General features: G+C 38.2%; 3 protein-coding genes across 5 annotated transcripts in view; 1 reads left to right on the top strand and 2 right to left on the bottom strand.

Annotated features, from left to right (window-relative positions):
• The window catches only part of itga4 (integrin alpha 4), a 41974-nt gene extending 36016 nt beyond the window's left edge, over positions 1-5958 (bottom strand). The window contains exons 1-3 of the mRNA XM_062061425.1: positions 5829-5958; positions 402-579; positions 205-317 (exon numbers count right to left, since the gene is read on the bottom strand). Coding sequence (XP_061917409.1) covers positions 205-317; positions 402-565 — 277 coding nt within the window. The 5' untranslated portion in view covers positions 566-579; positions 5829-5958. The remainder of the gene's footprint in view (positions 1-204; positions 318-401; positions 580-5828) is intronic.
• A 34458-nt stretch (positions 5959-40416) lies between these two features.
• dnajc10 (DnaJ (Hsp40) homolog, subfamily C, member 10) lies at positions 40417-69837 on the top strand. 3 transcript variants are annotated; one of them, XM_062061428.1, is made up of 26 exons: positions 40417-40548; positions 53071-53129; positions 53224-53441; positions 53501-53663; positions 53738-53788; positions 58069-58151; positions 58254-58385; positions 60142-60235; positions 60299-60376; positions 60498-60541; positions 60608-60673; positions 61708-61773; positions 61833-61922; positions 61992-62096; positions 62163-62277; positions 62337-62464; positions 62531-62647; positions 62711-62812; positions 65220-65280; positions 65365-65459; positions 65566-65699; positions 66788-66841; positions 66920-67067; positions 67158-67280; positions 69351-69458; positions 69545-69837. In XM_062061428.1, coding segments are annotated over exons 2-26 (2388 nt in total). In that variant the 5' UTR covers positions 40417-40548; positions 53071-53128; the 3' UTR covers positions 69557-69837. The 3 variants fall into 3 exon arrangements, with proteins under 3 accessions (XP_061917412.1, XP_061917410.1, XP_061917411.1); XM_062061426.1 differs by lacking the exon at positions 40417-40548 and adding an exon at positions 52643-52769; XM_062061427.1 differs by lacking the exon at positions 40417-40548 and adding an exon at positions 52691-52769 and having other exon boundaries at positions 53062-53129.
• On the bottom strand, positions 45913-52239 carry nup35 (nucleoporin 35). Its single transcript, XM_062061432.1, has 9 exons — positions 51939-52239; positions 51478-51645; positions 50252-50370; positions 50128-50179; positions 49960-50068; positions 49815-49884; positions 47306-47434; positions 47115-47240; positions 45913-47048 (listed from the first exon to the last, which is right to left on the bottom strand). Exons 1-9 carry the CDS (start codon positions 51949-51951, stop codon positions 46971-46973), a joined length of 864 nt encoding a protein of 287 aa, XP_061917416.1. The 5' UTR covers positions 51952-52239; the 3' UTR covers positions 45913-46970.
• Positions 69838-72089: the final 2252 nt, after the last annotated feature.

Genomic DNA, 72089 nt, shown 5'->3' with positions numbered 1-72089 from the left:
ACTAGATGGAGCCAGTGTACCACTTGGGGGTGCGCATACTACAGTTTGAGTAACCTGTTTTGAAAATGTTTTATAAGAATTATTATACCAAATAATAGATTGCGAGAATTGATTCTGAATGGAATCGTCACCCCCGGAATCGGATGGACTGGTTAGGTGCCACCCCCTAGTAACCAAGGTAACGAGCTGAAAAACAATGGATACCGGCGTGCATGATCTGACAGCGGCGGTCGTTCGTGCTGACGCTGCAGCGGTAAACGGCTCCCGAAGAGCGACTTGACGAAGAAGAGTTGTCCACCGGCGCGCCCACCACCAACCTGACACACACACACACACACAGGGAGCCTGTCTCATTTACATACTCATTAGCATAGACACGCCCAACAAGACCAAGGACATACCAGCTGTGAGTTCGGTGACGGTGCAGCAGGACCGAGTACCCGAACATGGAGTCATTTACGCCACGGAACTCCACAACGTTCTCCAGATCCAAGGTGTAGCCTGCAGCGTGACCCAGCAGGACCAGGACCAGGACCAGGACCGGCCTGGTCGACGAGGGACACATTTCAGGGGACTCAACTGCAGGACAAGCACCAACACAATCATGTCAGAAAAACACTAAGTAGGGCAAAGTGCACTTAAGTGTGTGCAGTAATGGACACTCAGCACACTCAAGCGTCACCGGGGTTTCAATTCACAAAAAAAGGGAGAATAGATTAATATTGCAAGCTGTATTTTTGGTAAGTGCCAAACGACAGTAATAGATTTGGTACAGCACTACACTGTCGCCTTGTGCGCACTTAGGAAGTGTACTCAGTGCACTTCATGCAGCCAGCACTGTGTCTTCTGAGTAGTGAAAGTGCACTGCAAAAGGAACTACAATTTGTTGGGCTGCCCAATGTGTGCAAGACACTGATACGCACGAGTGGGGGTGAAATCCTTGAGTGTCCAAGATGAGTGGAGTGGGTGGATGGTAGATTGCTTCCAATCGCTTGGGAAATGTGGGATATGGAGAGGTTTGTGTATTGCCCATTCATTGTCAATAAGGGGGAATTCCTGGAAATTCAAGGGAAAACCGGGAATTTTGGGAAAGGTAAAACATGTTTTGCCTTTGAGATCTGGGAAGAGTCGTGTGTGGATGGTTGAAAGGTCCGAATCGGGTGGGAAAACGGTGCAAGATTTTGAGCATTGTAGAACTATGAGCATGGGAATTTTCTGAAAATTTGGGTATTTCGGGAAAACCTGGAGTTTTTGAAAATATTAATACTAGCACAATTGTTCGAGATTATATAAATGGGTTGGTGTTGGAATGTTTCGAATTGGTTGAAAAAAGTTGACGTAGTAACAGTTTGAATTCAAAACGGGTATTTCGGAATTCCTGGAATTTTAGGAAAATCTGGAATCTTTACGGAAAAAAGATACAAACTTCTTTTGTCCTAAATAAAAGGAATGTTTTGATGGTAGAATGGTTGGATTTGGTTGAAAAATGTGGACCGTGGAAACTTTCCAGAAAGAAGTGAAAAAATAGGGCTTTGCAAAACCGGGAATTCTAGGAATTCTTGGAATTCTTGGAATTTTTTGGAACTTGGAAAATGATAGTTTGTTTTTCCAGGGTGAGTGGAGTGTGTGGATGGTGGAACGCTTCCAATCGTTTGGGAAATGTGGGATATGGAGAGGTTTGTGTATTGCCCATTCATTGTCAATAGGGGGGGAATTCCTGGAAATTCAGAGGGAAACCGGGAATTTTGGGAAAGGCAAAACATGTTTTGCCTTTGAGATCTGGGAAGAGTCGTGTGTGGATGGTTGAAAGGTCCGAATCGGGTGGGAAAACGGTGCAAGATTTTGAGCATTATAGAACTATGAGCATGGGAATTTTCTGAAAATGTGGGTATTTCGGGAAAACCTGGAATTTTTGAAAATATTAATACTAGCACAATTGTTCAAGATGATATAAATGGGTTGGTGTTGGAATGTTTCGAATTGGTTGAAAAAAGTTGACGTAGTAAACAGTTTGAATTCAAAATGGGTATTTCGGAATTCCTGGAATTTTAAGAAAATCGGGAATCTTTACGGAAAAAAAGATACAAACTTCTGTTGTCCTAACTAAAAAGAATGTTTTGATGGTAGAATGGTTGGATTTGGTTGAAAAATGTGGACCGTGGAAACTTTCCAGAAAGAAGTGAAAAAATAGGGCTTTGCAAAACCGGGAATTCTAGGAATTCTTGGAATTTTTTGGAACTTGGAAAATGATAGTTTGTTTGTCCAGGGTGAGTGGAGTGTGTGGTTGGTTGAACGCTTCCAATCGCTTGGGAAATGTGGGATATGGAGAGGTTTGTGTATTGGGGGGCGTGCCTTAAAGGCACTGCCTTTAGCGTCCTCTCTCACCTGAAAAGGAGACTATTATATATGTCTCCGTTATCCATAGGTTTATCTATAACCCATAAAGTAGGCAGGCACGGAGCTATTTCTCAGCGTGTGTTTATTCCAGCCGGCACGTTAATACACTGACACACAACATTCGGATTCCCATCATGCATTGCTTCAAAACTACGGCAAGTTGTAATATCCAACCCCCCCCCCCAATCTCCCGAATTCGGAGGTCTCAGGGCTGGCATGAATGGCGTGAACGCGCGTTAGCGCTCAAAAATGCTATGTGTAAGTGCACTAATTCTAACAAAGTATACATCAGGGGTGTCCAAACTCCGGTAAAATGGAAGGATGTTGAACGTTTTATACATTAAAGGTTAGAGATGTCCGATAATGGCTTTTTTGCCGATTTCCGATATTGTCCAACTCTTAGTTACCGATTCCGATATCAACCGATACCGATATATACAGTCGTGGAATTAACACGTTATTATGCCTAATTTTGTTGTGACGCCCCGCTGGATGCATTAAACAATGTAACTTTACCATGAATTGTTTAACGTGGACCCCAACTTAAACAAGTTGAAAAACTTATTCGGGTGTTACCATTTAGTGGTCAATTGTACGGAATATGTACTGTACTGTGCAATCTACTAATACAAGTTTCAATCAATCAATCAAAAACAAGGTTTTCCAAAATAGGAGAACAACTTCAACTCCAGTTATGGAAAAAAGTGCCAACATGGCACTGCCATATTTATTATTATAGTCACAAAGTGCATTTTTTTTTGGAAAAACATGCCTCAAAACAACAGCTACAAAAACAATGAAAGCACACAGCTTCAGTCCAGAGTATACCTACGTCCGTGTTTTACCAGATATGTACCGCTCCGTTCAGCGGCGTTTTAAAAAGTCATTCATTTTACTTTTTGAAACCGATACCGAAAATTTCCGATATTACATTTTAAAGCATTTATCGGCCGATATTATCGGACATCTCTATTAAAGATGCTAAAGCTAAACCTGGACGTCAAATTAAGCTAAGCTAGTTGAACAAAACAGCCACTTTAGCTTTTGCTTATCGGTGACCGAGGAAATTAGAAATGACAAATAGGGCTGTCAAAAATAACAAGTTAACTCATGCGATTAATCACAAAAAATATTGCATTAATCAGGTATATACGCAGATTAATCATGCAATTTATTTTGCTCCCTTTTTTTGTAACTATTCTAACAAAAAAATTGCATTTTTTATTTTATTGAATTGTTTAAATTAATTGAAATCATGCAAGCAAGTTGACACTACTAGTAATTCCTGTAGTTAATCCTGATTAATCCAAATTCAAAAGTGTGATTAACCTGATTTTAACAATGTATCATTACTAACAACTAGAGATGTCCGATAATATCGGCAGGCCGATATTATCGGCCGATAAATGCTTTAAAATGTAATATCGGAAATTATCGGTATCGTTTTTTTTATCGGTATCGGTATCGTTTTTTGTTTGTTTTTTTTAATCAACATAAAAAACACAAGATACACTTACGATTAGTGCACCAACCCAAAAAACCTCCCTCCCCCATTTACACTCATTCACACTCATTCACACAAAAGGGTTGTTTCTTTCTGTTATTAATATTCTGGTTCCTACATTATATATCAATATATATCAATACTTACTTTTTGAAACCGATACCAAAAATTTCCGATATTACATTTTAAAGCATTTATCGGCCGATATTATCGGACATCTCTATTAAAGATGCTAAAGCTAAACCTGGACGTCAAATTAAGCTAAGCTAGTTGAACAAAACAGCCACTTTAGCTATGGGTTATCGGTGACCAAGGAAATTAGAAATGACAAATAGGGCTGTCAAAAATAACAAGTTAACTTATGCGATTAATCACAAAAAATATTGCATTAATCAGGTATATACGCAGATTAATCATGCAATTTATTTTGCTCCCTTTTTTTGTAACTATTCTAACAAAAAAATTGCATTTTTTATTTTATTGAATTGTTTAAATTAATTGAAATCATGCAAGCAAGTTGACACTACTAGTAATTCCTGTAGTTAATCCTGATTAATCCAAATTCAAAAGTGTGATTAACCTGATTTTAACAATGTATCATTACTAACAACTAGAGATGTCCGATAATATCGGCCTGCCGATAAATGCTTTAAAATGTAATATCGGAAATTATCGGTATCGTTTTTTTATCGGTATCGGTATCGTTTTTTTTTTTTTTTTTTTTTTTAATTAAATCAACATAAAAAACACAAGATACACTTACGATTAGTGCACCAACCCAAAAAACCTCCCTCCCCCATTTACACTCATTCACACAAAAGGGTTGTTTCTTTCTGTTATTAATATTCTGGTTCCTACATTATATATCAATATATATCAATACAGTCTGCAAGGGATACAGTCCGTAAGCACACATGATTGTGCGTGCTGCTGGTCCACTAATAGTACTAACCTTTAACAGTTAATTTGACTCATTTTCATTAATTACTAGTTTCTATGTAACTGTTTTTATATTGTTTTACTTTCTTTTTTTATTCAAGAAAATGTTTTTAATTTATTTATCTCATTTTATTGTATTTTATTTTAAAAAGACCTTATCGTCATTATACCTGGTTGTCCAAATTAGGCATAATAATGTGTTAATTCCACTACTCTATATATCGGTATCGGTTGTTATCGGTATCGGGCGGTATAGTTCGGTTGGTAGAGTGTCCGTGCCAGCAACTTGAGGGTTGCAGGTTCGATCCCCGCTTCCGCCATCCTAGTCACTGCCGTTGTGTCCTTGGGCAAGACACTTTACCCACCTGCTCCCGGTGCCACCCACACTGGTTTAAATGTAACTTAGATATTGGGTTTCACAATGTAAAGCGCTTTGAGTCACTTGAGAAAAAGCGCTATATAAATGTAATTCACTTCACACTTCACTAATTAAGAGTTGGACAATATCGGAATATCGGATATCGGCAAAAAGCCATTATCGGACATCCCTACTAACAACACATGGATAAAAAATTATTAATGACATTTTTAATTAATAAAGTATTAATGACATTTTTTGCATCTGCCGAGGGCCAAAAAAAACCCAGCTGGAAGCCGAAATTGGCCCCGGGGCCGCACTTTGGACACCCCTGGTTTACACACGGAAGTGTTCCATTTAGGAAACAGCTTGCCGTGTTTCACCTTAAAAGCCCTCAGCAGGAAATGCAAGAGTGATTTTCAGAATGAAGGCATGCACAGACTTCCTGTTAGCCCTCATTGACTTTGAATATGTAAACTATTACAAGAATTAAAAAACTATTAAAAAAAAAAAAAAAGTTAAAATGGTCTTGAATGAAAGAAGTTCGGAAAAGTTCCTTCTTCTTCTTCTTTTCTTTTTTTTTTACACGCATGCTCATCCCCACGCCCGAGCAGCGTGCGTGCGCCTCACCGTTACAGCAGATGTTCTCCTCGCCTTGGTTATGCCAGATGTTGGACCAGAAGACTTTTGATGAATACTCCGTGAACGCGTGAGTCGATGCCGGACTTGTGTGTGTGTGAGTGTGTGTGTCTGTGTGTGTGTGAGAGAAAAAAGTGTGTGTGAGTGTGTGTGTGAGGAGAAAAGTTGAAGTCAATGAAAAAAGACCCTCCCTCCCTGCGCGCGTGCACGCGTAACGGTGTTTCCTCTACTCCCTCGCGGGACGGTGCGCGCGTGCATGTGAGAGGGGCGTTTCCTCCATTTATTATCACTACTGTGTCAATGACTGTAATCTGATTACACCCTGGATACTACTGGCAGCTATACTGGAATACTACTTCATCTGATCAAATACTGGCAACTATTCTGGAATACTACTTCGTCCGATCAAATACTGTCAACTATACTGGAATACTACTTCATCTGATCAAATACTGGCAACTATACTGAAATACTACTTCATCTGATCAAATGCTGTCAACTATACTGGAATACTACTTCATCTGATCAAATACTGTCAACTATTCTGGAATACTACTTCATCTGATCAAATGCTGTCAACTATACTGAAATACTACTTCATCTGATCAAATGCTGTCAATTACACACTGAAAGACTACTTCATCTGATCAAATACTGGCAACTATACTGAAATACTACTTCGTCCGATCAAATACTGGCAACTATACTGAAATACTACTTCATCTGATCAAATACTGGCAACTATACTGAAATACTACTTCATCTGATCAAATACTGGCAACTATACTGAAATACTACTTCGTCCGATCAAATACTGGCAACTATACTGAAATACTACTTCATCTGATCAAATACTGTCAACTATTCTGGAATACTACTTCATCTGATCAAATGCTGTCAACTATACTGAAATACTACTTCATCTGATCAAATACTGGCAACTATACTGAAATACTACTTCATCTGATCAAATACTGGCAACTATACTGAAAGACTACTTCATCTGATCAAATGCTGTCAATTACACACTGAAAGACTACTTCATCTGATCAAATACTGGCAACTACACACTGGAATACTACTTCATCTGATCAAATACTGGCAACTATACTGAAATACTACTTCATCTGATCAAATACCGGCAACTATACTGAAATACTACTTCGTCCGATCAAATACTGTCAACTATACTGAAATACTACTTCATCTGATCAAATACTGGCAACTATTCTGGAATACTACTTCGTCCGATCAAATACTGTCAACTATACTGGAATACTACTTCATCTGATCAAATACTGGCAACTATACTGAAATACTACTTCATCTGATCAAATGCTGTCAACTATACTGGAATACTACTTCATCTGATCAAATACTGTCAACTATTCTGGAATACTACTTCATCTGATCAAATGCTGTCAATTACACACTGAAAGACTACTTCATCTGATCAAATACTGGCAACTATACTGAAATACTACTTCGTCCGATCAAATACTGGCAACTATACTGAAATACTACTTCATCTGATCAAATACTGGCAACTATACTGAAATACTACTTCATCTGATCAAATACTGGCAACTATACTGAAATACTACTTCGTCCGATCAAATACTGGCAACTATACTGAAATACTACTTCATCTGATCAAATACTGTCAACTATTCTGGAATACTACTTCATCTGATCAAATGCTGTCAACTATACTGAAATACTACTTCATCTGATCAAATACTGGCAACTATACTGAAATACTACTTCATCTGATCAAATACTGGCAACTATACTGAAAGACTACTTCATCTGATCAAATGCTGTCAATTACACACTGAAAGACTACTTCATCTGATCAAATACTGGCAACTACACACTGGAATACTACTTCATCTGATCAAATACTGGCAACTATACTGAAATACTACTTCATCTGATCAAATACCGGCAACTATACTGAAATACTACTTCGTCCGATCAAATACTGTCAACTATACTGAAATACTACTTCATCTGATCAAATACTGGCAACTATACTGAAATACTACTTCATCTGATCAAATACTGGCAACTATACTGGAATACTACTTCATCTGATCAAATACTGTCAACTATACTGGAATACTACTTCATCTGATCAAATACTGGCAACTATACTGAAATACTACTTCATCTGATCAAATACTGGCAACTATACTGAAATACTACTTCATCTGATCAAATACTGTCAACTATACTGAAATACTACTTCGTCCGATCAAATGCTGTCAACTATACTGAAATACTACTTCATCTGATCAAATACTGTCAACTATACTGAAATACTACTTCATCTGATCAAATACTGTCAACTATTCTGGAATACTACTTCATCTGATCAAATACTGGCAACTATACTGAAATACTACTTCATCTGATCAAATACTGGCAACTATACTGGAATACTACTTCATCTGATCAAATACTGGCAACTATTCTGGAATACTACTTCATCTGATCAAATACTGGCAACTATACTGAAATACTACTTCATCTGATCAAATACTGGCAACTATACTGAAATACTACTTCATCTGATCAAATACTGGCAACTATACTGGAATACTACTTCATCTGATCAAATACTGTCAACTATTCTGGAATACTACTTCATCTGATCAAATACTGGCAACTATTCTGGAATACTACTTCATCTGATCAAATGCTGTCAACTATACTGAAATACTACTTCATCTGATCAAATACTGGCAACTATTCTGAAATACTACTTCATCTGATCAAATACTGGCAACTATACTGAAATACTACTTCATCTGATCAAATACTGGCAACTATACTGAAATACTACTTCATCTGATCAAATACTGGCAACTATACTGAAATACTACTTCATCTGATCAAATACTGGCAACTATACTGAAATACTACTTCATCTGATCAAATACTGTCAACTATTCTGGAATACTACTTCATCTGATCAAATGCTGTCAACTATACTGAAATACTACTTCATCTGATCAAATACTGTCAACTATACTGAAATACTACTTCATCTGATCAAATACTGGCAACTATACTGAAATACTACTTCATCTGATCAAATACTGGCAACTATACTGAAATACTACTTCATCTGATCAAATACTGGCAACTATACTGAAATACTACTTCATCCGATCAAATACTGGCAACTATACTGAAATACTACTTCATCTGATCAAATACTGTCAACTATACTGAAATACTACTTCATCTGATCAAATACTGGCAACTATTCTGGAATACTACTTCATCTGATCAAATACTGTCAACTATACTGAAAGACTACTTCATCTGATCAAATACTGTCAACTATTCTGGAATACTACTTCATCTGATCAAATACTGGCAACTATACTGAAAGACTACTTCATCTGATCAAATACTGTCCACTATTCTGGAATACTACTTCATCTGATCAAATACTGTCAACTATACTGAAATACTACTTCATCTGATCAAATACTGGCAACTATACTGAAAGACTACTTCATCTGATCAAATACTGTCAACTATTCTGGAATACTACTTCATCTGATCAAATGCTGTCAACTATACTGAAATACTACTTCATCTGATCAAATACTGTCAACTATTCTGGAATACTACTTCATCTGATCAAATGCTGTCAACTATACTGAAATACTACTTCATCTGATCAAATACTGTCAACTATACTGAAATACTACTTCATCTGATCAAATACTGTCAACTATTCTGGAATACTACTTCATCTGATCAAATGCTGTCAACTATACTGAAATACTACTTCATCTGATCAAATACTGTCAACTATACTGAAATACTACTTCATCTGATCAAATACTGGTAACTATACTGAAAGACTACTTCATCTGATCAAATGCTGTCAATTACACACTGAAAGACTACTTCATCTGATCAAATACTGGCAACTACACACTGGAATGCTACTTCATCTGATCAAATACTGTCAATTACACACTGAAATACTACTTCATCTGATCAAATGCAGTCAATTACACACTAGAATACTACTTCATCTGATCAAATACTGTCAATTACACACTGAAATACTACTTCATCTGATCAAATGCAGTCAATTACACACTAGAATACTACTTCATCTGATCAAATACTGTCAATTACACACTGAAATACTACTTCATCTGATCAAATACTGTCAATTACACACTGAAATACTACTTCATCTGATCAAATACGGTCAATTACACACTGAAATACTACTTCATCTGATCAAATACTGTCAAGCTAATGAGATATACTAAAACTACCATCCAATCCTACTGAAATACTTCCTAAAAGTGACCTCAATACTCTTAAATCTACTGAAATACTGTTTTAAGTGACCTAAATACTCTTAAGTCGACTGAAATACTTCCAAAAAGTTAGCCAAATACTACTATATCAACTGAAATACTTCCTAAAAGGTAGCCAACTACTACAATATCAACTGAAATACTGTCTTAAGTGACCTTAGTACTCCTAAATCGACTGAAATGCTTCCTAAAAGTTAGCCAAATACTACTATATCAACTGAAATACTGTTTTAAGTGACCTAAATACTCTTAAATTGACTGAAATACTTCATAAAAGTTAGCCAAATACTACTATGTCAACTGAAATAATGTCCAAAGTTATCTAAATACTTGTAAATCAACTGAAATACTTCTTAAAAGTTGGCCAAATACTGCTACGGTCACTGAAATACTGTCTTCAGTTACCTAAATACTCATAAATCAACTGAAATACTTCCTAAAAGTTAGCCAAATATTACTACATTCACTGAAATACTGTCTAAGTTACCTAAATACTCTTAAATTAACTGAAATACTTCCTAAAAGTTAGCCAAATACTACCACATCAACTAAAATACTTCTTAAAAGTTAGCCAAATACTACTACATTCACTGAAATACTGTCTTAAGTTACCTAAATACTCTTAAATTAACTGAAATACTTCCTAAAAGTTAGCCAAATACTACCACATCAACTGAAATACTTCTTAAAAGTTAGCCAAATACTACTACATTCACTGAAATACTGTCTTAAGTCACCTAAATACTCGTAAATCAACTGAAATACTTCCTAAAAGTTAGCCAAATATTACTACATTCACTGAAATACTGTCTTAAGTTACCTAAATACTCTTAAATTAACTGAAATACTTCCTAAAAGTTAGCCAAATACTACTACATCAACTGAAATACTTCTTAAAAGTTAGCCAAATACTACTACATTCACTGAAATACTGTCTTTAGTTACCTAAATACTCTTAAATTAACTGAAATACTTCCTAAAAGTTAGCCAAATACTACCACATCAACTGAAATACTTCTTAAAAGTTAGCCAAATACTACTACATTCACTGAAATACTGTCTTAAGTCACCTAAATACTCGTAAATCAACTGAAATACTTCCTAAAAGTTAGTCAAATATTACTACATTCACTGAACTACTGTCTTAAGTTACCTAAATACTCTTAAATTAACTGAAATACTTCCTAAAAGTTAGCCAAATACTACCACATCAACTGAAATACTTCTTAAAAGTTAGCCAAATACTACTACATTCACTGAAATACTGTCTTAAGTCACCTAAATCAACTAAAATACTTCCTAAAAGTTAGCCAAATACTACTATATCAACTGAAATACTTTCCAAAGTTACCTAAATACTCTTAAATCAACTGAAACACTTCCTAAAAGCTAGTTAAATACTCCTCAAACTACTGAAATGCTTCCTAAAAGTTAGCCAAATACTACTACATTCACTGAAATACTGTCTTAAGTTACCTAAACACTCTTAAATCAACTGACATACTTCCTAAAAGTTTGCTAAATACTACTACATCAACTAAAGTACTTCTGAAAAGTTAGCCAATATCAACTGAAATACTTTCCAAAGTTACCGAAATACTCTTAAATCAACTCAAATACTTCCTAAAAGTTAACCAAATACTCCTAAAGCTACTGAAGTACTTCCTAAAAGTTAGCCAAATACTACTACATTCACTGAAATATTGTCTTAAGTTATCTAAATACTCTTAAATCAACTAAAATACTTCTTAAAAGCTAGCCAAATACTCCTAAAGCTACTGAAATACTTCCTAAAAGTTTGCCAAATACTACTAAATCAACTAAAGTGTACTTCCGAAAAGTTAGCCGAGTACTACTATATCAAATAAAAATACTGTTTTAGTTACCTAAATACTTGTAAATTAACTGAAATACTTTCTAAAAGTTTGCCAAATACTCCTAAAGCTACTGAAATACTGTTTTAAGTTACCTAAATACTCCTAAAGCTATGGAAATACTTCCTAAAAGTTTGGTAGAAACTACTAATAAAGTTGAATAATGTCTAAAATTACCTAAACACTTCTAAAACTACTGCAATACTTCCTACAAGTTAGGTCAATACTAGAAATACTGTCTAAAGTTACCTGAATAGTATTAAAGCTACGGAATTACTCCATACAGCAGGGGTGTCAAACTCAAATACAGAGTGGGCGAAAATTTAAAACTGAACAAAGCCGCGGGCCAAGGTTGAACAAATGAACCTTTTAATAGGGACCCAAACAAGTTTTGCATTAAATATTGAACAAGCGAGGCTTACATAACTTTATAGTGACATGCAAAATCGAGTTTCAAATAATAATAATAATAATAAAAAAATATCAATGGCATATCAAATACAATTTAAATAAACATTGAATGCCTCTTTTCTATTTGCAGCCTTCTGAGGTAAATATCAACATTAACTTTTTCCACAGGCTAATACATTTGAAAATAAAATAACAATGAATAAAACAACCATTCAGGACTTTAAACTGCTCAGTTTGCAACACACTGATCTAATCTGATGTGCCCAAGCCAGATACCTGCCATCTTTTCTTGGATGCTAGTTCATTAATGTCGGGGCTCAGGCTTTTAAGCTGAGGCAACCTTCATTATCGAACGAAGGTGTTCATCAGTCATTATATCTCGTAGTCCACCCGGACCACAGTCTTGGGGGCGTGCCTTAAAGGCACTGCCTTTAACGCCCTCTACGAGTTGTCGTCACGTCCGCTTTTCATCCATTCTAACATCGTGCCGGCCCAGTCACATAAAATGTGCGGCTTCTGTACGCACACACAAGTGAATGCAACGCATGCTTGATCAACAGCGATACAGGTTACACTGAGGGTGGCCGTATAAACAACTGTAACACTGTTACAAATATACGCCACACTGTGAACCCACACCAAACAAGAATGACAAACACATTTCGAGAGAACATCCGCACCGTAACACAACATAAACACAACAGAACAAATACCCAGAACCCTTTGCAGCACTAACTCTTCCGGGACGCTACAAAATACACCCCCCGCTACCAAAAAAATAGGTCAATACTAGACTGACCATACGTCCTCTTTTCCCCGGACATGTCCTCTTTTGCGGGCCTGTCCGGGTGGAGTTTCTTAAATGCCTCAAATGTCCGGCATTTTGAGTTAGGGTTGCGTGTATTTTCAATGTACGTTCAGGGTTGAGAAGGGGTTAAAAACAAAACAAATTGTGCACGCAGCAGCATTGGTGAGGGAGGGGCGGAGACAGAGAGAGCGAGAGAGTTAAGATAAACGCGCATGCGTCGCCAGGCTCTGCTTTTTATCCATAGATTTAACAGATAAAATGTTTTATTATCTATAGCAGGGGTGTCAAAAGTGTGCCCCGGAGGCCATTTGCGGCCCACAGCTAATGTTTTAAAGGCCCACGGCACATTCTAAAAATACTATTAAAATAAACAAAAACATAACAAAAGTGAAATAAAAAAAGCTTAAAGGTGAAATGTAATTTAGAAAAAGTTGCAATTTTGACTAATAAAACAAAGCTGTTTTTTTTTCTTTCAAACTGTCAATGCTCAAAACATAATATTGAATCAAAATCAATGTTATTATGAATTATTGACCTATCCAAGGTTCCGATTGCTTCACATCAAATATTCCACTAAGAAAAATATTTTTGGTGGAAGATTTTGCATATTTTGTGTTTGCCATAAAAAACATAGTTTTGTTTGACAAAAAAGGGCGGGGAAAAAAAACAAAAAAAAAACAACATAAAAAAAAAACTAAAACATTTTGAAATGAGGAATAGATGTGAAGTTGATGTAGACTCCAGAGATTTAAGCATTAAATATAAAATGTATGTATGCCCTGGCACACCATTATCATCATTTCATGACCCAAGCAAAACACTTTTTACACTTTTATACTGAAATAAATACACCAACAACTTATTAAATATAAACATAGAAAAAACTACCAGCAGGGGTAAAGTTTAGATCCATGAAGGAAAGAAGAAAGTGAATTAATGTTTATACCTGAATACATTTAATAATTTGTTTTCTTTTTTTATTATTATTTGTAATGAATTAAGCAACGTTTTCATGTTCAAGTTTATTCACAATACCATAGAACAATTACAATAGTAGTGAATATCATTTAATTTAATATCATTTGGCCCCACTATGGACTTTCTTTTGCTGATGTGTTGGATCCGCTGTGGACTGGACTTTCACAATATTATGTCAGACCCACTCGACATCCATTGCTTTCGGTCTCCCCTAGAGGGGGGGGGGGGTCCTCTCCAAGGTTTCTCATAGTAATTCACATTGACGTCCCACTGGGGTGAGTTTTCCTTGCCCGTATGTGGGCTCTGTACTGAGGATGTCGTTGTGGCTTGTACAGCCCTTTGAGACACTTGTGATTTAGGGCTATATAAATAAACATTGATTGATTGATTGATTGATTGATTGATTGATTGAAAGATGTTGGTAAGTGAAAGGGTCCCCCAAATAAGCTAGAAGAAGCTTTTGACAGGGGGTCCAGAGGACAGTATATACATGGAATGATGAAACATGGTAGCTAGCAAGCACAACAACAACAAAAAAACAACAACGCTATATGATAAACACAAGATAATAGTACTAAAGCACGCATACACATACACACATACATTCATTCAACCATGCAAAACCCAACAGTAGTCAACCCCACATGAGGCATTAGAGATAGGTGGTTAATAGGTAAGTTTTCAGTTTCTTTTTGAAGTTGGAGAATGGATACCGCATCTTGAGGCTCTCATTAAGCCGGTTCCAAATCTTTGGTCCCCTGCATACAACACTTCGAGCGGTACAAGCCAGTAGACGATGTTTATCTGATATCAGATCTAAGTTATGAGTGTTGTGGGCATGCTGGGGATAGTAGATAGGAACCCAGCTACAGAGCCTAAGATTCAGCCTGTGAATGACCTGATAGGTTAAACAAGCATTTTGATAAATATTGAACTCTGTCAGTCTTAAGAGATGATAATTATGGAATAGATGTCGAGTGGGGGCATTCAACTTGGACCATGACAGGGCCCGTATGATTTTCTTTTGCATGGATTCTAATTTGTGAAGGTAGGTAGGGAAGGTGTAACACCAGATGACATTACAGTAGTTTAGATGTGGTTCAAAGAGAGTTTTATATAGGGTAAGTAGAGCATACAGAGGAAGATAATGACGAAGGTGAAAGAACAGGCCAACATATTTGGATAATTTGTTTAACAGATGGCTAATGTGACATTTGAAATTGAGGTATTCGTCAATGGTGACCCCCAGGAATTTTGTGGAATACACTCTCTGTATTTCCTGCCCATTGATGTTGATATGGCAGTGCTCAGTATTTGTCCAGTTTTTATTTGAATGAAATAGAATAACATTTGTTTTATTAACTTTAAAGGCCTACTGAAACCCACTACTACCGACCACGCAGTCAGATAGTTTATATATCAATGATGAAATCTTAACATTGCAACACATGCCAATACGGCCGGGTTAACTTATAGAGTGCAATTTTAAATTTCCCGCGAAACTTCCGGTTGAAAACGTCTATGTATGATGACGTTTGCGCGTGACGTCGATGGTTGAAACGGAAGTATTGGGACACATTGTATCACAATACAAACAGCTCTGTTTTCATCGCAAAATTCCACAGTATTCAAGACATCTGTGTTGGTGAATCTTTTGCAATTTGTTTAATGAACAATGGAGACTGCAAAGAAGAAAGCTGTAGGTGGGATCGGTGTATTAGCGGCTGGCTGCAGCAACACAACCAGGAGGACTTTGACTTGGATAGCAGACGCGCTATCCGACGCTAGCCGCCGCTAGCCGCCGACCGCATCGATGATCGGGTGAAGTCCTTCGTCGCGCCGTCGATCGCTGGAACGCAGGTGAGCACGGGTGTTGATGAACAGATGAGGGCTGGCGTAGGTGGAGCGCTAATTTGTTTATCATAGCTCTGACGAGGTCCCATAGCTAAGTTAGCTTCAATGGCGTCGTTAGCAACAGCATTGCTAGGCTTTGACAGGCGGCACAGCATTAACCGTGTAGTTACAGGTCCAGGGTTTGGTTTGGTGTCTCCTGATAGTAGTATTGTTGATCTGCTGTCTATCCTTCCAGTCAGGGGCTTTTTTCTTTTGTTTCTATCTGCGTTTAAGCACGATGCTATCACGTTAGCTCCGTAGCTAAAGTGCTTCACCGATGTATTGTCGTGGAGATAAAAGTCACTGTGAATGTCCACTTCGCGTTCTCGACTCTCATTTTCAAGAGGATATAGTATCCGAGGTGGTTTAAAATACAAATCCGTGATCCACAATAGAAAAAGGAGAAAGTGTGTAATCCAATGAGCTCTTTTACCTAAGTTACGGTCAGAGCGAAAAAAGATACATCCTGCACTGCACTCTAGTCCTTCACTCTCACGTTCCTCATCCACAAATCTTTCATCCTCGCTCAAATTAATGGGGTAATCGTCGCTTTCTCTGTCCGAAACAAACAATGGGGAAATGTGAGGAGCCCTTCAACCTGCGACGTCACGCTACTTCCGGTACAGGCAATGCTTTTTTTTATCAGCGACCAAAAGTTGCGAACTTTATCGTCGATGTTCTCTACTAAATCCTTTCAGCAAAAATACGGCAATATCGCGAAATGATCAAGTATGACACATAGAATGGATCTGCTATCCCCGTTTAAATAAAAAAAAATCATTTCAGTAGGCCTGTAAGTGAGAGCTTATTGCATTTGAACCAGGAATCCACTTTCACAAGCTCTGAATTGACAGTTACTTGTAGATCGTGTAGGCTCCTGTGTGAGGTAAACAAATTTGTATCATCAGAAAAAATTATTTTATGAAAAGTTTCGGAGGAGTTTACAAAATCATTTTATGTATAGGATAAAAAGGAGAGGCCCCAAGATGGATCCCTGGGGAACCCCATAATTTATGGTCATACAGGGTGAATTGTGATCATTGACGCATACACATTGTTTAGATCCATTTATGACAACCTTTTTCCAAAACACAATATAGAATGTGAGATATAACAGGATAATGCATACGTTTATCATTTTTTTCAATACGCTTACAAAAAAGTGGGGCCCCAAAAATTTACTGTAGGACCCCATTTTTTATGACTTGATGGGTCCCTGGGACCCCATTTTGAAAATTCCTAGCGCCAACACTGCTGTCAACAGAGGAGAAAAAATGCAATAAATATATTATTTATAAAGCAAGTTTGAGTATCATTGGCAAATTTTCACCTTGCTGCCCGCCTTGGCATGCATATATGTGTCCTCTTTTTGGGATTTCAGAATATGGTCAGCCTAGTCCAGGGGTCGGCAACCCAAAATGTTGAAAGAGCCATATTGGACCAAAAAAACAAAAAAAATCTGTCTGGAGCCGCAAAAAATTAAAAGCCATATTACATGTGTCATGAGATGTAAATTTAATTAAGAGGACTTAAAGGAAACTAAATTAGCTCAAATATAGCTACAAATTAGGCATAATGATGCAATATGTACATATAGCTAGCCTAAATAGCATGTTAGCATCGATTAGCTTGCAGTCATGCAGTGACCAAATATGTCTGATTAGCACTTCACACAAGTCAATAACATCAACAAAACTCACCTTTGTGCACTCACGTACAACGTTAAAAGTGTGGTGAACAAAATGAGACAGAAAAAGAAGTGGCATAAAACACGTCCTAGAAAGTCGGAGAAAGTTATGCATGTAAACAGACTATACGGTGAGTTCAAGGACCGCCAAAATAAGTAGGACAAAACGGCGCTCGCCAAATACTTGAATCAGTGAAGCATATTTAATATAAACAGTGTGATTTATAACAATTACGGAGGTTTGTGTCATGTTTGTCCTCCTACAGAAACCATACTAAAACAAAAAAATTGATTTTTTTTTCCCCTCATCTTTTTCCATTCTTCATACATTTTTGAAAAATCTCCAGAGAGCCACTAGGGCGGCGCTAAAGAGCCGCATGCGGCTCTAGAGCCGCGGGTTGCCGACCCCCGGCCTAGTCAATACTAGTATTGCACATTTCTCCCACTACTTCATTTGAAGTAATATTGCGAGTATTATAGTGGACTACTGCAGTACAGTAAGTACTTAGTGCAGTATGTGCTTGTGGGAAGATGAAAGAGCAAAGTGTTACAACAGGAAGTAGAGGAAGTGAAGTATTTGCAAACGAGGATGTTTGAAGTGGAACAAAACGTCTCCAACATCTGTTCCTCCCTCTCTCTCGTCCCTAAAATAGTCGGATGCGTTTGTCCAACAGGAACTTTGACACAAAGTGTTTGTTAGCATTTCCTGCGCAGGGCGCCGGAATGTGGTCTCACTTCCGCTCACCACGAGGACGTCCCGCGTCTCGGCCCGCCCGCCAACATGGCCGCCGTTAGCGTGTAAACAAAAGACCAGACAAAGCAAAGATGGTGTCTCTCTTCCCGCTTACTTTTCATCACTTCCTGCTTACTTTTCATCACTTCCTGATTACTTTTCATCACTTCCTGCTGAACGTCATCACTTCCTGCTCACTTCCTGGTTCAGGGCTGGCCAGGAGGAGACAGACTCAACATGTTAGCCGAATGCTAAATACCTAAAACAACGTTTGTGTGTTGTGTCCATGCCGTGGCATTGTTGTGTTGCTCTGTGCTATTGTGTGTCACGCTTGTGTCGTTGTGTATTGCTCTCTCGTTGTTGCATTGTCGTGTCTTTATTGTGTTGTTTCCCTCCTCGTTTGTGCTGATGTGAAGCTCTACGAAAAGGTAGTGTGATTTTTTTCAAATGTTCATGTTGAAATTGACAAAGTGTGTACTTGCAGAATTAGCTTAAAGAAGGTTAGCATGCCAACGTTAGAAAAGTTAGCATATTTCCAAGATGACGCCAGGGTATAAAATGCATGACTTTATGCTTTAAATGTAAAAATTAGCTAAAAGGATGCTAATGTTAGCTAGTTAGCATACATCCACAACAAGCGTTTGGATTTGTGTGTTGTGTTGCTCTGTGCTTTTGTATCTCACGCCTGTGTTGTTGTGGTGTTATTTTTGTACTGTTGCATCATTATTGTGTTTTTTGCAATGTTTGTGCTCGCAGTGTGTTTTTTGTAACATTTGTGCTATCGTGTCATTGTTGTGTTTGTGCAATGTTTGTGCTTTTGTTGTGTGGTTTGCAGTTTGTGCTGTTCTGTGTCATTCTTGTGTTGTCTTTTTTAATGTTTGAGCTGTTGTGCCATTGTTGTCTGTCTTTGTAACATTGGTGTTGTTGTTATGCCAATGTTATGTTGCTGTAATATTTTTGCTGTTGTATTGTCAGTATTGTCATTTTTTTAAACAATTGTGTTACTGTTGTGTTAGCGTGTGTTTAGTAACGTTTGTGCTGTTGTTGTTCCATCATTGTGTTTTTATAATGTTTGTGCTGTTGTTGTGCCATTACTGTGTTTTTATAATATTTGTGCTGTTGTTGTGCCATTATTGTGTTTTTATAATGTTTGTGCTGTTGTTGTGCCATTGTTGTTTTTTAATGTTTGTACTGTTGTTGTGCCATTGTTTGTTTCTTGTAATGTTTGTGCTGTTGTTGCATTATTGTGTTTTTGTAATGTTTGTGTTGTTGTCGTGCCATTATTGTGTTGTTTTAATGTTTGTGCTGTTGTTGTGCCATTATTGTGTTTTTATAATGTCTGTGCTGTTGTTGTGCCATTATTGTGTCCTTGTAATGTTTGTGCTGTTGTTGTGCATTTACTATGTTTTTATAATGTTTGTGCTGTTGTTGTGCCATCATTGTGTCTTTGTAATCTTTGTGCTGTTGTTGTGCATTTATTGTGTTTTTTATGTTTGTGCTGTTGTGCCATTACTGTGTGTTTATGTTGGTGCTGTTGTTGTGCCATGATTGTGTTTTTGTAATGTTTGTGCGGTTGTTGTGCCATTATTGTGTTTTTATAATGTTTGTACTGTTGTTGTGCCATTATTGTGTTTTTATGTTTGTGCTGTTGTGCTATTGTTGTGTTTTTATAATGTTTGTGCTGTTGTTGTGCCATTATTGTGTTTTTTATGTTTGTGCTGTTGTTGTGCTATTATTGTGTTTTTATGATGTTTGTGCTGTTGTTGTGCCAGTATTGTGTTTTTTTATGTTTGTGCTGTTGTTGTGCTATTATTGTGTTTTTATAATGTTTGTGCTTTTGTTGTGCCATTATTGTGTTTTTATAATGTGTGTGCTGTTGTTTCGCCATTATTGTGTTTTTATCATGTTTGTGCTGTTGTTGTGCCATTATTCTGTTTTTATAATGTTTGTGCTGTTGTTGTGCCATTATTGTGTGTTTATGTTTGTGCTGTTGTTGTGCCATTATTGTTTTTTGTCATGTCTGTGCTGTTGTTGTACCGTTATTGTGTCTCTGTAATGTTTGTGCTTTTGTTAAGCCATTATTGTTTTTATAATGTTTGTGCTGTTGTTGTGCCATTATTGTGTGTTTATGTTTGTGCTGTTGTTGTGCCATTGTTGTGTTTTTTATAATGTTTGTGCTGTTGTTGTGCCATTATTGTGTTTTGTAATGTTTGTACTGTTGCTGTGCCATTAATGTGTTTTTAGAAGGTTTGTGCTGTTGCTGTGTCATTTTTGTGTTTTTATGTTTGTGCTGTTGTTGTGCCATTATTGTGTTTTTGTTGCATTTTTGCTTTTGTGTCACTATTGGCTTTTTTTTCGGAACACGTGTGCTGTTGTTGTGCCATTATTGTGTCTTTGTAATGTCTGTGCTGTTGTTGTGCCATTGTTGTGTCTTTGTAATGTTTGTGCTGTTGTTGTGTCATTATGTAACAACATTTCGTTCTTATCTGTATTGTAAAGGTCAAGTTTGAATGACAATAAAAAGGAAGTCTAAGTCTAAGTCATTATGGTGTTTTTATGTTTGTGCTGTTGTTGTGCCATGATTGTCTTTTCCTAACGTTTGTGTTGTTGTGGCATGGTAGTTGTGGTTTGTCGCGGCGACATTTGCGTCACGGTTGTCATCGTTGTGCTGCTACAAGTGTAAAGTTGTGTTGTCGTTTCATTGTCGTTGTTGTGTCAGGTCAGCGTGTTGTGCGTCAGTCATGTGGTCGTCATGTGTTTTCCCGTCTTGCCTTTCACTTCCCTGTTGGCGCTCAGAGGGGCGTGGCCAACACCCTCAGGGGGCAGGTGTGTAAGGGGGCGGAGTCATGGACTGTCCCGAGATGTCGTTGTTGACGCCGATGTTGACGTGTGCGATCATGTGACCACAGCAGTGATTGTGTAGCCCCTCCCACTCTGATATATCCGTGTGTGTGTGTGTGTGTGTGTGTGTGTGTGTGTGTGTGTGTGTGTGTGTGTGTGTGTGTGTGTTTGTTATCAGTGGAATGCTAATAGATGGAGCATCCCTGCTGTTTTCACTTCTAATGATGACACATCGGTATGATGACATCCAGATAGAACCCTTTGATAGCTGGTGTGTGCGTGTGTTCGTGTGTGTTTGTGTAACAACAAACACACTCCACAACCAAACTGTGCAACGCACCCTCTCCTCGTTAACTTCTCAAGCTAACGTTAGCGTTGCAGTGTCATGTTGTCATGGTCGCCATAGCGACGAGGATGCGTGATGATCCCAAGAGCATCACATTCTTAACACAAGGAAGTGTGTATCGTGTGTGTGTGTGTGTGTGTGTGTGTGTGTGTGTGTGTGTGTGTGTGTGTGTGTGTGTGTGTGTGTGTGTGTGTGTGTGTGTGTGTGACAACCATATGTGGACATGAGCCTGTGGTCACTAACACACACACACGCACACACAAATGTAGGTCAGTAATAAAAACTGTAAGTGAAAATATTTTAGCCGTGATGCACACACACACACACACACACACACACACACACACACACACACACACACACACACACACACACACACACACACAAGACACACACACCATGGGGGAGGAAGGAGGAGATTGTGGAGTTTGAGGGGGGGTCGTCTGAACAGCTTGTGACGTCTCCAGGCCATGATAACGTCTGCTAATTGCTAACATCAGTGTGTGTGTGTGTGTGTGTATGTGTGTGTGTGTGTGTGTGTGTGTGTGTGCTTGGATGACACAATTCTGGAAAGATCCAAAAACATATTTCACTTTGTAAGTAAGACCTCCTGCTGTGCTCGCTGATGATTTTCTGGTGACTAATTTTACTTCCTGTGTGTGTGTGTGTGTGTGTGTGTGTGTGTGTGTGTGTGTGTGTGTGTGTGTGTGTGTGTGTGTGTGTGTGTGTTGTGACATCATCATGTGCGACGCCTGACTCTCTTTAAAGTGGGCGGGAACATCTTTCACTGCCGTCCTAATGCCAGGCTCATTACTGATTAGCCTGTACGCGTTGTTGATAGTGATGCTAGTTGTTAGCCGCAGGATGCTAGCTTGGTGTGAATTAGTGTGAATTACCAGTATACTTATATAGCGCTTTTCTCTAGTGACTCAAAGCGCTTTTACATAGTTAAACCCAATATATCTAAGTTACATTTAAACCAGTGTGGCTGCCACTGGGAGAAGGTGGGTTTAAGTGTCTTGCCCAAGGACACAACAGCAGTAACTAGGATGGCGGAAGCGGGGATCGAACCTGGAACCCTCAAGTTGCTGGCACGGCCGCTCTACCAACCGAGCTATACCGCGGTTAGCTTAGGGATGCTAGCGACCACCCAATGGTTGGGGATTTTGTCGCATTTGGGAAGTATCTACTTGGATCTTACAGGTCACACTTCAAAGCATTCCAGTCCAACGTAAACAAAAAACACGGCCAACCACCCCGATAAGCTGCTATTTACTACTGGTTTACTTCAACATGCTAGCGTCTATATTCTATATTCACCATTTTAGTCTATAAATGCTAATTTATAGTCTTACATTGCAAGTTGTTACTCTATAACAGTGGTTCTTAACCTTGTTGGAGGTACCGAACCCCACCAGTTTCATATGCGCATTCACCGAACCCTTCTTTAGTGAAAAATACAATTTTTTTTTTTTCAAATTCAAGACAAAGTTATATGTTTTTGGTAACACTTTAGTATGGGGAACAAATTCTAAGTAACAAAGACTTAACTTAGAGTTATTTGGACACTAGGGGAACATATTCTAAGTAATAAAGACTTAATTTAGAGTTATTTGGTTAGGGTTAGGGTTAGGGTCAGGGTTAGAGGGTTAGGGTTATAATAAGGCCATGCCGAATAAGGCATTTATAAGTACTTAATAATGACTAGTTAAGAGCCAATATGTTACTAATTTGCATGTTAATAAGCAACTAATTAATGGTGAATATGTTCCCCATACTAAAGTGTTACCATGTTTTTTTTACTGGTGCATAAAATGAACCGTGCATGAACATCACCTTGTTCAAAGAACCAAACCAACACAGTGCATAGACTCACAACAAATTACACACCTGCAAACCAGTCAGCTGTTACCGTATCCGTGATACGCCGATAGGGAGAAGTTTGTATTTACACGATGAGTCGGGTGTGAGTCGACTCACCCCAGGGTTCGATCGAACCCAGGTTAAGAACCACTGTTCTATAAGCACTCGTTTTCAGTCCATCAATGCAAGTTGTTTACTCTTAAGATGACCATTTTTCATCTATGGATGCAGATTTTTAGACTAAAGATCCCCGTTTTTAATCTTTTGTTGCAAGTTTCTCGTCTTAAAATGCCAATTATTTGTGTCTTGAATCTAATCTTGAGTCCATAGATGCTACTTTATGGTCTATTTGATCATTTTTCATCTAAACACACTAGTTCTTCATTTATAGATGCTAGCTTTTAGTCTTTAGATCAGACTTGGGCATTCTGCGGCCCGCGGGCCACATCCGGCCCTTTGTGCGTCCCTGTCCGGCCCGCATGAGGCCAATCATAAATTACAAAATACATTTTAAAAAGTATCTATGTCCAGTGTGCAATGCAACGGTGCTGCTTTTGTTTTGAAAAGCGTTATTTGTATTACTTCCGTGTGGACGTATGCGCGTGTGTGACTGTGAGTGAATGTGAACAGCGGCAATCACAAATTACAAAATACATTTAAAAAAACATCTATGTCGTGCGTGCAATACAACTACGCTGCTTTTATTTTGAAAAGTGTTATTTATGGACGTATGTCCGGGTGTAACCTGTGAGTGAAGGTGCACAGCGACAAGTGATGCCCGGTTATCCCCGAGACGCTAAAAAAAGAAAAGTTGATGACGAATGCCGTGTTTTCAACAAGACATGGACTGCCAAGTATTTCTTTACATAAATTAAAGGTAAAGCCGTGTGCTTAATTTGTGGTACACAGGTTGCTGTGTTTAAAGAACATAATTTGAATCGCCACTACACGACGAAGCTCGAGGAAAAATACCGTAATCTGTCTGATGAAGCGCGCGCAAGGGAGGCTGATGCGTTGATGGTAAAACTGCAAACCCAACAAGGACTTTTTGCCGTATTTCACACCCCCATAGATGCAGCCGTCAGGACAAGTTTCGTAATTTCTCACAAAATCGCCAGAAAAAATAAGGCGTTTTCTGACGGAGAGTTTATTAAGGAGTGTTTATGGGACTCTGTTGCGCTGATATGCCCGGAGAAGAGGGGCGCATTTGAGAACGTGTCACTCTCCCGACGCACTGTAATGAGGCGGGTTAAGACCATCGCTGGAAACTTGGAGCTTCAGCTTTGACTGTTTTTCGCTGGCTTTGGATGAGAGCTGCGATGTACGTGACACCGCCCAGCTGCTCATCTTCTTCAGTGGGATAACTGCAGACTTTCAAATCACGGAGGAGCTGGCAGCCATGCAGTCAATTAAAGGGACAATCACAGGTAATGACTTGTTCACATAGGTAAATGCGTGTTTGGACATGTTAGGACTGAAATGGGACAAGCTGGCAGTTGTGACAACAGATGGTTGTCCAAATCTGACGGAGAAAAATGTTGGACTTTTAAAGAGGATGCAGGATAAAGTGACAGAAATTAACCCTGTGCAGAAATGGCCATTTTTGCATTGTATTATACATCAGGAAGTGTTGTATTATAATATTGAGCAAAATTTAATTGAAATATTGTCGATGTGGCCCTCCAGCAGTGCTCTGGTTGCTCATGCGGCCCCCGGTAAAAATTAATTGCCCACCCCTGTCTTAGTCTATTATGTACAGTATATATATGTTTATATATATATATATATATATATATATATATATATATATATATATGTATATATATATATATATATATATATATATATATATATATATATATATATGTGTATATGTATGTACATATATATATATATATATATATATATATATATATATATATATATATATATATATATATATATATATATATATATATATGTGTGTATATGTATGTATATACAGGTATATATATATATATATATATATATATATATATATATATAAATATATATATATATATATATATATATGTGTATGTATATATTTGAAGTTTATTTTGTATGCCAGTTTTGTATTTTTAGTCTATAAATGCTAGTGTTTTGTGGAAACTAATATCAATCTTGTGATTCGCTTAAAAAATGTTTTTGCCCAATTATTTGATAAAAAAATTCTTAAATATGAGAATGTGTGCGTGTGTGTGTGTGTGTGTGTGTGTGTGTGTGTGTGTGTGTGTGTGTGTGTGTGTGTGTGTGTGTGTGTGTGTGTGTGTGTGTGTGGGAGGCCATTAGCAAGACAAGGACAGTCCTGTTAGCGTCTGTGCCACAAATAGACGGAATTTTTAAAAAAAGATGTTGAACAGAACATCTCGATACTTTTGACTCGCACAACGTGTGTGCTTCTTCTTTAGTGTTGTTGTGTTGTTGTGTGTGACACAAGTCACAATGTCGGAAGTTTAGAGTCAACGTAAATAAACTCCCATCTACTGTAATCCATCATCATCATTACAGTGCTAATTAACTGTAAGTTAACACTCCGTGTGTGTAAGTGTGTGTGTGTGTGTGTGTCCATATGTTGAATTAGTCATGAGTTCAAAGCCTGAAGCAGTAACAGAGTGTGTGTGTGTGTGTGTGTGTGTGTGTGTGTGTGTGTGTGTGTGTGTGTGTGTGTGTGTGTGTGTGTGTGTGTTGTCCCACAGGCAACACAAGCTGTTCCTGTGTGTAAGTAACACAAGAGTAGTTTGTGTTGCTACACAAACAGCACATCCACTTCCTAAATAGTCTGTTCCAGGGTCAAACTGTGGCCTCCATAACAGCTTGGAAGTTGACTAACTCCACGTGACTTCACTTTCCTCTTCTTGTCAAACAACGGCGTTCATCTTTTCGACAAACACGGACACGCTGCCCCCTGCTGGTGCGGAGTGTGCGCCATCAGAGAGCACGTATGTGAAAAATGCGAGTGAGTACGACTCCGCCGCTCTGCTTTCTGTCAAGCCGGCGAGTGTTTGGACGTGTCTTATCTGCGCTGACGTTCACCTGAAGGAACTCTGAAGCAGCTTCGTCTTCCATCCTCGCATGTCTGGAGGAGGCGGAGTCTTCACACGCCTAGCTAAACACGCGTGATTAACGTCAGAGACATGGCACTCCCGGCCAGCAATGTTTACATCAGCCGTGTGCAAACCGACCAGCAGCTCCATTTTGAATGAATAACAATTACATGAAGTGGTTATAAATGTTACACAAAGTTAGCATGTTTTGTTCCCAAAGCTTAGAATATTGACATGAAGTAGATGCAACACTGTATCGCTGTTACCATGACAACCTGCAAACTTAAAACTTGAGGGCTCCAGGTTCAATTCCGAGTTCGACGTGTGAATGTAGAAAAGCGCTAGGGAAGTATAATCCATTTACCATTTCTGCAAAATAAAGGAAATGTTTGACCAAAATGAGAAAAGTATTCAGCAAAATAAAATACATTATCTGCAAAATAAGACACTTTTTTTTTTTTTTTACAAAATAAGGGGATACATTTTTAGCAAAATAAGGAATTACATATTTTGCACAAAAAACATATTTTTCCAATATTAAAATAAATGTAAAATATTTTCATAAAATAAATTCCCGCTAAAAGAGGACATTTTCTGCAAAATAAGACAAACTTTTTTTGTTTTCATTTTTTACAAAATTTGGGGAATTTTATGGAAAATGTGTTTTACAAAATAAGGGGGGATTTTCAGCAAAATTAAGAAAACAAGCATTTTCTGCAAAAAATTAAATTTTCCACAAAATAAAGGATTTTTTTTTTTTTAAGTGAAATTTTCACAAAATTAGGGAAATTGTCAGCAAACAAAGGGAAATGTCTTGCAAAAAGAGGTAATAAGATTGGTTTAATATAAAATTAGATACAATTTTTGCAAAATAAGAAAAAAAACAATTTATGCAAAACATAAATATATTTTTAAACAAAATAAATTATTTTTTTTGCAAAATAAGGGAATTACAATTTACTTTTTTATTTTATTTTTTTCAGACAAGGGAACATTTCTGGAAAATAAGGGAAGATTTTTTTACCAAATAAGGGAACTTTTATTTTTTTCAAAATAGGGAAATTTTCCAACAAAATAACGGAAATTTAATGAAAAAACGTTTTTTTATTGTTTTTATTATTTTATTTTTTTACAAAATAAGACAAAACAATAGGAAAAAAATTAAATTTCCTGCAAAATATATAAATATAAATATTTTTTATATAATGTTTTTTCAAAATATTCAACATTTTCACAAAATAAGGAAATTGATCTGAAAACTTAAGAAGATGTTCCCCAAATGGAGGACATTTAGGGATATTTTATGAAAAATCAGATTTAATTGGTTTTTTTTAGTTTTTTTTTTAAGAAACTAGAAAGACTTTTTGCAAAATAAGGGAAATTCATTTTATTCAAAAATATATATATTTTTTGCACAAAATAAAGTTTAGGTTTTTTTTGCAAAATAATGGAAATGTTTACAACATTAGGGAACTTTTCCACAAAATAAAGTAAATGTCCTGGAAAATATGAAATATTTTCTTTCAAATAAGGAACATTTTTTACAAAATAGGGAAATTCTCCCACAAAGTGAAGGAAATTTTATAAAAAATGTTTTTTACAAAATAAGATATATTTTAAACAAAATGAGGGGAAAAATTGTGCAAAAAATAAATGTTTTCCAAATGCAAAATAAGGGTCAATTTCACAAATCAAGGAACATTTCCACAAAAAAGGGGGATATTCTTCAAAATAGGGATGATTATCTGCCAAATAAGGGACATTTTTTGGACAAAATAATGGAAATTCTCCCCCAAAATAATGGAAATTCTGTTCTTTTAACCAAATTTCCTTCACACAAATACAATTATCTCGCTGCAAAGATTCGACTTTCTACTGCCTTTTTATGTTAAAGTACTTTAAATACTTTGTGTGTTAAAATACTTAAAACACTTTGTATGTTAAAATGATTTCTACTGCCTTTTTATGTTAAAATACTTTCAATCAATCAATCAATGTTTATTTATATAGCCCTAAATCACTAGTGTCTCAAAGGGCTGTACAAGCCACAACGACATCCTCGGTGTCGAGTGGGTCTGATATAATATTGTGAAAGTCCAACACATCAGCGAAAGTCCAGTCCATGGTGGGGCCAGCGGGAACCATCCTGAGTGGAGACGGGTCAGCAGCGTAGAGATGTCCCCATCTGATGGACATCCTGAGTGGAGACGGGTCAGCAGCGTAGAGATGTCCCCATCTGATGGACAGGCTAGCGGTCCACTGCCTTTTATGTTTAAATACTTTCTACTTTATGTTAAAATACTTAATACTGCCTTTTTATGTTAAAATACTTTAAATACTTTGTATGTTAAACTCCTTTGTACTGCCTTTTTATGTTAAAATACTTTAAATACTTTGTATGTTACAATAATTTCTACTGCCTTTTTATGTTAAAATACTTTAAATACTTTGTATGTTAAAATACCTTCTACTGCCTTTTTATGTTAAAATACTTTAAATACTTTTTATGTTAAAATACTTTCTACTACCTTTTTATGTTAAAATACTTTCTACTGCCTTTTTATGTTGAAATACTTAAAATACTTTGTATGTTAACATTATTTCTACTGCCTTTTTATGTTAAAATACTTAAAATATATTTTATGATCAAATACTTTCTACTGCCTTTTTATGTTAAAATACTTTAAATACTTTTTATGATAAAATACTTTCTACTGCCTTTTATGTTAAAATGCTTTCTACTGCCTTTGTATGTTAAAATACTTTTTATGTTAAAATACTTTCTATTGCATTTTTATGTTAAAATACTTTCTACTTCCTTTTATGTTAAAATACTTTATACTGCCTTTTATGTTAAAATAATTTCTACTGCTTTTTTATGTAAAATACTTTAAATACTTTGTGTATGTTAAAATACTTTCTATTGCCTTTTTATGTTAAAATACTTTAATTTTTATGTTAAAATACTTTCTACTGCCTTTTTATGTTAAAATATATTAAATACTTTTTATGTTAAAATACTTTCTCCTTCCTTTTATGTTAAAATACTTTCTACGTTTTTTTTATGTTGAAATACTTTCTACTGCCTTTTTATGTTAAAATACTTTAAATACTTTGTATGTTAAAATACTTTCTACTGCCCTTTTATGTTAAAATACTTCAATCAGTGAATCAATCGCAATGTACTTATATAGCCCTTAATCACAAGTGTCTCAAAGGGCTGCACAAGCCACAACGACATACTTTAAATACATTTTATGTTAAAATACTTCAAATACTTTTAATGTTAAAATACTTTCTACTGCCTTTTTATGATAAAATACTTTCTACTGCCTATTTATGTTTAAATAATTTCTACTTTATGTTAAAATACTTTCTACTGCCTTTTTATGTTAAAATACTTTACTTTGTATGTTAAAATACTTTCTACTGCCTTTTTATGTTAAAATACTTTAAATACTTTTTATGTTAAAATACTTCTACTGCCTTTTTATGTTAAAATACACAAAATGAATGTCAACAACTGTCTTAAGAATTTGTTTGAAGGTTTTCATGACGTCAATAAAGTTTCGTACATGCACAAATCTTTCTTTCTTCTAGTGGCCAAACCTGCATTATGTTCCATGCTTTTATTTTGAAGCTTACTTTGCACTGAGCAGGAAGTGACAGTCATTTCATGTTTAATGTCAGCATTATAACTGATTGGCTGGAGAAGGACATGTGGTGCCAAACATGGTTGCTAAGCCAAACGAACGCTGATGGGGTGATTTACACCCGAGGACACGCCCACTCTGACCCACGTTAGCGTCTTCCTGTGTGGGTCCTTGATGACGGTGATGATGTCACTTCCTGTCTGGGACATCAGCATTGTGCTCCACAGGAAGTGGGTTTCCCGCCTCAACCCTGGGCGAGGTCGCTCATCACCGTGGCGCCACACACGTGTTGTGTTACCCTTCAAATGTGCACCAATACCATTTTTGCTTTGACAAAATTAGGAAGACATTTAGCAAAATAAGAAAACATACATTTTATGCCAAACAAATATATATATTTTTACACAAAATAAAGGATTTTTTTGGCCAAAAAAGGGATAAAAAAAAAAATTTTTTTTTTTTTATGGACGTATATATATATATATATATATATATATATATATATATATATATATATATATATATATATATATATATATATATATATATATATATATATATATATAATAGAAATAAAAACACTACGTTTATTAAAAACTTTTATTGGCGAAGACGGCGATGAGTGGAGAGCCATGTGGACGTGATTGTCTACAAGATCTTCCAAATTCAGTAGTCTTTCTCACCTTCTTTATCAAATCTTAAATGCTGAATCTTAAATGCTTTGTTTGGATTGCGTGGAATTATGCCAACACAACAGACTGGTTTGTTCCACGCGAAATGCTCGTCAAATATTTGAATTCTATGAAAACTCAAGTACTTCTTTAAAAAAACGTGTTCCTGTGGACACGGCAATGAATGATGTCAACACTCTGTGCTGCAAAACTCCCCTGGCAGGAAACTGATGCTTGAAATGACCGTTATAACGTGTGTGCGTGCGTGTGTGTGTGTGTGTGTGTGTGTGTGTGTGTGTGTGTGTGTGTGTGTGTGTGTGTGTGTGTGTGTGTGTGTGTGTGTGTGTGTGTGTGTGTGTGTGTGTGTGTGTGTGTGTGTGTGTGTGTGTGTGTGTGTGTGTGTGTGTGAAGGGAAGGGGCTTTCATCCTGAATTTAATCTTATCTCCACACACACACACACACACACACACGCACACACGCACACACACGCACACACACTCTGGTAGAGAGGAAAAAATGTGGTTGTCAGTAAAACAAACAAAAGTCACCAAGAAACTGAAATTTTTATTTTTGAGAACAATTTAATACAACAGAAACATTGATGAATGCAAAATAATGGAAATGTTCAGCAAAAAGATGGAAAAATGTGTATTTCTACAAAATACTGGGAATTGTTTTGCTAAAGAAGGGAAATGTTCACAAAATAAAGCAACTTGTTTACAATATAAGGGGAATTTTCTGCCAAAAAAGAGGACTTTTTCTGCAAAGTAGGGGATTTTTAATTTTTTCTTATAATAATAAGATCATTTGTTTTACTAAATAATTACTAATACTTTAAAACATATCGATGAATGCTAAAACATCACGTTTTTAATAAGGGAAATGTCTACATTTTCTGCAAAACTTTTTTTTTAATTCCAAAAAATAGAATAAAAATTTGCAACACAAAGTATTATTTATTTTTTATTACAAAATATGGAAAATGTTCTGCTAAATATAAGCAATTTTCTGAAAAATAAGAGTATTTTTTTCATTTTACAAAATTCATGAAATTTTATGATAAATATATACTTAGTAATTTTTTTACAAAATAATGGACATTTTCAGCAAAATGATGGGAAAATGTATGTTTCTACAAAATACAGGGACATTTTTGCTAAATCAGGGAAATTTTCACAAAATAAGGGAACTTGTCTACAAAATAAGGGGAATTTTCTGCAAAAAATGTTTATCTGCAAAACAGTGGATTTTTTTTATACCAAATACAGGAAAGTTTAGAAAAATTTAATATTTTGTTTTACTAAATACCTTAAAACATATTGATGAATGCTATAACATAACTTATTTTTTTAAATAAAGGAAATGTCTGCAAAATAAGAAATCCAATTTCTTCTAAAAATTAAAAAAAAATTCTACTAAATAAAATACAATTTTAAAACACTGCATTTTAAAAAAAAAAATTAGAAAATAAAATACATTTTCTACAAAATAAGAGCACGTTTTTAAAAAATAGGGATATTTTTTTTTACAAAATTCAGGAAAGTTTATGATATATATATATATATATATATATATATATATATATATATATATATATATATATATATATATATATATATATATATATATATATATATATATATATATATATAATTTTTTTTAATTAGAATTTTTTTTTTTTACAAAGTAATGGACATTTTCAGCAAAATGATGGAAAACTTTATATACAGGGAATTTGTTTTACTAAATATGCAAAATTTTCACAAAATTAGGGAAGTTGTCTACAAAATGGGAAAATCCTGCAAAAAAGAGAATTTTTTTTCTGCAAAATGAGAAAACTTTTTGTAGAATAGGGGACTTTTTTTTATTTCTTATACCAAATTAAGAACATTTTAAGAAAAATAAGATATTTTTTTTGACTAAATACTTACTAATACTTTTAAAATATTGATGAATGCTAAAAATATATTATTTTTTTAATAATGGCAATTATCTGCAAAACATTTTCGGGAAAAATTTTACTAAAAATAATGATTTTTATTTTTTTTGTCTTACAAAGTATGTGAGATTTTCAGCAAAATGGGAGGGCCAATCTGAAAAAAAAAAAAAATTCACACAAAAAGGGAACTTTTGCAAAATAAGGGAAATTTTCAGAAAAGAAAGGAGCTTGTCTGCAAAATAAGATACATTTTCTGCAAAATCAGGGACGTTTTTCTTTTTCTTTGCAAAATTCAAGACATTTTACAAAAATAAGATAATTTGGATCAAACATTAAAATAAATACTAACACTTAGAAAAAGATTGATGAATGCTAAAAAAACAAAACAAAAAAAAACGGGCAATTTTCTGCAAAAAATAAGATTTTGTCATTCAGTTGGGGAATTTTAATTAAAAAAAAAGAATGATTTGTTTTTTGTTTTTTTGTTTTTCACAAAATAAAAGATTTAAAGGATTTGAAATATTAGGATTTTAAAAAATTTGCTAAATAGTAAATATTTTCCCACAAAAAAAAGGGATTTTTTTCCCACAAAAATAAAATAGATTTTTTTTCGCAAAAAAGGGGATTTTTCTGCAAAATAAGGGGCCTTTTCCTGCAAAATATATTTGGAAATTTTACGAAATACTTCCTAATACTACAAATATTGAGGCATGCTAAAGAATAACGTAGTTCAATGACTTGCGGGAGACTCACCAGCTCAGTGACGTCACTAATAGTATTAACTCCGCCCCCTGTTGGTGCGAATTATACAACGCACAGTCCTTGCTGTCCTCAGTCGCCTTGAACTCACCACAGTTGTACTGTGCTGTTTCTGTGGCCACCGACAAGTCAAGGACATGGGAAATGAGACAGGATGTGAGGGGGTCGCCACTTCCTGTCGCCACACACTGAACATTATCAGTGTGTCCAACACGGATGGTGAGCGTGGACACTGAGCGCCCTCAATAGTCGCCATCTTGGATACACAGCGGAAGGGGAGGGGCTAACTTAAGTGGTTACAATTGACTGTAAAGGAGAAAAGAAGAATATTGTGATGGTTAAGTAGCAAGTGTACAAAGTGTACTAATGGAAGTAGTAAAAAGGACTTCCTGTTTGGAAAATACTGACATCCAATCAGAGCTGACTTCCTGTCTGCAATGACACGCCCATTTTCACGCTCCGGTCACATGAGCTTCTTTTCCATGCTGACCTCCAAAGCAGCTGGCGTGACCGCGGGCGTTGCCACGGCGACACAGACGCTAAAGCATCTGTCGTGTCCACGGGCGAGCGCATCTCCCCGCGTCCAAAACCTGTCCCTACTTCCTGACTATTATGGGATGGAGGCTGTTGAATCACGGCACGCGTCGCTCTTGGAAAACCGAGGCAGGGTGAAAGGTCGGCATGCCGGGAGCAGAAATAGTCAGATGGAAGTCTAAACTGGCACTTCCTGTTCCGTTCCCATGACGACGGCGGGATTATCTTCTAAATATTTGTGACTCATCAGTAATCGTCCTTATTTCTCAGCGTGATGTGTTTACTGCTGGGAGGTCAGAGGTCACTTCCTCTGATGCAATGCCTGAGGCCACCAGAGGTCGTCTGCCTGTGTGGCACAGATGGAGCCACAGTGCCCTCTGCTGGCTGCGCAGCGGTGTTGCAGCATCCCGCCAGCTGGCGCCACAGTGCCCTCTGCTGGCTATTAGGACTGTTAAAGCAGTGTTTTTCAACCACTGTGCCGCGGCACACGTGTGTGCCGTGAAATACAGTCTGGTGTGCCGTGGGGGATTATGTAATTACACCTAATTGGGTTAAAAATATTTTTTGCAAACCAGTAATTATAGTTTGCAAATAATGTCCCGTTGATGAGTGTCGGTGCTGTCTAGAACGACACAGGAAGTCCTTCATACCGACAGCCATCAGACCGTATAATGAAGTTAAAGGCCTACTGAAACCCACTACTACCGACCACGCAGTCTGATAGTTTATATATCAATGATGAAATCTTAACATTATAACACATGCCAATACGGCCGGGTTAACTTATAAAGTGACATTTTAAATTTGCCGCTAAACTTCCGGTTCGAAACGCCTCTGAGGATGACGTATGCGCGTGACGTAGACCGGGGAACACGGATATGCCTTCCACATTGAAGCCAACACGAAAAAGCTCTGTTTTCATTTCATAATTCCACAGTATTCTGGACATCTGTGTTCGTGAATCTGTTGCAATCATGTTCATTGCATTATGGAGAAGGAAGCTGAGCAAGCAAAGAAGAAAGTTGTCGGTGCGAAATGGACGTATTTTTCGAACGTAGTCAGCAACAACAGTACACAGCCGGCGCTTCTTTGTTTACATTCCCGAAAGATGCAGTCAAGATGGAAGAACTCGGATAACAGAGACTCTAACCAGGAGGACTTTTGACTTCGATACACAGACGCCTGTAGAGAACTGGGACAACACAGACTCTTACCAGGATTACTTTGATTTGGATGACAAAGACGCAGACGTGCTACTGTGAGTATGCAGCTTTGGCTTCTAAACATTTGATCGCTTGACCGTATGTGCGCAACTTTTTTTTGCGTATGTACGTAACTTTTTTTAAATATATAAGCTTTATGAACCTTGGGTTAGGTGAACGGTCTTTTGGGCTGAGTGATTGTGTGTGTTGATCAGGTGTTTGAATTGTATTGGCGTGTTCTATGGAGCTAGGAGCTAGCATAGGAGCTAGGAGCTAGCATAACAAACACGCAGGTGTTTTTATGCAGGATTAATTTGTGGCATATTAAATATAAGCCTGGTTGTGTTGTGGCTAATAGAGTATATATATGTCTTGTGTTTATTTACTGTTGTAGTCATTCCCAGCTGAATATCAGGTACCGTGAGTATGCAGCCTTGGCTGCTAAACATTTGATAGCTTGACCGTATGTGCGCGTCACGTACGTAACTTTTTAAAAATATATAAGCTTTATGAACTTTGGGTTAGGTGAACGGTCTTTTGGGCTGAGTGATTGTGTGTGTTGATCAGGTGTTTGAATTGTATTGGCGTGTTCTATGGAGCTAGGAGCTAGCAGAGGAGCTAGGAGCTAGCATAACAAACACGCAGGTGTTTTTATGCAGGATTAATTTGTGGCATATTAAATATAAGCCTGGTTGTGTTGTGGCTAATAGAGTATATATATGTCTTGTGTTTATTTACTGTTGTAGTCATTCCCAGCTGAATATCAGGTCACCCCCGGCTCTCACAGCATCTTCCCTATCTGAATAGCTTCAACTCCCCACTAGTCCTTCACTTGCACTTTACTCATCCACAAATCTTTCATCCTCGCTCAAATTAATGGGGAAATTGTCGCTTTCTCGGTCCGAATCTCTCTCACTTCATGCGGCCATCATTGTAAACAATAGGGAACTTTGCGTATATGTTCAACTGACTACGTCACGCTACTTCCGGTAGGGGCAAGCCTTTTTTTTTTATCAGATACCAAAAGTTGCAATCTTTATCGTCGTTGTTCTATACTAAATCCTTTCAGCAAAAATATGGCAATATCGCGAAATGATCAAGTATGACACATAGAATGGATCTGCTATCCCCGTTTAAATAAAAAAAATTCATTTCAGTAGGCCTTTAAGTGAATTATATTTATGATTGTGACTGAAAGCGCTTTTTACATATCTAAGTTACGTTTAAACCAGTGTGGGTGGCACTGGGAGCGGTGGGTAAAGTGTCTTGCCCAAGGACACAAAGGCAGTGACTAGGATGGTGGAAGCGGGGATCGAACCTGGAACCCTCAAGTTGCTGGCACCAACCAAGCTATACCGCCCCAACCGAGCTATATTTCCCGACTGTATTTATATTATTCACATGTGAATAATGCTGTATAATAGACTGTATTTATAATTACATTATATTATATTATACCACTCGACGTCCATTGCACCGGTCCCCTCCAAGGTTTCTCATTGTCATCCCATTGGGTTGAGTTTTTTCTTGCCCTGATGTGGGATCTGAGCCGAGGATGTCGTCGTGGCTTGTGCAGCCCTTTGAGACACTTGTGATTTAGGGCTATATAAGTCAACATTGATTGATTTATTTATTGATTGATTGATTGATATTATTCACATGTAAAAAATACCTAAGTGTTTATTGTTTATTGTGAGCAAACTGTGGTGCTGAATTTCCCCCAGAGATCAATAAAGTACTTTCTACTTTCTATTCTATTCTATTCTATTCTATTCTATTCTATTCTAGAGCTCGGGGAGAGTAACCATGTTATACTATTCATATCAGTAGGTGGCAGCAGGTAGCTAATTGCTTTGTAGATGTCGGGAACATGGTTTGTCGTCGTGATCACAATATGCATACGACAGCGGGTAAAACAATATCTAATGCTTAAACCAAAAGTAAGCAAAAGGGGAGTGCCAATATGGATATCTTTATTTTATATGCATCTATATTGAAAGGCATTGCACAATTCTCTAGTTTATTAAAGGCCTACTGAAATGAATTTTTTTTATTTAAACGGGGATAGCAGATCCATTCTATGTGTCATACTTGATCATTTCGCGATATTGCCATATTTTTGCTGAAAGGATTTAGTATAGAACAACGACGATAAAGTTCGCAACTTTTGGTCGCTGATAAAAAAAAAAGCCTTGCCTATACCGGAAGTAGCGTGACGTCACAGGAGGAAGGATTCCTCACAATTCCCCGTTGTTCACAATGCAGCGAGAGAGATTCGGACCGAGAAAGCGACGACTACCCCATTAATTTGAGCGAGGATGAAAGATTCGTGGATGAGGAACGTTAGAGTGAAGGACTAGAGAGGCAGTGCAGGGTGTATCTTTTTTCGCTCTGACCGTAACTTAGGTACAAGGTCTCATTGGATTCCACACTCTCCTTTTTCTATTGTGGATCACGGATTTGTATTTTAAACCACCTCGGATACTATATCCTCTTGAAAATGAGTCAAGAACGCAAAATGGACATTCACAGTGACTTTTATCTCCACGACAATACATCGTTGACGCACTTTAGCTACGGAGCTAGCGTGATAGCATCGGGCTCAAATGCAGATAGAAACACAATTTTAAAAAACCCTGACTGGAAGGATAGATAGAAGATTAACAATACTATTAAACCATGAACATGTAAATACACAGTTAATAATTTCCAGCTTGGCGAAGCTTAACAATTGAAGCTAACTTAGCTATGGAGCTAACGTGATAGCATCAGGCTCAAATGCAGATAGAAACAAAATTTTTAAAAACCCTGACTGGAAGGATAGACAGAAGATCAACAATACTATTAAACCATGAACATGTAAATATACGGTTAATAATTTCCAGCTTGGCGAAGCTTAACAATTGAAGCTAACTTAGCTACGGAGCGGCGGCGGCGGGCGTTGTAGCTTTCGACGACACCCCGGCCACCATCAGAGTCGGCAAGAAACATATATTTCCCCAAAGTTACGTACGTGACATGCACATAGCGACACGCACGTACGGGCAAGCGATCAAATGTTTGGAAGCCAAAGCTGTACTCACGGTAGCGCGTCTGCTATGCAGCTCAAACACAACCTCCTGATTGTGTTGCTGTAGTCCGCCGCTAATACACTGATCGCACTTACAACTTTCTTATTTGCTGTCTCCATTGTCCATTAAACAAATTGCAAAAGATTCACCAACACAGATGTCCAGAATACTGTTTGTATGGTGACACATTGGGTACGAATACTTCCTTTGCCGTCGTGACGTCACGCGCATACGTCATCATACATAGACGTTTCCAACCGGAAGTTTAGCGGGAAATTTAAAATTGCACTTTATAAGTTAACCCGGCCGTATTGGCATGTGTTGCAATGTTAAGTTTTCATCATTGATATATAAACTATCAGACTGTGTGGTCGGTAGTAGTGGCTTTCAGTAGGCCTTTAAGTTTTTATTAAGGTTGATAAAATTTAATTGTTTTGATTGTGTTTTAATGCTGGCTTTGGCAATGTAAACGTATGTTTCCCATGTCAATAAAGCCCCTTTGAATTGAATTGATTAGAGACGTAGAGCGAGAGGAGAGACAAAGTATCAAGTGTCCTGCTTTACTCGGGTAAAGGTACCACAACTTCTTGTACTCAAAGACAATACAAGGTACTTAAAGGCACCTAAATACATTGCTGTTTTAAGTGATGTTTTGGTTGTTGTTTTTTCATACCCAGAATGCATCATGTCTAATATTGAAGATTTCTCTGATGAAAAATGTTCCAACAAATATACGAGAGCAGTTTTAGTGAAATAATATTTTCCGGGCACAATTCATAGACAATATTTTCTAAAGGAGTTCACAAAAGTTGAGCTAAGGAAAATAAGGACAATATATATTACATACCAAATTCTTCCCCAAATTAAATGAATACAATTTAAAATGATTAATGTAATATACCCTTCAAAGGATTTTTAGAAACTAAAATTTAACATGGAGGTTGACGGCTTAAATCTGTGGAGCTGTAGCGCATGTCGATCATCTTTTTGTTGTAAATTGTGAGGTGTGTCTGTTAAAATCAAGGTTGTTTTTACAAATGATGACAGATGCGAACAAAAGCATGTATTGTCTTTGTGTGATGATGTAAATGAGGTGTGGTTGTATTGTATATTAAGTATGTGTCCATGAAAGGGCATTTTATGACTTTTCTTAATTTGATTACATGCTATAGTATGATTTTATTGTCATAATTTTATTGCATGATTTTTATATCCCTTTAATTTAGGTAGCCAGGGACTGCAGATGGAAATGAGCTATTTAGCTATAATCTGGTACAGAACATATCTGTCTTTGAGCTTAATGTTTCTGTGCATTGTCCCTTAAATAAAGACTAAACTACTATTTGTGGAATGTGGTATACCTGTGTTTGTGGAATGTGGTACTGTACATGTGTTTTGGGAGATCAGAGATGGCCCCATTCACGATAGAAGAGATCACATTTGGCATATTTATAAATGATGGTAACATAGAAATGTTTGTCAATATTATTATGCTGCAAGCAAACAAAATTATACATAAATGTCAATTTCTGAAAGTAAAACCTACATTTTCTAATTGGCTGAATTGTTTCAAATTATCAATTAAATCTTGGAAAATAGTTAAAAGTACAAAAGCCCTTAAATTGATATCTTTATTGAAAAAAAGGAAAGTGAATTTAGTATTTTATCATATAGTTTTGTATTATTATTATTTTTAATACTCTACTTGTATTTGCTTTTATTTTCTTTCCTTGACATGTTTTGTTAAAGTCATAATTTTGTCAAATCGTTGAATATGTTGACTTTTATGTACATTGTGCATATATCTTTGTTGTTCAATAAAAATAAATAAAAATAGTAATTGCAAACATCGGACTTTTAACAACGACTCAACGACAAAGTACGAATGTTCCGCCCCGAGCGAGTGCTCGAGTCGTTGTTTCCTGTCGGACCTTTCAAGCGACGGACACATTGTTCCGGACAAGAAGGAACTACGGTAGAAATCCACGCGTGTAAGCTTCGTCACGAAACTTGGTCAAACCTTTGTAAGTAAATATCGTGCAGAAAGATATGTAGTTTGTTTTGTCTTGAAAGCGCTGACTTTGTGATGTATTGTGTATTCGTGGTCGTGTTGTTTGATCTAAGCGCGTTTAACACATGTGGCGCTAGATTTGACCAGTAGAGGGCGACAAAGCTACACCTTAGGGCAGGGGTCGGCAACCCAAAATGTTGAAAGAGCCATATTGGACCACAAATACAAAAAAGTAATCGGTCTGGAGCCACAAAAAATCTAAAGTCTTATATAAGTGTTATAATGAAGACAACACATGATGTTAGTGTCTATAATAGCTATATTAGCCTACTATCAAAATGACTTTAAAAGTCTTATATAAGTTTTATAATGAAGACAACACATGATGTAAGTGTCTATATTAGATATTTTAACCTACATACAGCTAGCCTAAATTGCATGTTAGCATCGATTAGCTTGCAGTCATGCCGTGACCAAATATGCCTGATTAGCATTCCAACAAGTCAATAACATCAACAAAGCTCACCTTTGTGCATTCACGCACAGCATAAAACGTTTGGTGGACAAAATGAGACAAAGAAGGAGTGGCATAAAACATGTCTTTCTGTGGCAGCTTCGGAGAAAGTTGTACATTTAAACAAACTTTTGAGTAACAGTCCACACAACGGTGGGTTCAAGGGCCGCTAAAAAATGAGTAGGACAAAACGGCGCTCGCCGAATACTCTAATCAGTGAAGCATAAACACAAACATATTAAACAGTGGGCTTTCTAACTATTAGGAAGGTTCGTGTCGTGTTTGTCCTCCTACAGAAACCACGTTACATCAAAAATCATATTTTTCACCCCATTTTTGTTCCATTTCCATACATTTAAAAAAACAAAACTACATGGAGCCACCAGGGCGGCGCTAAAGAGCCGCATGTGGCTCTAGAGCCGCGGGTTTGCCTTAGGGCAAAGAGGAACGGTTGAAAGTGTCCAGAGATAGGTGTGCCAATCTTATGGCATCATATTCAAAAAGACTTGAGGTGTAATTGCTGCCAGAGGTGCATCAACAAAGTATTGAGCAAAGGCTGTGAATACTTCTGTACATGGGATATTTATTATTATTATTAACCTCACTTCAGGACTTTCAGTATTGGTTGATTTTGGCGGCACCAGTGGACAAAAGAGGTAGTGTTTGGTCAGAAGAGGACCACATTTCCCATGAGGACTAGCGCATACAGCATCAAACTGACATCCTATTTTCACAAATATTAGGTGTCTAATGGCTACGCTGATGTTAAATATCAGACAGCAGTGTTTCCCATAAACTGCCAAGATACCTGTGGCGGTGGGGGCGTGGCTATGGGCGTGGTCACCATGACACCATCGAGTAATTTGCATAATTTACTACAATGATATGATTTTCTCTAAAAAGGCTCAAAAAATGTATACTTACTAATTAATAATAACAGTTTTGTTTTAAACGTCCACCCATCCATTTTACAATATAATTACAACACTTTATGTACATATTTATATACAGATTTGAACAATAAGTTATTCACTGAAATATATTTATTAATTGTGGTTCTTACAAAAAATATATCTTATAAAATATACAGGCTAAAATGTCTCTTAAAGCTCTGCCCCTTTAATTAGTGTATACTAAATAATTTAACTTTAGCCTACTACTACAACCATATTATTTACCAGCAACATAAAGTGAAACAGAGGCAGAGGTGTCCTGCCACAGTCAGTAACAAATAAACAGATAACAGTAGTGGTCAAATACAAATAAGGCAACAAGAGAAGTATCCTACACTTCTCTTTTGTAAAGTAAATCTGAACAGCCTATATGGGCATCTACATCTACTATATGATTTGCCTGAGAAGCTGGACAGGACAAAAAAAATAAAAAATAATAATAATTTATTTGTGGCGGACGTAATTCTTTCGTGGCGGGCCGCCACAAATAAATGAATGTTTGGGAAACACTGGACAGCATCAAGAAATTATCTTGGATTGTTCTACGAACGTGACGCTATACTGCCACGAATACGTATGCAGGTCCCAAGCAAAGAGAGAGTAGTGAGGAACTATCACACTGGTGGCTAATTATTGCTACCACGCAAATTTCCGTTATCATTATGATTTGAACATGGAAAGTCACTTACTAGTCCAGCAAGAACAGAGCCAAGGCCGCATCGGTCCAAAATCCCTCCTTGACTTTAAGCTCGCGCCAGCGGCGGAAAGCCGGGGCAATGTTGATCCCTGACTGTCTTTCGGTTTTTCTTTTTTTGTCTCCTCAGACAAAACTTGTCGTTTCTTTGGTTGCTTTGGAGCTTCGGCCATGATAGCAGTAATTGCACATAGGCGTTCGCGTCGACTTTTGTCTTTTCAACGCATTGGGAAACGGGGAGTGACTTATGTCGTAAAGCAATTCAGCACATCCGTAGTTTTTTGTGCGGCAGGGTTCCTGCCACCCTCCTTAAAGTCGTTAAGTGCCAGCGAAAGCGATACAGACCCCCTCAGTTGTAAGTCCATGTATCATCCTAAAAGTTATGAAAACATTTTATGAAGGTTGAAAAGTTACTTACTGCTAAATATGCAATAAATAAATAAAAATTCAGTCATTATGGGGTATTGTGTGTAGAATTTTGAGGACAAAAATAATTAGAGAAAAAAGTGAAGCGCTGGGAATACTTTAGACAATTACTGTAATTTGTAAAATATGTACACTTTAGAACTAAAATTTCAACTCATTGCTGTCAATATTCTTTGTGTAATTTAAGGGGGGGCGGTAAAGGTGGGCGTGGTGCGATGCCGTGTGAAGTGAAGTGAATTATATTTATATAGCACTTTTTCTCTAGTGACTCAAAGCGCTTTACATAGTGAAACCCAATATCTAAGTTACATTCAAACCAGTGTGGGTGGCACTGGGAGCAGGTAGGTAAAGTGTCTTGCCCAAGGACACAACGGCAGTGACTAGGATGGCGGAAGCGGGGATCGAACCTGGAACCCTCAAGTTGCTGGCACGGCCACTCTACCAACGGAGCTATACCGCCCCAAGTGTGATGGGGGGGGAACATGCTTTATCAGTATCATACTTTGAAAAGCTGTGCGCTACAAAACGTGCTCATTGTAGACATTAATGTTAAAGGCCTACTGAAACCCACTACTACCGACCACGCAGTCTGATAGTTTATATATCAATGATGAAATCTTAACATTGCAACACATGCCAATACGGCCGGGTTAACTTATAAAGTGCAATTTTAAATTTCCCGCTAAACTTCCGGTTGAAAACTTTTTTAGATGACGACGTATGCGCGTGACGTAGCCAGTGAAACAGGAGTATCGGTAGCCCATTGAAGCCAAAACAAAATAGCTCTGTTTTCATTTCATAATTCCACAGTATTCTGGACATCTGTGTTGGTGAATCTGTTGCAATTTGTTCATTGCATTATGGAAAAGAAGCTGAGCAAGCAAAGAAGAAAGTTGTCGGTGCGAAGCGGAGTATTTTGCGAGGGAAGTCAGCAACACAGCACAGCCGGTGTTTCATTGTTTACATTCCCGAAAGATGCGGTGAAGATCGAAGAACTCGGACAACAGAGACTCTTACCAGGAGGACTTTGACTTCGATACACAGACACCTGTAGAGAACTGGGACAACACAGACTCTTACCAGGATTACTTTGATTTGGATACACAGACGCAGACGTGCTACCGTGAGTACGCAGCTGCGCTTCCAAACATTTGATCGCTTGCCCGTACGTGCGTGTCACGTACGTAACTTTGGTTAAATATATAAGCTTTATGATCCTTGGGTTAGGTGAACGGTCCTTTGGGCTGAGTGATTGTGTGTGTTGTGCAGGTGTTTGAATTGTATTGGCGGGTTATATGGACGGGAGCTAGGAGCTAGCATAACAAACACCTAGGTGTTTTTATGCGGGATTCATTTGTGGCATATTAAATATAAGTCTGGTTGTGTTGTGGCTAATACAGTATATATATATATATGTCTTGTGTTTATTTACTGTTGTAGTCATTCCCAGCTGAATATCAGGTCCCACCCGCCTCTCACAGCATCTTCCCTATCTGAATCGCTTCCACTCCCCACTAGTCCTTCACTTGCACTTTCCTCATCCACAAATCTTTCATCCTCGCTCAAATTAATGGGGAAATCGTCACTTTCTCGGTCCGAATCGCTCTCACTTCTGGCCGCCATCACTGTAAACAATAGGGAACTTTGCAGAAATGTTCAACTGACTACGTCACGCTACTTCCGGTAGGGGCAAGCCTTTTTTTTTGTCAGATACCAAAAGTTGCGATCTTTATCGTCGTTGTTCTCTACTAAATCCATCCATCCATCCATTTTCTACCGCTTATTCCCTTCGGGGTCGCGGGGGGAGCTGGAGCCTATCTCAGCTACAATCGGGCGGAAGGCAGGGTACACCCTGGACAAGTCGCCACCTCATCGCAGGGCCAACACAGATAGACAGACAACAGTCACACTCACATTCACACACTAGGGCCAATTTTAATGTTGCCAATCAACTTATCCCCAGGTGCATGTCTTTGGAGGTGGGAGGAAGCCGGAGTACCCGGAGGGAACCCACGCAGTCACAGGGAGAACATGCAAACTCCACACAGAAAGATCCAGAGCCCGGAATTGAACCCCAGACTACTCAGCACCTTCGTATCCTTTCAGCAAAAATATGGCAATATCGCGAAATGATCAAGTATGACACATAGAATAGATCTGCTATCCCCGTTTAAATAAAAAAAAATTCATTTCAGTAGGCCTTTAACTTCCTCATTTTGTTCAAAAAAAAAAATCAGCACAATTTGTTTTATTTATTTTTGTTTTGTAGGTTAAATCATTGTTTTCTGTATTGTGCTGAGTTAATGTATTTTGATCAATATGATAGGTTCCAGAACCCCCGTGACCCCGAAAGGGACAAGCGGTAGAAAATGGATGGATGGATGGATGAATGTATTATCATTTAATGAGTTTATTTATTTTTCACTATCAAATGGTCCAAAAAAATTCAGTTTAAATAAGGATTTTTTTTTAAATTGATACAATTTCAATCTTTCTGTTAGTATAAAAAACGTTAATTATTCTTTGTTGTAGGTTGATCTCTTTTTTTTTTCCCCTTTTAATGTCAATAAATATACTCTTATGCAGAAATGTGCTTATAACAATTTTATAGACAACTGATACTATGTATAGTCGCGTAAAAAAAATTCTTTTTAGGGGGGTGTAATAGAAAATAATTGAGAAGCACTGATCTAAAGTGGCATAATGACAGTTTAATTGATGATGGCGAAAAGCTGTTTTCACTGCCAGGCTCCGCCCACTATGAATAAGTACAAATACTGACCAATCCAGCACTTCAGGGTGTCATCATCATTTGTACTCCAATTCTGAACATGTGGAGCCGAGTTACTAACGTCTCGTGTTTTGTGGCGAACCATCACATCAATGTTTGGTGCCATGGCACGCCCACATCCTGTAGCAAGGGTAAATGTATTCACATTTTATCAGTTTAATATCTGTCTGATCATTTCAAGTGATGACAGTTTCACTGGTGATGGCGAGGAGCAAGATTCGGCGCCAGGCTCCGCCCACTACGAATGGGTACGTACAGATACTGACCCATACGGCACTTCAGGTTGTCATCATTCGTACCGATTAAGATATTAATTTATCAAGTTGAATTAGTCAAGTTTTGGTTAATATTTTGTGGCGAGCCATCACATCAAAGTTTGGCGCTGTGCCACACACACATCCTATGGCATAGGCAAATTTCCCTTGCAAGTTTTCGCCTGTCGTTTTAACCGCGACTCATTTGGTCAAAGTCCCTTGGAGGAGTTTGTTAAAGTACGACCCCTTTTTAGCCTAAAACTGGCCCACGAAACCAAGATGGTCGACTTCTTGTTTACTTTCCAATATGGCTTCTTGAGACCTTTGCGTGCGTCCTCTCATGATCGACGTGTGTGAATCTGGTAGCAGGGGGTAATTTCTTCACATTTTTAAAGGGGGTGCTACTGAGTCAAATGTAACATTTAGTGTTCGGGGGGCCCCGAAAGTATCAAATATTTCACCGGACCCGACGCCCCTGCAAAAATATTTCACCGGACCCGACGCCCCTGCAAAAATGTGGGGACTTTTTCTGCATGTTAAGGGCCGCAAAAACGTCCAAATGTATGGAATAAAAAACAGCATTTTAACAGGCTCCCTGCATGGGCCCTAGAAACGCAACTGACAAGATTTGTAAGCGACTTTGGGAAAAGGAAAAATGGCCGCCTGCCGCTGAGAGAACACTTTCGCTTCATGTACAAACTTTATTACACTTTAAAAATCTGATGATAAAAGAAGGCACACGCACACACAGTGTCCAATTATCCAATCAGCAGCAGCGACGTCATGATGAAGCCATGATGATGTCACCAACCAAACATGTACTCCATTGCTTTGGAAACCAAGCTGTCGTCCTTCCTGGGGGTTTGTCTGTCCGCCACCACCTGCACGCACACACCACATTCAAACTGGGCTTTTTTTTTTTTGTCAGGGTAGGGGCCATTAGTCACCTGGTAGTCGCTGCCCGAGGTCCTGTAGGTGGCGCTGAGCGGCCTGATGGCAGAGCGTGGGGTGGAGGGGAGGGCGGAGCTGCGGCGAGGAGAGGCGGCGACCTCGCTGGCTTCCAACATCATGCTCTGACAACAGGAACGAGGGGGTCAAAGGCCACAGCGGGTTTAAGCTTAGCGGGGGTCACACGTACCTTGTCAATGCAGGGTTTGACGCCCACCATGATGGCGTCTCCGAAGACTTTGCCGTCCTTGGACAGGGCTTTCCTGGCCTGCAGCCAGGACTGATACTGAAGATGCATCCAGTTGCCAGGAGACGCCATCTGCAACCAGTCATCATTGTATGAGGGAAATACACACAACATAGGGGACATTTTCTTTCAATTGTCTGCAAAATAAGGGATATTTTCTGCAAAAAAAGAGGATTTTTTTCAGCAAAAAAGGTCCTTTTAATTTATTTTTTTTACACAAAACTTGGGAAATTGTATCATTTGTTTTTTTAAATAGGAGGGATTTTCAGCAAAATGAGGGAAACATTCGACAGAATAGGGGACTTTTTTTTTCTTTTTTCTCAAAACAAATTTTCCCACAAAGGGATTCTTTCACAAAATAAGGGAAATTGTCTGCAAACTCAGGGACTTTTTAATTTTGTGAACATTTGGAAACATTTTTCTAAATAAGGGAGATTTTCCGCAAAATAAGGGAAACTTTCTGCAAAATAGGGGACTGTTTTTCAACATAAGAGGAAATTTATTTATTAATTTTTTAAAACAAAATAAGGGAGATTTTCAGCAAAATGAGAGAAATACATTTTTATCCAAAACAAACATTTTACAAAATTCTGAACATTTTCACAAAATCAGGAAAAATGTCTGCAAAATTTGGGAAATTTTCTGCAAAAATTGGGACATTTTATGATAAATATATATATATTTTTTGAAAATAGGGGACATTTTCAACAAAAATTAGGAATATATATATATATTTTTTAAATTATAATTCAGGGAAATTGTCTGCAAAATTCGGGAAATTTTCTACAAAATAAGGACTTTTTAATTTATTTTGTTTTACAAAATTCTGGAAATTTTATGAAAAAAAAAAGTGTATATATATATATATATACACTACCGTTCAAAAGTTTGCGGTCACCCAAACTATTTTGTGGAATAGCCTTCATTTCTAAGAACAAGAATAGACTGTCGAGTTTCAGATGAAAGTTCTCTTTCTCTGGCCATTTTGAGCGTTTAATTGACCCCACAAATGTGATGCTCCAGAAACTCAATCTGCTCAAAGGAAGGTCAGTTTTGTAGCTTCTGTAACGAGCTAAACTGTTTTCAGATGTGTAAACATGATTGCACAAGGGTTTTCTAATCATCAATTAGCCTTCTGAGCCAATGAGCAAACACATTGTACCATTAGAACACTGGAGTGATAGTTGCTGGAAATGGGCCTCTATACACCTGTGTAGATATTGCACCAAAAACCAGACATTTGCAGCTAGAGTAGTCATTTACCACATTAGCAATGTATAGAGTGTATTTCTTTAAAGTTAAGACTAGTTTAAAGTTATCTTCATTAAAAAGTACAGTGCTTTTCCTTCAAAAATAAGGACATTTCAATGTGACCCCAAACTTTTGAACGGTAGTATATATATATATATATATATTAAATAAGGCATATTTTTGCAAAATAAGGCATATTTTTGCAAAATAAGGGAAATGTTTTGCAAAATAGGGGACTGTTTAATAACATTTTGTTAATCTTAAAAAATATATATTTATATTTTTTTAACAAAATAATGGAGATTTTCAGCAAAAAAATTAAGAATGATTTTTTTACTTTTCTAACAAAATGGGAAAATAAGGGGAATTGTCTGCAAAATAAGGACAATTTTTAGCATTTTCAATACATTTAATTTGATTTACAAAATTCAGAAATTATGAAAATATTTTTTTAAATAAGGTAGATTTTCTGAAAAATAAGGGAAATGTTCTGCAAAATAGGGGACTGTTTTAAGAACATTTTGTTAATTTTATGAAAAATACGTTTTGTTTTGTTTTTTTACAAAATAAGGGAGATTTTCAGCAAAATGGGAGAAACATTCTAATCCAAAAATAAACCCACAAAATAAAAACATTTTTTACAAAATAAGGGAAATATTCAAAAATTCAGGGACATTTTCTGCCACATAAGGGAACATTTCTGCAAAATTCGGGACATTTTATGAAATATAAATTATTTAAAATTTTCAGCAAAAAAAATTAGGGATACATTTTCTTCAAAAAAATTCCATTTTCCCACAATATGAAGGGAAAATAAGGGACATTTTCAACAAAACAATGGACATTTTAATTAATTTATTTTGTTTTACAAAATTTGAGAATTTTTATGAAAAGAAAAAATCTTGTTTTCAAATAAGGGAGATTTTCTGCAAAATAGGAGACTCTTTTTAACAACATTCTGGAAATCCGATGAAAAATAGGATTTAGTTTTTTGTATTTACAAAATAAGGCAGGTTTTCAGCAACATAAGGGAACAAATATTTTATCCAAAAATAGATCCACAAAATAAAATGACATTTTTCAAAAAATAATTCTGTATAAATTCGGAAACATTTCTCCAAAATAAGGAAAATCATTTGTTTGAAAAAAAAAAAATATATATATATATATATGTGTGTGTGTGCGTGCGTGCGTGTCTCACCGTGTGTTTGAGGATGTTTCCATACTGAGCGAACTGCAGGAGAATATAGGATGCAGAGGCAGGAGGAAAACTTGAAAGCCAAAAACAATAGGTGAGTACATTCCAGAGAGCGTTAGTGTTAGCGGTGAGGAAAACAGAAAACTACCCAAAGACGGTGACCCAGGTCTGGTCCAGCTGGTCCTCAGAGGACAGAGCCTCCCCCTGACTGTAAAAGGGGTCCACCTGAGCTGGAGACATGCACGCCTGCTGCACACCTGGACAAAAAAAAGCTGAAGTATGGAAGTACACCGATTGAGATGCAGCGTTGGTGTACCTGGAGTGGACGCCTGGCGGCCCGACACTGGGGAGTGCATGATGGGAAAAGACTGGACGCACGTACAGAATTAATGAATGTGAGTCAACCTTGATAGTTCACAAGACGTCGCCGCCATACCAACCTGCCTGTTGGCGCTCAGAGGCGTTCCCGCAGTAACCAGCTCGTCGTGGATGCTGCGAATGGGCGGGGCTCCGCTTTTGTCCTTAGGAGTGTGGACTACAGGATGTGGGGCGGAGCTTCCTGCCCCCACAGAACAGACATTGACATAATGATGAGCAGTGTTGGGTTAGTTAGTGAAAACCACTAACTAGTTACAGTTACTAGTTACTTTATTTCAAAAGTAACTCAGTTACTAACACCAAAAAGTAATGCGTTAATGTGAAAAGTAAGTATTTAGTTACTTCTTTTTTTCCCCTTTTTTTTTTAAGGCTCTCATTAATGCCCTTTTAGCCTTCATTTCAGTACTGTTATTGCACTGGAGAATAATACAATCTGTTGATCAACTTGACATGCATTTGCATCACTGAACTCAGAAAGCAATGTGGTCTACATACAACACACAAAGACAAAGATATGTTTCAAAGAGCCAATTTATTTCAGGCCAGAACAAATTGACAAAACTATTTTAAATATCTGCAACCTAATGGCACTTTAACTTTAAGTAGATAGGATCTTTGATCCAAGACACAACTTACATTTAACTAAAATGTTATTTTCTTTGTGCTCGACAAAAGAAAAGTATTGAGAATGTCTCCATGTTAAGAAACTCGACTTCTGGCTTCGCCATGATGTCTTGTTAGTTATGAGAGTAGCGTATGTGTGAGTGTGTGTGGCCCTTTAAGATATGACAGCATGTGAGGTGAGTGACGTCAGTGAGTGAGTGGGCAAGAGAGGTGAGGGAACGGCGACAGTGAGTGTGTACAGGTGCTTTAGCTTGGTGGATGGCTGCGTCCAATAAAGTCACAAAGTTGCAACAAACCACCGGCCTCGTCATTCACCCTCAGCTGTAAAGACCCACTTCCGGGTAAAGTGAAGGTTGTTAGCCCCGAAGTACCTAAGGCCCTGGAGGAACGTCTCCCCTGCGCCCCTCAACTACGGTCTGGGAGCCCCCCCCCCCCATACAAAGCACGCCTTTTCTTTTCCACCGCAGCGCTCCAATAAAACACACTCAGATCACATGTTTCTAGCCGATACTACAATAAAAAATTACGTAAAATAACGCATCACGGTAACTGAGTTACTGAATATAAAAAAAACAACGCGTTTGATTACTAGTTACCGCCGAAACTAACGGCGTTACAGTAACACACTGATGACGAGAACACACACAGGTGTTGCCTTCCTCACCTTTAAGGGCACTTGTGCTCTCCAAAATGGGCGTGGACAGGCTGAAGGGGCGGGGCTGCGGGCTTGCAGGGGCAGGCAGGTCGCCCATCAAGAAGCCTGGGAGGAACTGGGCGCCCAGAATGGGCTTGGGGGACGTGGGGGAGCCCAGAGTCATGGGTTCTGATCCGACTGTGGGACAAGACACTTTTTAAGTCATCTGATTGGATATGAGGGGACAACAATTAACTTTAAAATGTTATTCTATTTATAGACGTTTTATCAAATTGTAGCAAGTTTGTTTAAATGACTTATATGATCATGCATATGCAGTATAATATTTAATGACCTATAAAACAATAAAAATAGACTAAAGTAGAATTATATGACAGATAGCAAGCACCTACACGTTTACAAAATATGGCCAACAATAAACATTACCACGCATTTAAAGACACAGGCATCTGCGCTCAAAGTGACTTTACCTTGTAGTTCCATCACACTTTGGACAACGTTTGTTTCTGGCCGCGGATTTCAAACGTAGGAAGTGACGCCAAGCTAACGCCAGCTAACGAGGCTAGCGGTGCGAGCAAACGTGTCAGAGTGCCAGGAGTGACAAATATTGAAGGGCGGAGTTTAAACAAAATGATGTCGCCTAAATGGGAAAATAAAAATTGTTTTAAAAAGTGTCGCGGTCCAAATGTTTTATTTTTAGGAGCGCCTGCCGGTTGCAATGCGAAGGTTCTTCTTCCATGAACACACCGGAAGTGAAAGCAGTTTAAATAGATGCGTTCAGGGAGCTAAGGATTTCCCTTGTCCAACCATTTAGTATTCATGACAACTTGTTAACATTAAGTGAATAATATTATTTTTACATAACTTTTTATGATTGTTTAATTTTTTAATACAACTGATGAATTACCTTACGATCAATTATTTTAGATCGTATTGAAAGTAGAAATGTGCGATCGTCGTTTCTACACTTGAACGAATCAAACTCCTGTGCAATGTCATCACAGTATGAGCACTGGTCAAGTTGTCAAAATAAAAGCAGACTCAACAAATGTAACCATATTGTGTGTACATATGAGTGGGATCCAGAACAAAATTGGTACATTAGTAACTTTATCGTTAAAATGACGTATTTACAGAAACTGCCATCCACGCACTTTAGCCTGGCCGACTATGTGGCTTTTATTTGGAAAAGCACGAGACGGAAGTGAAATTTGTGACAACAAACTTCATTCCGGCGTAAGACGGATGTGGATGCGGATATTATCAGCTGAGCCTTCTAGAAGTTTTAAGACGCATTACAGGTAAAAAGCATATTTTTTAAAAAGTAAACTTTGGTCCGTGTTGGGAGACTTTCAACTCAAACCGAAATGGTTCATTATAAACAGCTAAGCGTCACAATGAAGAGCGTTAATTAGCCATATGGAAACTAATTATGCTATCCTAGCTAGCTATGTATCCCTTCTGCTACTTAATAGCAAATTTAAGTTTTTTTGAGTTGCGGGGAAATGTTTTTTTTTCTCCATTTCCAAAGATCAGTTTGTGTGTGGTTTGCCTATTATAATATACAAAACGACAGGACATTCTCACATACAGTTTTTGCAGATGGACAGGTGTGCACACACCGCAACAGAACACTGAAAAGCATCAACTTGTGTATTGAAGTAAGTGAGTTTTATCCAAGTAAGAAATGCAAGTGATCTGGTTCGTCTGCATCAACCAGTCCTAAATTAGTTTGTGTCTTCCTATCTGGTCTAGTGGCTGCAATGGGAGGACAGGTGATGTGTTCCAGGTGTGTCCACCATCCCATCTGGATCATCCTATCATGGCTGCTCCTTGTCACTGTGCTGGGGGCCGTGTGCGCCACCGGCAGCGACTACTACAACCTGCTGGGGGTCAACAGGGAGGCCACGACCAGGGAGATCCGACAAGCCTTCAAGAAACTTGCCCTCACCATGCACCCTGACAAGAACCCGGTGAGCGACATCACATGAGCTGATGGAAAGACCGGTTTACGTTGATAAAATGTCTACAGGGGGACTCGTCGGCCCACGAGAAGTTCCTGCAGGTGAACCGGGCTTATGAGGTTCTGAAGGATGAGGACCTGCGCAAGAAATACGACAAATATGGAGAGAAGGGATTGGACGAGCAGCAGGGAGGACGCTACGAGAGCTGGAACTACTACCGCTACGACTTTGGTGAGTGGGCAGCATTTGAAGGTGTTAACTGTCTAATATTTAATGAATGATTACTTCTGTGTCGTCGTGTTCAGGCATCTATGATGACGACCTGGAGATCATCACCTTAGACAGCGGCGACTTTGGTAAGAATGTGTCGTATCCTCTTCATCTTTGTATCAACGCAATCCAACCTGACAGATTGATTGATTGATTGAAACTTTAATTAGTAGATTGCACAGTGCAGTACATATTCCATACAATTGACCACTAAATGGTATCACCCGAATAAGTTTTTCAACGTGTTCAAGTCGGGGTCCACGTAAATCAATTCATGGTAAACCTGTGCACCACTTTTCCCAGAGGAAAATTATTATTAAATGTATAACAGAAATAATCTGTTCCAGTGTCAAACTGTGGCCATTTTACTTTAATAAGTGTTTTAAAAGGCATGTTGTAAACATTCTTAACGGTCGCAAAAGTGTCAAAAGTATACGGTAGTAGTAAAAACGAAACAGGATAGAAATTGTAATAGTCTGTTCCAGGGTTAAACCGTGGCCATTTTACAGCTTTAACAAGTGTTTTAAAAAGTATGTCGTAAACCTCCCTACTGGTCTCAAAAGTGTAAAAACACAAAGTACCAACAAATGAGGCTAGTAATAATCTGTTCCAGGGTCAAACAATGGCCATTTACAGCCTTAATAAGTGTTAGGACTGTGTTTTAAAAGGCACGTTGTAAAGATTCTTAGCGGTCTAAATAGTGTCAAAAGTATAGTAGTAAAAACAAAACATGATATAAATAGTAATAGTCTGTTCCAGGGTCAAACTGTGGCCATCATACAAGCTTAATTTGGTGTACAGGCAGTGTATGAAGTCACATTTTGAAACATTCTTAACAGTCGTAGAGGTGTAAAAAGAAGTATAGTAGTGAAATGTAAAATCAAAACTTGATAGAAATATTAATCATCTGTTCTATGGTTAAACTGCAGCCAACATCTAGGCTTTTTAAGTGTACAGGCTATGTTTAGAGGCACATTTTAGCATTTTTAACTGTCATACAAATGGAAAAAGAAGTGAGGTACTGTTTAGTGCAGGGGTGGGCAATTAATTTTTACCGGGGGCCGCATGAGCAACCCGAGCACTGCTGGAGGGCCACATGGACAATATTTCAATTAAATTTTGCTCAATATTATTTTTGATATATACCGTGAGATAAATAATAATAATAATAATAATAATAATAATAGTAATACTTCAACATAGTGTGTGTAACAGCATTCCATGACTAATATAAATAAATTAACATTAATAATAAATGACAGTAAAATAAGCACACGTATGACTGAGGAGTCATAGTGTAACTTTGTGTGGTGTTTGAGTTGTCCGACTTTTTGTGTTGCCATAAATGCACCAGTGGTTTAGTGCTATGCGTGTTGGTGACAGATGACAAGTTGGTTTTGGCCTGGTTTGTACGGCAGAAAATGACTAGTTTTTCGAGATAAAAGTGTTTTACTCATGTTTTTGGTGTGGTTATGTCCGAATATAAACAGTTTTGCTCAATAAAGTGATCGATATAATTCCTGTCCTCGAAGCATCTCGATAGACGTTACAATAATTGAACGGTGTTCAATTGAACGGTGTTGACGAACACCGTTAGGGCCGCTTGTTGTCACTGTCACTCAAAGTTGCATTGCAAAATTACATAGAATAAATATGTTTATTTTGTTTAGAATTCAGATGGGATTTGATTTGGTGCGCGGCATATATTTGATGCGCGCAGCAGACGCTTGAGCAGTGCGCAATTGCGCAGGCACGCACCTTAGAGGGAACGTTGCTTTGCAGTCCATGTCTTGTTGGAAACACGCCATTCTTCATCAACTTTTCTCTTTTTAGCGTCTCGGGTGTAAACTGCGCATCACTTGTCGCTGCATGTGCACCTTCACTCGCAGGTTACACACGGACACACGCTCATAAATGATACTTTTCAAAATAAAAGCAGCACAGTTGTATTGCGCGCACGACATAGATGTTTTTTCAACTTTATTTTGTAATTAATGATTGCAGCTGTTCACATTCACTCACAATCACGCACACGCATGCGTCCACACGGAAGTAATACAAATAACGATTTTCAAAACAAAAGCAGCACCGTTGTATTGCACACTCGACATAGATACTTTTTAAAATGTATTTTGTAATTTATAATTGGCCTCACGCGGGCCGGACAGGGACGCACAAAGGGCCGGATGCGGCCCGCGGGCCACAGAATGCCCAGGTCTGGTTTAGTGAATTAGTCAAATGTAAAAACAAGACAATATGGAACTCTGTTCCAGGGTCAAATTGTGGCCATTATACAAGCTTTATGTGGGGCATATTTTAAACCTCCCTAACGTTCTCAAAAGTGTAAAAATATTAAAAAGTAACAACAAAGGACGCTAGTAATAATCTGTTCCAGGGTCGAACTGTGGCCATTTTACAACTTTAATAAGTGTTAGGACTGTGTTTTAAAAGGTACGTTGTAAACATTCTTAACGGTCTCAAAAGTGTCAAAAGTATAGTAGTAAAAACAAAACATGATATAAATAGTAATAGTTGGTTCCAGGGTCAAACTGTGGCCTTCATACAAGCTTAATTTGGTGTACAGGCAGTGTATGAAGTCACATTTTAAAACGGTCTTAGAGGTGTAAAAAGAAGTATAATAGTCAAAAGTAAAAACAAAACATGTTCCAGGATCAAACTATGGCCATTATTCAAGCTTTATTAAGCGTACAGGCAATGTTTGGAGGCGCATCTTAAACATTTTTAATTGTCACACAAGTGTAAAAAGAAGTGAGGCACTTTTTACTGTCATGGTACAGCGTAAAAACAAAACAATATAAAAGAGAAATAATCTGTTCCAGCTTTAAACTATTACCATTATCAAAGCTTTATTTAGTGTTAAGGCAATGTTTTAAGGCATGTTATAAACTTTGTTGTAGGTTTAAAAAGAAGTATATCAGTAAAATGTAATAACAAAACAGGCTACATATACAAATAGTCTGTCAGACAAACTTTATTAAGTAAGGATATGTATTAAGTTACATTTTTAACGGTCTTAAAAGTGTAAAAAGAAATATTGTAGTAAAAACAAAACAGTATAAAATATAAATAATCTGTTCCTGGGTAAAACTGCAACCATTTTACAGCTTTGAGGGTGTACCCCGCCTTCCGCCCGAATGCAGCTGAGATAGGCTCCAGCACCCCCCGCGACCCCAAAAGGGACAAGCGGTAGAAAATGGATGGATGGATAAGTGTAAAGGTACATTTTACGAAATAATCTCAAATCAACTCAACAACTCAACTACATTCTTAACGGTCTTAAAAGTGTTAAAAGAAGTATAGTAGTAAAAAGTATAACCCCAAATGTATAAAATAGAAATTATATGTTGCAGTTTTAACTGTGGCAATTATAAAAGCTTTATTAAGTTTTCAGGCAATGTTTTAAGGCACATTTTAAACATTCTCTACATTCTTAAAAGTGTATAGAAGTAAAAAGTAGCAACAAAACAGGATATGAATAGAGATAATTTGTTCCAGGGTTAAACTGTGGCCATCTTACAAGCTTTATTAAATGTACAGACATTAGTTTAAGGCACATTTTAAACATCCTTAATGGTCTTAAAAGTGTAAAAATATTAAAAAGTAACAATAAAACAGAGATATAAATAGAGATAATCTGTTCCAGGGTCAAACTGTGGCTATTATACTAGCTTTTAAGTGTATAGGTTATGTTTTCAAAGGTACATTTTAAACATTCTTATCGGTCCTAATAATGTCAAAAGTATGGTAGGAAACCGTAAAAACAAAACAGGGTACAAATAGAAATAATCTGTTCCAGGGTCAAACTGTGGCTCTCATACAAGCTTAGTTTGATGTACAGGCAGTGTATGAAGTCACATTTTAACTGTTGTGGAAGTGTAAAAAGAAGATTAGTAGCAAAATGTGAAAACAAAAGTGGATAGAAAAAGAAATAACCTTGTTTTAGGGTTAAATTGTGACCAACATACAAAGTGTATAGGCGGTGTCTTAAGTCACTTTTTAGCAGTTTTAACTGTCATACGAGTGCAAAAAATGTTTGGCAATGTTTAAAGTAGTAGTAAAATGGAAATGATCTGTTCCCGGGTGAAACTGTGGCCATCATACAAGCTTTATTTAGTTTTAAGGCACATTTTAAACATTCTTAACGGTTTATAACTGTAAAAAGAAGTTTAACAGTACAAACTAAACATTATAAAATAAAAATAATCTGTTCCAGAGTCAAACTGTGGCCATCATACAAGTTTTTTTTTTTTATTCAGGTTTTTAACTTTACAGGTCTAAAATGTGTACTAGGTTTCCCGTTGTTTTATTTTGGTATTAAAGTGAAACGTGTGTGTGTGTGTTTCAGAGGCAGCTGTGAATTCAGGAGAGATCTGGTTCATCAACTTTTATTTCCCGCGGTGTTCACATTGTCACGAGCTGGCCCCGACGGTAACGCAACACACCTTGTCGTACCATCATGCGTTTGCCTTTTTGTGTTGGCGCTGTGATGCCCCGAGAGTTGTGTCAAAAGTGATGACGCGTGCGTTTCAGTGGCGAGAGTTTGCCAAGGAGATGGACGGCGTGGTCCGGATAGGGGCGGTGAACTGCGGCGACAACAACCACCTGTGTCGCAGGAAAGGCATCAGCAGCTACCCCAGCCTCTACATTTTCACAGCAGGACAGGTAGCAATACTTTGTATTAACTTATTGAACATATATGATAAATAAATAGCCCTCATTGTGTCTCAACTCACACACGTTCTCCTTTTTAATGGTGAATTGCCACCACTACAGTTAACCCCTCTCCTTCCTCTTTATAGCCAAGATCGCGACCGACTATGGAACTTCTTTCCCCTTCCGATACGATGCCAATATATCGGAGCCTTGAATGTTGGCCGATACCAATGTTGATCCGATACAATATCGGCAGGAATCATAAATACATTTATCATTTTGTAGTGTAGAATGTTAGAAAAGGTTTGATCAAGTGGAATTAGTCAAGCAGAACTAAAGTAGGTATGAAAAACACTTACTGTCTGGGTACGCTGTCTTTAAGTTAAAGCGGTAATTGTTTTGTTGGTGATAAGTCATGAAGTTAGGCTCATGGCGCAGTAAGTTGAATGATGCGGACATGTTTGTTACTGGATACTTTCTAATAGCCTTGGAAACTTTGTATGTGTAAGTAATATTAAACAATAATTATTAGATACATTTTTATATTGACAATGTGCTCTGTCTTGAAGTTAGGCTCCTGGTGCAGTAAGTTGAATGATGCAGACACGTTTGTTACTGGTTACTTTCTAAAAGCCTTGGAGACTTTCTATGTGTAAGTAATATTCAACAATAATTATTAAATACATTTTTATATTGACAATGTGCTCTGTCATGAAGTTAGGCTCATGGCGCAGTAAGTTGAATGATGCAGACACGTTTGATACTGGATACTTTATAAAAGCCTTGGAGACTTTGAATGTGTAAGTAATATTTAACAATAATTATTAGATACATGTTTATATTGACAATGTGCTCTTACACTGCAGTATTGTTCCAGGAAGGACACTTATTTTATATGTCTACCAGGGATCGGTACCGTTCACATTTGAACCCATACCAGTTTCCGGTATTTTTGGTAGTTTTGTGTGCTAATAATTATTATTATTTTCTATAATAAAATCAAATTTTTATTGTAACATTTAAGAATGAGATGATAACTGCTGTCCAGTTGTTGTTTTATTACTTTGTACTTATTATATCATGTGCAAATTTAATATTAAATTGCAATTACAGTTGCAAGTCCAAGACGTCAAATGGCAGTAACGTTAAGGTGTGTTTTTTTGTTTTTTGTTGCGCCCCAGAAAGTCCAGCTGCTTGATTGTAAAATGCATTTTAGTTGTAGTTTGCATTAATACATTTTGAGGTGTTGAAATCGCCATTAAATAGACGCATTTTACAGCAAAGCCAATGTATATTAGCTTTAAGCTAACACATTTTTGGAAAAGTGGAGCTTCACTTTACTCAGGCTGGAGCGTTTTAAAAAAAAGTAAATTTCTTTGTTGGCGTTGAAAATTGCAACATTACCTAGAAGGTACCGGTCGTCTGGCTGAGTCCGCTCTCAGTGCTGCTGGAGTGATGGCCAAGTGCCGAAGTGCAAAGAGGCAACCGGGCGTGATGTCATCTTTTTCCATTTTCAAACATTTTTTAAAAAGTTTCAGGAACCCACTAGGGCGGCGCTTAAGAGCTTTTTGACTGTTGTGAGTGGCGTAGTTCTCAGCATAAACACACTTATGCACTCAAAAGACTAATTAAGTTCAGAAGTGTGCCAATTGAGACGTAATAAAATGCGCTAAAGGAAGTACTCCTTACGAGAGACAGCCCTATGTTATTTGAAGAGACTAATAACCTTTCAAATTTCATCTCATTTCAAACCCTGCTGGAGTAGAAACCAGTGAAGTTCAGTGGTGAGCGTGTGAAAGACAAGCTGGTGACCTTCTGCATGCAGTTCATCCAGACCAGCGTCACAGAGCTGCAGCAAGGTGAGGCGCACTCACCTTATCCGACGGGCCTACAGATTCACCAGGCTACTGTGTTGTTGCTAGGCAACGTGTTCAGCGAGATCGACAGCGCCTTCGCGTCAGGGCTGGGCTGGCTCATCACCTTCTGCTCGGACACAGGAGGTATAACTCTCACCAGTACCAGCTCACTGAGGTTGACGTTGACGTACCTCGGACGAGCTGGCTCGCGTCCACATGTGTGGCTTCCACCGCACTAACAAAGCGCCTCTGCTGGTTTCCACAGATTGTCTGGAGTCCAGGACCAGGCAGAAACTGGCCTCCATGTTGGTGAGAACTCCCTGGACTGCAGTTGCTGGGACAGTATTTGCATGGTCATGCTGGTTGTTTGTGTAGGACGGCCTGGTGAAGGTGGGATGGATGGACTGCAGCATACAACAACAACTCTGCCAGAGTTTCCAGGTAAAAGTACTTTCTGGTGGTTGTTTGAGTACACTGCAGTTAGTCCTGGCTAGTCCCACTCCTTCATGCTTCAGTCACATGCAGGATTCTCACAGGAATGAGACAAAAAATACAACCCTACCTACTGTATAACTAATTGACTGCTGGAAGAGTCATTGTTAGATAATTAGTGCAGTCAAGCGATTGGAAAACATGAGCGGTTAATTCATTATGATCTGTACAAAATGAATCTAATTAATTTCTATTTTAATCTCACCCTTAAAAATACTAAGAAAAGACCAAAATTTGAGGTTCTTTAATTTTAGATTCATTACATTATGAAGATAGATACATTGTATACATACATATTTACATACAATATATACATATGTGTATATACTAGATAGATAGTACTTTATTGTACTATATGTGAGTATAGATATATATATAACTGTTTACGAGTAGCGTGTTTTTCCCTGTCTTTATCAAAATAGAACTATAGATGTCAACATTGTGTATGTGCTAAAAGCTTCACATATGATTGCTGCCTTTGGTAAAAGCTTATCTCTTTTAGGTTTGCTTACGTTTGTTTTTGTTAATTTAGACTTACCGAGTTGGTGCTTTTTTCGCAGCAAACATGTGTTTAAGAAATACAAATAATATCAAGATAATACTTAAATGGGAAATAGTAACGTTTAAAAGTATTAAACATTTAACAAAGTGATCACTGCAAACTCGTGCATTCTTTGACTCTGCTCCCTTGGGCTCACATGGTTATTTCGTAAACTCGTGCACTCTTCCGGGCCTTTTTGATTATCTCTCGAGAAACTCCAAAGAAGCGTTTATCCTTTTTCGCGATTTGAACAATTCGTACAGTCGAAAACATCATGAGCATAGGGCATTTTTTCTTGGAAAAAGGCTAAATGGCGCCTAGTACCCATTTAGAACAGAGCTAGCTTGACCACCAGGCATATTTAATGAACGGGATGTGGCGTCAGTAAAATACAAGCAATATAATGATACTTTAATCGATTGATTTGATTGTTTGTTGCCAGGTAACCAGTGGAGCCACTGCGTTGTTCCCACCAGGAAGTGCCCTGAATCAACAAGGAAGTGTCCTGGTGAGTTGACACGTGCACATGGGGACACAACAATGTGCTGACTTGTCCTCTCCTCCCAGTGGCTCCGCACTCTGGACAGCAGAGAGATTTACACTCAGGTCATCGATCGTCTCCCCGACTTGCAGCTGCTAACCGCCGACACCTTCCATGTAAAGACTCCCCGCCAAACTCCTGAAATGCCTCCCCGTTGGTGACTCCCTTTCTACTTCCTGTCTCAGAGCAAGCTGGCCCGTCACCGCTGGTTGGTCAGCTTCACGTTTGGACACAGGAACCCCAGCGAGTACAAGAAGCTCCAGGCCTTCTTCCGCAATGACCACATACAGGTGGGTCTGCGCTGTCTTTTGTCTTGAGAGTCTGTGTGTGTGTGTGTGACCTGTGTGTCCATCCAGGTGGGCCGGGTGGACTGCAGCGCTGACGCGCAGCTGTGTCAGTCGCTCTACATCCACAAAGCCTGCGTGGCCGTCTTCAAAGGCCTGGGAGTCCACGACTTTGAGATCCACCACGGTAAGTGTGTTGCACGTCTCCTTTTTTGTATTGTAAGCCCGTCATTGTGTCGCCTGCAGGCAAGGACGTGCTGTACAATATTGTAGCTTTCGCTCGGGACAGCGTCCGCGCTCACGTGACCACCCTGAGGCCCGACAACTTCCCCTCGGACAGGAAGGAGGCCTGGCTGGTTGACTTCTTCGCACCGGTCAGTTTTGCTCCGACAAGCTTTAAACAGGAGTTGTGTAGCTGTTGTGTTGTGCTGCGTACACAGTGGTGTCCTCCATGTCGAGCTTTACTTCCCGAGTTGAGGAAAGCCTCCATTCAGCTGGCAGGACAGATGAAGTTTGGTACTTTGGACTGTACCATCCACAAGGACCTCTGCTCCACGGTGATTTCTACCATTCCTTTCTATAAACTACACACACACTAACTGTTGTGTCCATGTTGCCAGTACAACATACACGCTTATCCCACCACTGTCATCTTCAATGGATCATCCGTTCATGAATATGAAGGACAACACTCTGCTGACGGCATTCTGGAGTTCATACAGGTACGCTCACACAAAGTGAGTACAGTGTTCCCTCCTTTAACGTGGGGGTTGTATTTCAAAAAATACCCGCTTTAAGTGAAATCCGTGTAGTAGAAGTTGATTTTTTAATTAAAATTTTCGTTTTTTATGTGTTGTTATTATATATTTTTTTCGTTTACACTGTTTTTTCATTTACAGGATGGTTTTTTTTCATTTACTGCGCATGTTTTTTCGTTTACAGGTTGTTGTTTTTTTATTTATTATATTTTTTTTGTTTACAGTACTGCACAGTATATGTTTTTTCATTTCTTACATAGGTTTTAAGGCTATAAAACCCCTAACCACCCACTTTATAAACTTTTCTTAGACAGGCATGAACATTTTCTCACATTACTCTCGTTTAAACACTCCCAAAGTTCAAACCTTGGTGGATTTAAAAAAAAAAAATAGTACAGTACACTACTATATTAAAGAATGAAACCAAAGATCAAAACCTGTTTTAGGCCAACATGCAACAATAAAGAGCCACACTGCTCGCGTCAAACAATGTTTTAAATTAGGCAAGCTGAAGGCATTCTGTAGTGTACAGCAGTGGTCCCCAACCTTTCTGTAACTGCGGACCGGTCAACGCTTGTAAATTTGTCCCACGGACCGGGGGGGTTATGGTATTTTTATTTATTTATTTATTTATTTTTGTCATAAAAAAATACAATCATGCGTGCTTACGGACTGTATCCTTGCAGACTGTACTGATCTATATTGATATATAATGTAGGAACCAGAAATATTAATAACAGAAAGAAACAACCCATTTGTGCGAATGAGTGTAAATGAGGGAGGGAGGTTTTTTGGGTTGGTGCACTAATTGTAAGTGTATCTTGTGTGTTTTTATGTTGATTTAATAAAAAAAATTAAAAAATGTTTTTTTAATTTATTTTTTATTTCTTGTGCGGTCCGGTACCAATCGATCCACGGACCGGTACCGGGCCGCGGCCCGGAGGTTGGGGACCACTGGTGTACAGGACACATTGTATGAAGAAGATTGATTGACAATGGTTTACAGTCCCTTAGCCAATCAGGACGCAGAACACAATGCGCATTCATAAGCTGTAAAAAAAAAAAAAGCATGCGACACACAAAAAAAACGTGTAACAGAGAGGCCGCGTAAAGTGAACCGCGTATTAGCGAGGGAACACTATACACCACTAACCTTCCTGCAAATCTTTTATTTAATCTTTTCATGGGACCGCGCTGAAGAAAGGGCGTTTTGACACAATACAAAGTAATCTGTGTACAGCTTGCATAACTGTGTCAAGAATCAGAATCCGCTTTATTGACCAGGTTTGTTTAACACACAAAACATTTGACTTGGTAGACTGTTTTTTTTGTACAATGTAAACAAATATGCATGAAAACACTCACTACAGACATCACACATGAGACGGTTTAGGAGGTATAAATGGTTTTAGTTATTTCGTAAAATTTACAAACATTGCTCGGATTGACAAATGAAGAATCCATACTAGTAAAAACGCTATGGACGGCAAGAAGGCGGAACTGCACTTGTATTTCCGGTTGAAAGCACAGTCCGAACAGAACAGGAATGCAGCACCTGCAATGAGTGAACTCGTCCAAAGGATGGCGCCATAACACAAACAATAACACCTATTCAGTGTTTTTGCTTGTTTTTTTGTTTTTTTTAAATTATTTGTGTAGCGGCCACGTTTCTCGATGGTTGCTGGAGGAATAAGAATGGGTTTGTATCTTGAATGACGCACTTGACTCCTGAGTGAATTTGAAGTGTAAAATAAGATGACTAACGAGTGATAAACAAAATGAAATATATAGCCAAATCAAGCCAAGCGAAAGTGTGGCACCCAAATGTATCGGCTCCTCCTGTCCTCTTCCCTCTATCCTATTTCCTGTTTCCTCCGGGTGTATCTACTCTCTTTAAATACTTTTAACACACACCCACCTACACCCATGTGACCTACAACTCCTAAGTCTACAGACACCCACACACACACTGCTCATAAGCCCCTAATTCTGTCTCTGACAATTTGCATTATGGCCGTCAGCGAAGAAAAATCCATAAGTTAGCTGCACCGTTTTATAAGCCGCAGGGTTCAAAGCATTGGAAAAAAGGAGTGGCTTATAGTCAGGGAATTTGTAGTACTTAAATAGCTAGTATGTGCAGGGCTAATAAGATTAATATAGTATTGGGAGCCTCCCTTTTTGCAGGGAAGAGTCCTCCCAGATGATTTTGTCTAAATAATGAGAGGTGACTAAAGGTTTATTCCAGGGTTATTTCACAGCAACTGCTCTGACACTTGTGATAGCCTGAGGGAAGAAACGGGTTGTTTTGGCATACAGTAAATTGTAACGCGTGCCTGGAAACACAAAGACAATGATGTTTCTGTGCCTACAGGACCTGATCCATCCATCCGTGGTGGTTTTAGATCCTCCTACCTTCTCTGACAAAGTTCAAGGTGAAACTTGTGTTCCACGTGTGCCGTTAACGTTCCTCTCAAGGAGCTCGTATACTTCCTCCAGGCGTTCTTTGTCCCCCCCAGGTCGAGAAGAAGGGAACATCTGGGCGGTGGATTTCTATGCTCCATGGTGTGGTCCATGCCAGGCCCTGTTGCCTGAGTGGAGGCGCATGGCGCGGGTACGGTGACCACACACATACACACACACACACACACACACACACACACTGTGCGGCGACTGCTGTCTGTAATAAAACATGTCCTAACGTGCGTCTCCCCTCACAGATGTTGGCAGGTCAGATTATGGTCGGCTCTGTGGACTGTCAGCGCTTTCAGTCCTTCTGCCAGAGTCAACACGTGCGAGCGTATCCCGAAATCCGCTTGTACTCGGGCAGTACCAGGAAACCCGGTCTCTACACGTAAGTACTCCGGCGTGCCTCACAGGTAGGGATGTGTCCTGAATCCTGTACCTTTTTGGCACCGACCGGGCACCAGTTCACTTAAAATCACGCCTGAATCTTCGCACTTTGCCACTTGGTAGCACCGAGAGTCAAACTACTTTCCGGTGATGTTTCACTTTTCAATGCCAACAAAGAAACTGACTCAAAAAAACGCTCCAATGTAAGTAAAGAAAGGCTCCATTTTCCCAAAATTGTGCTAGATTGATGCTAATATGCATTGGCTTGGCTGTAGACATGCTACAGGTTAGCATTAGCGATTTCACAAGGCAATTTCAACACCGCCAAATGTGGTAATGAAAACTACAACTAAGATTCATGCAACACTCAAACAGCTGGTGCGTAATAAGTACAATACTTACAGCAGTGATTCTCAAACTAGCAGTACACAGACTTTATCTAGTGGTACGCCAACTAATCACCTAATTAAATATTTAAACACAGTGTTACTGTCCAAACTGTGTGTAACGATACAGTGGCCAAAATATTTCATATTCCTGTTAATTAGAACCTCTGCCTTGTTTTTAATTATTATTTAGGCCTGTATGTTACTGTTGGTCTTTATGGTGGTTCTTGGAGAGGTGGTACTTGGTGAAAAAAGTTTGAAAAAAAAATGACTTACAGTATTAACACTTTTTAGAGCACAACAAAAGACTATATTTAGCAAAGACAAACCAACACACCATAAACTGTACCCTACTGCCATCTAACATCTTGGACCTGCAACTGTAATTTCAACTTAATGTTATTCTTGGAAATGAAACTGAGAGATGTGATAATAAAACCAGATATAAGAACTGGACAGCCGTTATCATAATCAGGTCATTTTTAAATGAAATTTTATCACTAATAATAGTATTTACAAACACACACAAAAGTACCGAAAATTGGCACTGTTGAGTACTGGTACCGTATTGGTTCAAATGTGAACGGTACCCATCCATAATTAGTTGTATTGTAACCCAACAGTCACAGTATAGAAGGAATCAAATAATATTGTGTAGATGAATTAAGTAGCAGTGCTAATGTTGTGTGTTGATGTTGTGTAGCAGTTACAACGGCTGGCACAGAGACGCACACTCACTGAAATCCTGGGCCCTCAGGTGGGTCGCCATCTTTCTTAACCTGGTTAAACGTGGCTCGCGTGTTCAATTAACAATCGGCGGTGTGTTCACATCCAGCGCGCTGCCCAGAGTGTCAGTGGATCTGACTCCCGACTCCTTCAGGTCTCTGGTTGTGGCAGGTCACGACCACTGGGTTCTGGACTTTTACGCCCCCTGGTGTGGACCCTGCCAACACTTTGCCCCTGAGTTTGAGGTCTTGGCTCGGGTGAGTCTCACCTTTTTCCCTGGTTTTCTTGTGGACAAGAAAGGTGAGTAGGGGTGGTCTAAACGGGCCGGGTCACTGTGGGGTTGACAGGTCCTGAAAGGGGAGGTCCGAGCTGGCAAGATCGACTGCCAGGCTCACTATCAGACATGTCAGTCGGCAGGCATCACCGCCTACCCCACCGTGCGCTTCTACCCATACCAGCATGCCAAGAGGGTAAGGACACACACATACATTAATAGAAACCGAAACACATGACACATGTGCATACGATAGTACCCAGAAAAAGCTATTGGTGCCTTATTTCCGTGCTAAATAAATGCGAACTCAGCCACCGATATGGTGCAAGAATACTTATACACACACTGAAATCTTTTGACCAAGTTATTTGGGGGACGGCGCGGCTCTGGTTCAATCCCCAGCTTCCGCCATCCTAGTCATGTCCGTTGTGTCCTTGAGCTAGGCACTTCCCCCCTGCTCCTGATGGGTCGTGGTTCGGGCCTTGCATGGCAGCTCCCACCATCAGTGTGTGAATGGGTGAACGTGTAAATAGTGTTAAAGCGCTTTGAGTACCTTGAAGGTAGAAAAGCGCTATACAAGTATAACCCATTTATCATTTCTTTAAATAAGTAAAATAAATTGACACACTCTTAAAAAATAGCCACTATTTTGCATGTTTTGTGTTTCTTATGATTAAAGATTAAGATTAAAGTACCAATGATTGTCTCACACACACACTAGATGTGGTGAAATTTGTCCTCTGCATTTGACCCATCCCCTTGGGGAGCAGTGGGCAGCAGCGGCGCCGCGCCCGGGAATCATTTTGGTGATTTAACCCCCAACTCCAACCCTTTGTTGCTGAGTGCCAAGCAGGGAGGTTATGGGTCCCATTTTTATAGTCTTAGGTATGACTCGGCTGGGATTTGAACTCCAACCTACCGATCTCAGCTTCACTTTTGTCTAACTAGTTTATCTGTTTTAGTGGCTAAGCTTGTATTGTTTTGAATATTGCTTTGTAATGTAGCACTTTAAGATTTATTTAAATGAAAAGTATGTGACAAATAAAATCTATTATTATTTATTATTTATGGCGGACCTTGTGGCGTCCTATTCTGTTCAGCGGTCCTTGAACGTACCGTAGAAAACCCTTGTTTTTTTTCTCGGAGTATAGAACAGTCACTCCGTGTAGATTCAATGTACACAATTTAACAGTTCAGTTGCTCAGACACTAAGGCTGTGAATCTTTGGGCACCACATGATTCGATTCTTGGGGGTATTGATTCGATTCAGAATCTGTTCTCGATTCAAAATCATTACTATTTTAATAACATTGGGTGCTAGTTATATGATTAACTACATTCCTTCCTAAAATAAATAAACAGCTCTGATACATTTCTATACGACTTAAAAGAAAACTGGTTTTGTTTAATACGATGCTACCCAAACATTTACTAAAGTCAAATACAAATAAGGCAACAAGAGAAGTACCCAACACTTCTATTTTTATAAAGTAAATGTGTACAATCATCTGCATCAACAATATGGTTTGCTTAAGTGGCTGGACTGGACAGATTAAAAACAAATTATAAAAATTAAATAAAATGAATTTTTTTTTTTTACAAATATGAATTGCGATTAATTTGAAAATACTTTTTTTTGACACGCCTATCAGACACTAATCTGTCTGTATAAGTATATATTGGGGTATGTCGTTTCTTAACAGGGAATTATGTTAATGCTCTTGTTTTCATGTTAGTATTTAGGCTAGAGCGCTGGCACCAACCAGTCCGTGAGTTTATTAAAGTGCAGTTATCAATCACAAATTTTTTCGAATAATTTTAATTTAAAACGTTTATACTAACCGTCGGGAGTTTGACCGCGGTTTTTTAATCATTACCGTTTAATATTATATACCAGGTGGTATTTAGGAATACTCGGAATTGTGAAGTTCAAACATTACAACTACAATTTCTGCATATTCTGTACTGCGACAATCGCTATGACAATTTGTGGTAGGTTTTATTCTTATTTTTGAATGTATTAGTTACTTAACTTTATTTCAGTAATATAAATTATCAGTCTGTTCAACTTAAATGTCACAAAATTCAATAAAAAACAAACAATTACAAAATTGCCACGTTTTCCATTTTTAAGTGCCGGTTTAGGCACCGGCACCATTTCTAAAGTACCAATTTGGTAATAGTATGGGTTAAAAATGTAAACAACAGCCATCCCTACACATACATGCAACACAGGTGTCTAAATATAAGAGGTGTGTGTTGACAGCACGCACAAAGCGGAGAACATATCAACAGTCGGGAGGCTAACGTGATCGCAGACATCATCAGGCAGAGGCTACAGCAGTTGTCATCGCGGTCACAAATCAAAAAGAAGGTGAGCCACAATAAGCTTCAAACCAAACAAAAACATAACTCCAACACCACGGCGGGAATAACGAGTCAACTGCTTTGTCTGCGCAGGATGAACTCTGAGGGGACGGAGCTAGCTGCCCGATGGGCGGAGCTAGTGCCACAAATTGGCCCCTTCTAACACTCCCAAGACAGACGCAGCACTGATGACGCACTGGACTCTTGTTATCGGCTACTTCCGCCTTGTTTTCCTTTAGATTTGATTTTATTTGGTCTCTGTGGTTTGTATTTACTCTGTGAGGTAAAACTGTGAGACACTACTGTTACTGACACACACACCAAACAGTTTATATTCTTGAATGTACAAAAATAAAACCAAAATACTCCAAAATACAGTTTCGGTAATATTGGATTGGTCACGCCTGGCAAACAAAACGATGAAGTCAAGATGTCATGTACTGTGGAGCTTCAGCCACCAGATGGCGGCAAATATCTTTGTACATCACTTTTCGTGGGTTCTAAGAAAAGTGGAAGCTGTTACAGAAGAGGAACAACTCTGGAGTGATATTACTGCCAAAACTCCACAAACACACAAAAACGTTTTTACTCACGCTCAACAAATCGCAAGTGAAAAAACAATTCTGCATTTTCTTTAAGTTAAAACTTTTGGTAGCAATATTCCACCCTGCGCGATCCATACACTTGTACTCAGAACACCCGTAATTCGCACTTTACAACGAGGTGTTGCTGCTGGGTCAATTTAAGGCCATGATAGCTACTGTTATTTGCGCATGGTGCCGTCCGCCAAAAATAAAGAAGAAGCAGGGTGGGGGGTAAAATTGGCGTACAGAAACGAGGGGAAGCAAGCTCAACCTGTAAGTTTCTGCCCTCTTTAGTCCGCCATTTTACTCCCCACCCTGCTTATTGTTCTTTGCTATTTTTGGCGCAGAGCACCATACGCAAATAACAGTAACTCTCATGGCCTTAAATTGACTCAGCAGTACCACCTGTCGTTTTAGAGTGTGAATAACCGGTGCTCTGAGCTTAAGTGCGTGGATCGCACAGGTTTGGAATATTACCGCCAAAAGGGTTTAAATTAGGGAGGGGAATTGATAGATTTTTCCGGGTCCGATTCCACTTAACAATTCGGTATGTTAACGGTTCTTGTATCGATTCTTATTTGAGGAAAAAAAGGTAGATTAGCATCAGTTTAGTTTAGAGGTAACATGACCTTACAAAGCCTACATTGAGCTCTTAAGAGCATAGTGAAAATAAATATAAGAAATTAATATTCTTCTGTAGAATTTAATAAAATAAATCATGTGAAATTAACAAAAGAATGTAACATTTTGTAACAAGTGACATCAACTTATTACATGCAAAGTGAGATATCAAGCTTTTTATTTATTATCATTTTGATACTCTGGTTGCAACTTTTCTCTGACTACAATTGAACATTCACCTAGTGAATATTAGGACTGCGTACTGTAGCAAACTGCTTTTGATCACAAACTTAGTCGCTGCTCGGTGACATTCGTCTAGCCCAGACGAGGACTTGGGAGAGTACTGCCCGCCTCGGAGCCAGTCAGAATCTGTTTCTGGTCATGTTCATCTAAATGAGAAGGCATTAATTTCCATCCATCCATCCATTTTCTACCGCTTAATCCCTTCGGGGTCGCGGGGGGCGCTGGAGCCTATCTCAGCTACAATCGGGCGGAAGGCGGGGTACACCCTGGACAAGTACCCACCTCATCACAGGGCCAACACAGATAGACAACATTCACACTCACATTCCCACACTAGGGCCAATTTAGTGTTGCCAATCAACCTATCCCCAGGTGCATGTCTTTGGAGGTGGGAGGAAGCCGGAGTACCCTTTCAATTGAGCAATTAATAGCGCTAACATGATGACGTGCTAGCATTACTGCTGCTGGGATGAGATCGGAACGGTTGAAACGTGACTTTCGTGTATAATTATTGCATGCTGTGTGTTCAAATGTGTAAGTATATTGCTCGCATGTCCTCCTCGATGAACTAGCAGCCTTATAATTATTATAAATAGCGCCGTTGCCATCTTTTCTCGTAAAATGTTAGTGTTTGTTCCGACCGGGCGCGACCAATTTGCGATCTGACGTCACTACACACGTTGCGTAATGACGTCATCCCCACCCGGAAAAATTCTTAAGGGAACCGTTTGAAAAAATGCCAAGCAATTCCAAGGAGTTGATCAGTGGCGGGCCGTGCCGTGCGTTTCTCACCTAGGCCAACTTAGTCCGACGTCACCTCTCAAAATACCGTAATTTATAGACACCACATGGACACGGCTGGAGATACTATACAGAAACACACTAGCACACTACTGGGCATTGATCCCCCTCAACAGTGTACAAAACGGTCTATTTTTCGGCGCATTTAACAATCAATAAACCCGCTTCAGCAATTAAAACATATCTTACGTGGTACTGTCAAAATTAACAGAATTGTACAAAACAAATGAAACATGAAAAAATTAAGAAATACAATATTTGATCACACAATTTGTTGCACCCATTCGGCGCCGTATAAGCCAATGGTACCGCTCGTAGTCGGTTGATTCGTGTGAAAGTGGCGGGCAAACCATTTCACCACCGGGATAGCTTCCGGTGTCGACCGACCT

The sequence above is a fragment of the Entelurus aequoreus genome, linkage group LG10, assembly GCF_033978785.1.
Source record: "Entelurus aequoreus isolate RoL-2023_Sb linkage group LG10, RoL_Eaeq_v1.1, whole genome shotgun sequence".
NCBI classification, from domain to species: Eukaryota; Metazoa; Chordata; class Actinopteri; order Syngnathiformes; family Syngnathidae; genus Entelurus; species Entelurus aequoreus.
Note: the sequence above shows the minus strand (reverse complement) of the source record. Positions and strands in the feature narration are given on the sequence as shown.

Excerpts from the sequence above, each read along its gene's own strand:
- dnajc10 (XM_062061428.1), top strand. Across the intron at positions 53,664-53,737 it reads CTACTACCGCTACGACTTTG|GCATCTATGATGACGACCTG; the intron begins GTGAGTGGGCAG and ends CGTCGTGTTCAG. Across the intron at positions 67,068-67,157 it reads AGTTTGAGGTCTTGGCTCGG|GTCCTGAAAGGGGAGGTCCG; the intron begins GTGAGTCTCACC and ends TGGGGTTGACAG.
- nup35 (XM_062061432.1), bottom strand. Across the intron at positions 49,885-49,959 it reads ACCTGGGTCACCGTCTTTGG|TTTTCCTCCTGCCTCTGCAT; the intron begins GTAGTTTTCTGT and ends TTGGCTTTCAAG. Across the intron at positions 47,435-49,814 it reads GAAACATCCTCAAACACACG|ATGGCGTCTCCTGGCAACTG; the intron begins GTGAGACACGCA and ends GACTGGTTGCAG.